Raw genomic sequence first — 64,206 nt, 5'->3', positions numbered from 1 at the left:
TGCTATTAACAAAGTTTGTATATAATAATTTTATACATTCTTCTAGTCAACAAAAGCCTTTCTTTGCCAATTATGGTTATCATCTACAACTTGATATTTTTAACTTTTCAAAAGTTGATAATCCTATAGCAAAAGAATTAGTAAATTATTTCTCAAAGCTACATGCAATAATGAAGGTGTACTTAAGAGAAGTTCAAGAATAATAAAGATCAATATGAATGTCTATTGCAAAGAACAATCATAATTCAATATGAGTCACAAGGTATGGTTACTTTATCGCAATATCAAGACTACTTATTCTTGTGACAAGTTGGACTATCATAAGCTTGGACCTTTTTTATTTGTAAATAAGTTGATCTTAATGCTTGTTGATTATGTCTATTGGAGTCTATGAAGATTCATCTCATATTCCACATGTTTCTTTTAAGCCATATAAGACAATGAATATTTTGAGAAGAAGATAAATGCTACTTCTTCCTATAAAAATAGATAATAATCAAGCATTCAAGGTAGAAGAAGTCTTAGATTCAAGATGGCGCTAAAATAGATTGAAATATCTTATTTATTGGTGTGGCTATAATATTAATGAATACATATGGGAACTAGCAAAAAATCTTGTAAATGAAAAAAAGAGGATTGAGGCTCTTCATCAATAACATCCATAAAAATGAAGATGAAAAAAAAAAGATCTATAAAAGATGATGATTGCTCTTTGTAGAACTTGTCTCTAGAAAGAAGGTAATGTCACAAATATATGTACTTATTCCAATAATTATCTATATGATTAAGTAAAAATAGATAAATATAGATTAATTTCATAATAACTTTTAGAAAAGCTTTCTAAAAACTTAATAGAAATGATTTTGACTTTACTCATTGTCATATTATGTAAAGTCTTTCATGAAAATGTATTGAATACATGGCTGTAGAAGATAAAAGAAAATTGCAATAATAATTCCTAACAACTCTAATAGGATCATATATAAATTATAATTAAAGATTAAAAAACATAATCAAACATTCATTAAGTTCAATTAAATTTTCAAATAAATTATAAAAAATATAAAAAATACTAAAAAAATCTTAATTGAATCTTAATAAAATCCTAATCAATCTTCAAAAATCCTAATGAAATCTTAAGGAAATTTTAATCAAAGCCTAAAAAATCTTTAATAAAATCCTAAAAAAATCTTAGATAAATCCTAAATTAATCATAGATACTAAACCAACCTTTAATATTAAATAAATTTATAATATTTTTTAATCAAATTGAAACTTCTATAACTAATAATTAAATTATTGATTTAAATTCAAATTTTGCACACCTCTTAATAATTAAGCTTGGAACTAGCACAAATGATTTTAAAAAGATAAAACTTACTAAATAGAAGATAAATCCTAAAATTCACTCAGGTGTTGATCAGCCTCCATCTCCAATCTTTATATTAATCTTTCTAAGCTAAAATGTCTTAATTCCATCGTTAAATACCTCTCAAAATTCATATATATGTTAGAAATCAAGTCTACTATCCATATTATAAATTTCACTTCAATTCAACTAGTAGACCACTAAAAATCTTAAAAATCCTCACTAACCCTCAAAATCCTATTTCTAAGACTCCAACCTACTTAAACTTCAATGACCTTCAATCTAACCATTTGATCATACTCAAATTTATAGTACATAATAAAAGAAACTATAATCACAAATCTAAATTTTTTTGACTATAGATCTATTATCAAACTTATAATTTTTTTTCAAATATATATATATATATATATATATATATATATATATTTTATATTTCACAAAACCAAATTCACCAAAACAATTTTAACTTTGCAAAGCTCTTATAAAATAAATACAAATTCAAATTTCTCAAAATCTATTCTTAAAAAAATCTTATAAAGTCTTCTTTCAAACTCCACTCTTGGATTTGCAAAAAAATCCTAGAATCACCATAGATATATAATTTTGTGCCTTGAGGTTTGATTTCAACCCTGGTTGGCAATCATTTCTTTTTGGATATCAATTCTTATTTTTTTGAGATAATTTTTACTAAAATAAACTCCTAAATTTCTTTTACATATGCCTATATCATTTCTTTATCTAATCTATCTTATTTTGCCTTATTTATGGTCCTACAAAGTAAATAGAAGCCTATTTTATAGAAAAGTAGTATATGTACTTTTAATTTGAGTACCTTTTAACTATTATCTATATTTTGAAGATAATTTGCTACTATATCTTGAAATAAGATCTTCTATAATATGATATTTATTTACTCTTTTATCTATTAGCTATGTTACATCATGACATCTACCTTGAACTTGTGCATCTTCTAGCATGCACTAGGTTGTCTTCATCATATTGATATAAAAAGTTCTTCATCTTGGTCAAGTTCTTGAACTTCAATTTTCTCCTCTTCTCCCATCTCAATCTCTTATAATGGATTTTATTTTTTATTAAAACAAAAGTCTTCACCTCTTTGTTTGAATAACTTGATTAACTTGCTTGCTATAGGTATCTTTAATTTTGTACCATCAAGTTCTTGTAACAAGTATGTTCCATTGTTATACACTTATTTGATAACATAAGGCCTAAACCATCTCTTTGCAAGCTTCTTTACTGAGCTATGTTGATTGTCAAAGCTACTATCATAAACTAATACTAAATCACCATTTTCAACTACCTTAGGTCATAATTGATGTTTTTTTATCAAATCTTTCTTTATTCTTTTTTCTTGCTTCTTTCAACCTCTCCATTGCTACTTCAATATCATTAGGTCTTCTTTCTAATTATTGAATCTATAATGCTAAAAGTTATTCTCTACTAAGATCATCCTTCTAAGGTAATACACCCCATGATGTAGGCACTATCTCTTCTATTATCATTATTTGTTTTTATCCATACATTAATTTAGAAGGCATATAACCAGTTATTAAACTATGAGTTGTACGATCAGCTCATAATGCAAATAATAGTAGTTTATGCCATTCATATGATGTTGTGTTCACAATCTCCATCTTATGTCATGATGTTCACAACCTCCATCATATGATGCTGTGTTCACAATCACACTTTTGTCCTGATTTAGGGAATTTCGTAACACAAACGTGCACTAATCCGGAGAGATTATTAGACCAAGACTCAGATTGTTAATGACTCTACCCTCAAGCTCACATGCCCACAAATCAACCCAAAAACTTCGGCATCATGGTTCACCTTGCAATGATGCTCACAATGCAACTCTGTGGTCTTGTTCATGCTTTTGCGGCACTAATATGTGACTGCTTTCACTCCGAAACCCACTTCGTAGCCCTCTACTACTTCCTTCACATAACGCTATCGTAATGTGCTGTGTGCCTGTGCTTCCGCCATGGTGTGGATGATCGCAAGAGAGTCAATATCTGTGAGGTAGAAGGGTAAGTGATCGACATTTAATCCCTTTTGTGGGTTTTGTCGCCGTGAGATCCTTTCCACGCTGGCAATGCCGACGTCCGCACAATCCTGACCTGCACGGTAGCCGCCGATTACCTCACAAATTTCTTCTGGAGCAGTCAATCGAGCTGAAATTCACCCACACGGGCGGTGAACATCTGAGTTCGTGGGTTCCAATCACTCGGGCTCAGTACCGTAGTGTATCAAACCTTATTCATTGATTCATTGTTGTTTGATGGGTTTTTGGATAGGCTACTTTTGTCGCTATTCAAAGTGATGGGTCGAGAAAAGGGCTGGTCGGGATGGATTGCTTGATGAGCAGTTCTCATCGGCCCACAATCTGAGGGTTGGCGAGGGAATGAACACTTTACTCTCTATTGCGGGAGAGCTGCAGCAAGCTGACGAGAATGCCATAGCCGAAGACCAGAAAGCTCCAATTTTCGGATTCGAAGGCCATAGTGGTCCTATTTGACATTACTAAATCCTCCTCTGTAGTTGCTGTCGCTGTGCTACGACGGTTTTATGCATTTTATTGAATGTTCGGGGTGCAGAACGGCGTGGGAATCTTTGGTAACACGTGACGGAGCTTCAATTATAGGGGGGTTGTGTGGGAAAGTCAAAGCGCGTCTTCGTAAACGTTGTTGCGGAGCTGGGAGCAGCATTAGGATGGGCGTTCACTGCGGCATTCGAGAACCCATAAGCGCTCTCGCGTCTTCGACGCAAATTGACCTCTCATTATCGTTGAGGCGCGCTCGCGATACATTTGTGGAACATCGTAGCTCATTTGCCTCACACGTAACGCTGCCGACGAAGTGGATGGCGACTGCTGGAAACTTACGGTTCAGGGGGCATCAGTCGCGACCGTCTCCAGTTTTAGGGGAGACGGTTAGTCAGCGTCAGACCAACATTATTTTCGCTAGTTCCCCGGATTCCAATTCGTTAACTGATGATGCCGAGGACGACAGCCGAGGCCAGCCGGAAAGTGTTCCCTTCAATGGTTCAGTGGATCTCCCTCAAGCTGCATTTGGTCGTGATATCGTTTCGTCCGCTTCGTCTGAAGCGACGTTCGATGGTTGTATTGCGGAGTTCGTGCTACCTTCGGAACAACAGGTTTGTCCCCAGAAGTGACTCATTTCGAAAAAACTACAGTAATTTTTTGCATGTTGGCGGGTTTGAAAATATGATTTGCAGATTAGACCACTAATTTATACACAAGAAAAGTGCAAATACTTAAAGTGCGTCTCACGTAGCAGCGAGAACTTGCATCAGGCACCTCCAATTTTTTTTTATTTTTTTTATTTTTTTTAATATCTTGGGGGGATTATGAGGAGAACCCTATCAATATCAAGCTGGTTTAGAGCTCGATTGGTTTACGTACTTTGTGTGCGAAGGTGACTTGAGTAACTTAGTGAAGCGGTTTTCTTTCGTTTCTGAACAATGTAACTTCTATATTTGAGTTCTTGGAAATATTGTTTTTCATCTTAAAGGCACTTCGAGTCATCCTCTTACCAAAAGATATTGCTTAAGAATATAATCTGACTGGACCTCATGGGATAAGAAAGTTGAGATTACCGTAAGCATTACGCCAATGCTGATAAATCTTTAAGGAGGTAATTGAGGTGAGTGAGGATCAGGTGCTACACACAGTCTGCATGGATACAAATCATTCTACCGATTGTCTATGTCCCAATCGCATGAACGGTGACCATGTCTTTTGTGTTATATTAGTTTTGCAGTATATTACTGAATGTAGGAGTGTGCGGCTGTTTAACTTTAAACTACTGTATAAGTTCGGGGTTTATCTGCCTACTGGGATGTAGAAGAAATACAATGTCTTAACTTGTCTTCAACCCTGGATATGCCAGATCTTAGTTACTATGCTTGTCGGGCGCCTTTGTTTTGTAGAGGCGAAGTTCAGATTTGCCTACTCTTCTCCGAAGGTTTTGGAAGGTGGCAGCTCCGTATTGGAGCTCAGAAGACAAAGTAAAGGCACTCTTTTGGTTGGGTGGAGTTTTTGCGCTTACTCTAGCTACCACGGGTATTAGTGTGGGCTTCAACTATCTGGGACGGGACTTTCAGAATGCTCTTGCGAGTAAGTATGGCAACTCGGTCATCGTTACGATCTCCAGTCTGAATTTCGAAATGTTTTTCTCTGAACCATGTCTTCATTCAAGCAAGCGACGCAATAGTAAGCCTAGTTATCTCGAGCTGCAGCTAAGCAAAAAATTTAAATCTTTTCTCTGCAGCTAAGGATCCGGAGCAATTCTACAACCAGCTCGTTAGATATTTTGCAGCGTTCGTCGGAGGAATACCAGTAAGCACCTCGTTTGACTCGATTCCATAATTTTTTGAGGTTAAAACCAGCATTGATAGGAATTTTTTAACATAGTAGCTTCTACTTTGAGTATTGGCTGTTAGAAGATAATACAGTTAAACTGAGAATCTTTTTGCGTTTAATTTGATATAGGTGGACCTTACGCTGATATTGTTCTACAGTGGGTATATCTGAATATGTGGATTTGACCTGGTAGGTTTTTGTTCTGCGAGATTATTTCAGAGATACACTAGCACTCAGATGGCGCGGGTGGATGACAACGTATTACCTGGACAAGTATTTTGAAAATCGAGCATTTTACAATATCCAGTCTCAGTCGATGATCGATAACCCCGACCAACGTATTGTTGATGATTTGAACAGTTTTGCCGGAAGCACTATAGGGTTTGCTCTAGCTTTATTCAACGCGGTCATTAATCTGATATCCTTCAGCGGAATTCTTTATAGCATTTATCCACCTTTATTTTTTGTTTGCCTCGTTTATTCGATTGGAGGGACTTTCATAAGCGTGTTATTAGGCAAGGTGAGCGCTGATGCTCTGAAGATTATCTTTCTGCATTTTTGTGTGCACGTGCTCTCTCTTCAAAAATTAATGATTAGTTTCTTATGCTCACTTTCCATAGCCTTCATTGCGTAATTAACTTTACCTTCGTAATGTTTTGAAGTGCTTCAAGTATGCTGATAGTTGTAAGAGATTTTTTTTGCAGAATTTGGTAAGTCTTAATTTTATGCGAGAAAAGAGGGAAGCTGATTTTCGATATGGATTAGTCCGCGTACGGGAGAATGCAGAATCAATCGCTTTCTACGGTGGGGAGGCGAGCGAGATACAGCTCTTGCTCCAGAGATTCAAGCAGTCATTTGATAATTACACTGTGAGCTCTCTCTTTGTTATCCAGCTTGGGGGGATTTGAAGTTCGACAGGGTGTCCCTGAAGTATATGGATAGAATTTGGGGGATTTTTCTAGGGCCATTTTCCCGCATTCGTCGCACGTATTTGTCAGTCTTACGGGGGTGTCTACAGTTCAGTTCTTATTTGCCATAATTTTCTTCTTCAGTCTTCTTTGTCATTAACACGAGAGTTGGAAGAAAAGTAAGAGCTGAAATGCTAGTTCGATGGGAAACGTTCTAGCATGCCCGCAGATAATATTTTCATTTTGCTCACAAATCTGGTGTATTCTGGTGGCAGCAACTGTTGAAAACATCAAGAAACCTGGACTTTTTTACTAGCTTCTATAGTTATCTCATCCAGCTCTTGCCAGCAGCCGTAGTGGCACCTTTATATTTTGAAGGCAAAATAGGATTCGGTGTAATCAGTCAATCTTTTTCGGCCTTTGGCAATGTTTTGAGCGACTTCTCTATAATTGTTGACGAAATTCAATCACTTAGTGCTTTCTCTGCAGTGATTGATCGGCTGGGTAAGCTTTCGAGACACAGTCCGTCAATTTCAAATTGTGGGGTGACCTCCTGGTTTACACACTGTATTATGCAACGTATTATTGTTTCTTAATGTGATGTTTTGGGTCTCTAACAATTAATAATACAACTTTTACAGGTGAATTTACTGATGTTTTAGAGGAGCAGAACAATCTATCACGAGCTACCTTTGAAAGTAAAGGAACCTCAGTTGATAAACCAGAACCTGAAGTGCCAGCAAACAGTTTAACATTACCATCAACAGCAAGGTCGCGTATAAACCTTATCGACGTTCAAGAGTTGCAGAGCACATCACATCCTCTCCTCGTGCTCGAGAACGTAACGTTGTACACTCCTCAGTACTCCATGACACTCTTCAAGGAGCTTTCCTTGATAGTGAATAAAGGAGAAGATTTATTGGTGCGTACTGCTGAAACCTCCCTTGGAAATTCTCAAGTAATAAGCGCTAGTCGGTTGTGCCTTGGTATTCAAGTATGACATTGCACATCTTACACTGGTATATATACATTGCGGATTTTTAGTGGCTGGAAGTTCGAGTGATAGCTATTTCAGCACGCATAGCAATGGCTATTGACGGAACAACATTTTACATTCTGTTTAAGCGTGAGTGAACAGCTATAACATCGTAAGTTTGGGCAATCTCCTGTGCTGCAGATTATGGGCGCAAGTGGGAGTGGAAAGACATCCTTATTAAGGGCCATTGCTGGACTTTGGAGATCAGGCTATGGCACAATCAAGCGATATGTGGGACATCGTGTGGAGGGAGATCAGTATAGAGTGGAAGACGATGTTAGCAAGTTGCAGAACGACAAAGGAAACGGGGCTTCGGTGGAAAATGCTGAAAGCTTGGGCAACGGTGAAGTGTTTTTCTTGCCACAGCGGCCATACATGGTCCTTGGCACACTTCGACAACAGCTACTGTACCCTATGTGGAGCGAAGTAGAAGTTAACGTGGATACATCTAATGGTAAATTCCACCTCTTGCTTGTTGTAGGGCATTCATCAGCAACTTTTGATAGATATTCCCATATGAAGCTGCATTAATAAATGCTTGGCTATTGAACTACCATAGGAGTACAGCATTGCCTGTGTTACAAAGTGAAAGGAGCAATGCACTTTAAGGACCTCAATTCCCAGGGATGTATTTACTGACATCATGTCTGGTTTGCTTAGGTTCTTTCCCCTTCGTTTCGAAAATGGATACCACTAAGTCGAAAGTAGTGCGGAGACCATCCCCAAACGATGGTGAACTTCTCGATGCGTTAGAAATTGTCCGATTAGGTCACTTGATGGACCGCTGTGATGGTTTGGATTCTTATGTGGAATGGGCCAGCGTTCTGTCTCTCGGAGAGCAACAACGTCTCGCATTTGCACGCCTTCTACTGTCTCGGCCTCAATTGGCTCTCATGGATGAATCAACCAGCGCGTTGGATGAAAACAATGAGGTATATTGCATTACGTGTAGCTGGAAAATCTTGTCAGAAAAAAAGATTTTCAATTCAGCATCTAATATGAGAAGTTAATGAATAAGTTAGAGGTTTGAAATGCGTAACGGTCATGTGTAAAACTTGGCAATTTGCAGGTAAGTCTATACACGGCAGTACAGGAAGCTGGTATAACGATCGTCAGCGTAGGACATCGCAGCAGCCTCCGACGTTTCCATAAAAATATTTTACAGTTTGAAGAGGCCCAAGGAAGCAGTGGCACCACTTGGACCCTTTCAAGACTCGCAGAAGCTGACTCTTCATCCACAAGAAAAGGTTGAAGCGCAGAATGAATTAAAGCGTGAAGTTTTAGAGGATGGTTCACCTTAACTTTTTCTACTGTAGTGTTGCAGTAGTTGCGGGTGTGATCGTGCTCGACGCCTCATCTTGTCCGCGCACTAGTAAAGTGGAGCACTCTGGTAAATCCAAGTTTCAAGTGCATCCTCGTACCAAAAGCTGTAAGCTTAGATCCATGTTTGCAAGCTTCGTACACATTTTACAACTAAAACGACAGGCACGTAATTTTTTAATGATTCTCGAGAGTTCTAAATCACAGTTTTTGAAGCAATTGCACGATCTTGGAAGGAAAATAGAAATGACGAGCGAGGTTTAATGCTGGGACCTATCAACAAAATTCTCTCGAGCAGCACTTGGACAACTGGTCTGCTTCTTGAAGATTCCCAGGGAACAATTCGACTTGGCCTTGATGAAGTTTTCCAAACGATGGAGGATACACAGAAGCTTGGCAACCGCAGCAGTCGCACGAAAATATTTCCAGGTTGGGTGAGCAATTCCAACGTTCACTTCGAATTTCTTCATCGGCATGGAACTAAGGTCCGTTTCGGACCTAGTGACCAACCAAAATTGTGTTTTGTGCCTCTGTGCAGCGTTTGGGGCGGTCGCTCAAATTATCTTTTCGAACTTGTACCGACCCAAACTCAAATCGCTTTATTTGTCGTAAAGCCCGTGAAGACCCTTCCAAGTTCGCTTCTGTGAACACATTATTTTCTTTCAATGTCTCCCATACTTTCTCTCCGTCCAATGAATCTCTCCTTCCAACGCTCGACAACATGCACTCAGATTTTTTTAGCAAATGTTCAAGCTGTGTTCTACCTTTCTTTTGTAAAGTTATATTCAGAAGAGTCAATGCAATAAAGGTAGACGCTTGCTATAACATTTGGAAGAGTACTTGTAGTGGTTGCAACCCAATTTGATCTGGCTTCCTTGGTTGGAAGCAAGGTAGAGGACATAAGTATCGTCTACACCACATATTGTCAATGTTGCTAGAATAAGAAGTATTCCTAAAAATTTAATTGGTGTGCTATGTTGTTGTAATGCTACACATTTTGTGCAATATCATTTTTGTACTTCATTGCTTGAAGCCACACTTAATATTCGGTACCTTTTCATACTATCTATTTGACATTGTGTAACATCCAGGAAGAAGTATTTTTCTTAATCATTTTGTGTAGCAAAGATTAGTTTCCTAGTGTATACAATATACATTGTTGCACATAAGAGAATGTGAAGGTGCTATTGCATTCTATAAAGCTATTAATGTAGCACATATAATATGGAATGCATTTTAATACAATTGTAAAGTAATGACATTTACAATGCAAAGAATAAGTTTAACAATATGTTTGTATTTTATTCACTTATTGCTACTCAACCAACAATGTATAAAATCCAAATACAAAATTCTAAAAACCAATATTTTTTTTGTTTACTATAGATGTATAGTTTAAATATTAATTTTAAGAGAGATTACAAATTTTAGTTGGTTGTGGAACTATTTTAATTAAATAGGTATAATAATAAGACACTTATAATTAAATATACTAATACTTTTGAAATTGGTATTAAAATTGTGGTATTGTCAAAAGACAAGAACTTAATAAAGGCAAGTAAACAAATAAGACTTTTCTCCAAGAAACATGATAAGATTGAAATAAAAAATTATATATATTAAAAAAAAAAAGAAAAAAAAAAAAGAAGAGTAAAATGGCTATAGTGAAAAGGCAAGAAAACTAGTGACTTTTGAAACAAGACTAGAAGCAAGAAAAGACTTAATAAGAGTGAAGAAGGCTTCATTCTTGCCCCTATATATACTATCTAATTAAGAGCAATATGGCGACGTTCTATAGGACCTCTAACACATGTCCAATTTATAAGACATGTGTCTTAACTTACAAGGCAAGTTTTTCATATAAGTATGATATGATTAACTAATATCACAAGCTACCAACACATACAATACATGGCTAATTGTTTGGCCAAGTGTTCAACCTACTAATTACCTTCAAATATGTATAAAGATGAAATTGAATCTATAAAGCTTTTAGGGAGTTTTTCTATAAGTTATTATCAGATTAATTTATTTTTATGCACTTCTAATTATTAATATTATATAGGTAATTATTAGAATAAATATGTATGTCTGTAATATTATCTCTTTCTTTTCTAGGGATAAGTTCTACAAGGAATGATAATCATATGTTGATGAAGTTCAAGATGCAACAAATTGTATTTGCAACAAACTTTGATATTTGTTTCTTTCAAAGACAGTTGATAGGTCCTTTTATCAATTGATAATATCTCATTCTAAGATGAGAAGACTACCTTGATATTTAATGATTGTTAAAGCTTTCATAATTTTCTTCAAACAAAACATTTGTTACACCATTAAGAATCATTTCTATCTTCAATAAAATTATCAAACATTGAGAGTCTCTTCTAAGGTTGTAATACCAAATATGTTATATTTAACCATTTATTCAAAGAAAAATATGTTCTTAAGGATCTTTATTTCAATTACATTATCTTGAAGACTGTGATAGTCGCAATGTTTCATTTGGTAAGTTCACAAATGATAGCTCTTGACTTGAATTTATCAATTATTAATTTTCCATCATGTTAGCATTACAAATACAAAAAAATCACAATAAAGGATAAAAGATGGAATTCAATCTTCATTGAACATTTTTTTTTATAATAATTAGCTATTTGACTCTTTATTTTAGTTTTGATTGATGTCATTGATGAAAAGCTTTGATCTTCTTTGTTTCATTTGAAAGATTTTTTTATTGGCCCCTATGTACATTTTTTAATAACATATCCGCATCAATGAACAAGATATTCTAACTTAAGTCGGTGCCTTCTTAAGTCTAAGACTTCTTCGACCTCAAATTCTTAATTATTATCCATTTTTATAGGAGGCAATGATATTAGTCTCTTTTTTGGCATATTTATTGTCTTATATGGCTTAATAACAGATACAAGAAATTAATAATGGATCTTCATGGACTTTGATAGATGTAATTGATACACAACTAAATTAATTTTTTTACATATAAAAAATGGTTTAAGTTTATAGTAGTCCAACTTGACACAAGAACAAATAATCTTGATATTACCACAAAGTAATTATATCTTATTGCTAACATAGAATTGACATTTTTTGTTGCAATAGGCATCGACATTGGTCTTTTGTTGTTCTTGAGTTTCTTTTAATTGTGCCTTTATTATTGTATGTAATTCAAATAAATAATTTTTCAAAATTTCTATCGCAAGATTATCAATTCTTAAGAAGTCAAAAGCATCAAGTTGTAGATAGTAACCATAATTAGAAAAAAAAGTATTTATTGAATAGATGACTATACCATATTATTATAAGTAAATTCTATTAATGACAAAAGAAATATCCAATCATCTTGTTGGTAGTTGATGATATACATCAAAAACTCCTCTAAAACTTGATTTATATTTATCCATTAGTTTGAGGATAGAAAACAAAAATTATTTTATGTCTATCTTTAAAACCTTAAAAAGAATTCTTCAAATTTTCTATATAAATTGAATTCCTCTATATGATATAATATCCTTGGATAATCCATAATAATAATAGATATTATAAAAAAAAATATTTTTTACTAATTATAGATTTTATATAATATAAAATATACCATTTAGATGAAACAATTTGTTATCACAAATATAGAATGATAAGAACTTGAGACTAAAAAATCTGTAATAAAATCTATAGATACAAAGAATTATGGTTGTTTTGAAATATTTAAAGCTACTAAAAATTTCTAGATATTAGCTCCAAAGTCTTATTATATTTAAAATATCTTGTTATTAGGAATTTGTGACAAGCTTGAAGAACATGTAATTGTGCTTCACCTTCTAGAATATACAAGTACTTTTTAAAATAGAGTAGATTATTTTTGAATTTAAATTTAGAAGTATCATGAGATTTCAAAGATTATTTTTTTAATATCATATATAAAAGTTCAGAGGATATACTTGACTAAACTTGCTTAAAAAAATTAAATCAATAGTTAGTATTGATTTCATTGCTCAAAGATGAAATTGCTCTAATTTTAAGAAAATGATCCATTATAAATCAAAGGTACATCTCTTTCTTTTGATACAAGATAAGATCATCTAAAAATAACATCTAATAAATATATATATATTTTTTTAAATGATAAGTGATTTTAAAATTAAATCTTAATAAAGTCATATTTCAATAGGCTTGGCAATAATTCAAAATATGTATTTGCATGAAATATTTGAAGTTCTTTTGATTTATATACATGATGATTGGATTAAAAGTGCCTTCTAAATAATGAGGCTATTTTTAAAATGAATATGTAACTACAAGAAGTTCTTTATCATAGATCTTATAGTCGATTTTAATTATTAAAAAGTTTTTAGAATAAAAAGCTATTAGATGGAATTTGTTATCTATTCTCATTTGTAATAATACTTACCTAAGGCAAAGTCTAAGGCATCTATTTCTATAAAGAATACCTTGAAAAAATCGATACAATATAAAATTGATATTGATATAAAATTGGCTTCAAAGCTTCAAAAGATGTTATAGCTTCTTTGCTCCACTCAAGTTTATCCTTACATGTTAGATGTGTAAGTAGAATTGTAATTTGAAAAAAATTCTTAATGAAGATTTAATAGTAATTGACAAATTTTAAAAAATATTAGACATCTTTTATTATTTTTGATATATTCTAATATATGATAGTCTAAATCTTTTTAGAATCCATCATAAGGTCATCATTTGAAATGATGTATCCTAAAAAGTCAACTTAAATAATGTAAAACACACACTTTTTTATTTGGGTGTAAAGTCTTATATTTCTAAATTTTTTTAATATGCAAAAAATATGAAATTCATGCTCATTTGTGATTTTAGATTAAATTAAAATATTATATAAATAAAAAACAACAAAATCATCCAAAAATTCTCAAAAGACATCATTTTTTAGATGTTGAAAACTTGCTAATACATTTGTAAGTCTAAAAGATATGACATTATATTCAAAATATCCGTATTTGGTTTAAAATATAGTCTTCTATTTATCTCCTTATTTGACGCATACTAGATTATATGTTCATTCTAAATCTATTTTGATATAGATCTTATTTAGATTCAATTGATCAAAAAATCTTAATATCAAGGATAAAAGATATTTATTCTTAATGATAATCTTACTAAATTTTTAATAATTTATATACATTTGAAAAGATCTATCTTTTTTCTCTACAAACAAGACTGAAGTTCTTGTTGGAGATTTTGAATGGCATATGAAATTCTTGGCTAGATTTTCATTAATATATTCTTTGAATTCAGCCAACTCATTTTATAATAAATTGTAGATTGGTCCAAATGGTGGTTGAGCTTCTTTTGAAAGATTAATTGAACAATCATAGATGTAAAGCTTTAGAAGAGTATTCATATTTTTTTTTTTCAAAAATATCTCGATAATCTTGATATTGGCTTAGAATACCACTTGAAGTCTATCTACCATTAGAAACAGTTGTAGCATAAATAATACAAGGTGATCTTTCTTTTATAATATGTAAAAAAATTCTTACACCTACAAATATGAGTTTGATTATACTAAACTTATGACTTTCTATTTGATTAATAATACTCTTACTTATAATTTCAAAAAAATCAAGACTTTAAGAAATCTAATTTATTTGGAGGTTATATTTTTTTAATCATAATAAATCTAAAATACTTGGATTAGAAGAAGATCTAATAATATTAAATATTACTAATATTGCTATTATAACTATTAGTTGCTACTTTTATAAGAAGGATTTTGCAAATAACATCTCCAAAAGATAACAGATGACTATCTATGACTTCTATATAAACATATTTAGTTTTTTTTTACTAAAATTATATTATATCTTTTAAAAAATATATATTTAAAAAATAAACTAAAGCTACTAAATTTAATAAGATAGAGGCTTTTTGATGTTTAAATTCTAAATTAATATTTATTGTAAAACAAAAAGAGGATTTTGAAGAAAAAATAGGACATTTACTTGGTATTGTACATGATTCCAACTCCACAAATCCTATTGTAGCTAGACAAACTTATTTTCTAACATATTGTCTTCTTTGACAACCATACTCTTTATTTTATGGTTGTATCACTTCTTTCGATAATATTGAGCAGTGTACTTAGGTTCTCTACAATATAAGCATAATCTTTCTTATCAATGATGAGTATTTTTTTGCTCAATAAAAGATTTCAATTCTATCACATGAATTTACATATCTTCTATTTTTTACTATATGTATTGAAAAAAAATTAGTACTACCATTGAATTGTAAAAATATTAAGGCCTATTTATATTACTTTCAAATAAAAATTTAAAAAATTAATTATCATATTTCATAGCAAAATCAATTGCTTAATTCAATGTTTGAAGGTTTGATAAGTTGAGCATTAATTTTTTTGCCTAATATTTTAATCCATAAAGAAATCAGCTAATGAGTATAACATCATTCCATTTAATATTAGTAGCAAGTTGTTGAAACTGTGAAGTCCATAATATTATTGATGAATTGCTTTGTTGCAAAATATGAATTATCAAACTTCTTTATCAAAGAAATTATTAGTTTTCTAATGCTTGAATGGTGTTCTACTACAAGAAAAGTAACATGAATTGGTGCAAATATTGAAGCAATTTCAATCATCTTTATATCTTTACTTTCTATCAATCTTATTGCTCTTTGTAATAGTAAATTAAGGTGATGCATTATAAGCATTAATTCTCTCAATTACTCATGTATTTGTGACATTTTACTCTTTATTTTAACAAGTTTTTTCATGATAATACTAGAAATAAATAAATAAATAAATAAATCTTATATTGCTCAAGACAAATAAAAGATAGGAATTGAGAATAAAGAAAATATTAAAAACAATACCAACTTAAAACAAGGAAATTTTTTACATCTAATATACTTATATCTTATAAAGATAAAAGATAATCTACTTTTAATCAAAAAAAGACGAAGCTATAATATTATATGAGTATTCTTGTCAATTTATTAAGAACAAGAACTTGATAATAGCAAATAAATAAGTAAGACTTTTTTCAAAGAAAGATAACAAGATTGAAATAAAAAAGAATGTATATTCAAAAAGATAAGTAATTAGTGATCCTTGAAGCTAAACTAGAAGCAAGAAAGGACTTGACAAGAGTGAATAAGGCTTCACTTTTACCTCTATATATACTATTTAATTAAGAGCAACATGACAACATTCTATTGAACCTTCAATACATGTCCAATTTACAAGAGACGTGTCTTAACTTGCAAGGTAAGTTTTTCATACAACCACTACATAGTTAGCTTGTATCACAACCTCCAATATGTACAATATGTGGTTAACTTATTGGCCAAGTGTTCAACCTACCAATCACCTTCAGACATATATAAAGGTGAAATTGAGTCTATAAAACTTCTAAGAAGTTTTTTTATAAGATATTATCAAATTAATTTACTTTTATATATTTCTATTTATTTATATTATCTATGTAATTATTGAAATAAACACATATGTCTATAATAGGTATTACTTATGAAAAGGATTTTCATTATTTGATTGATAAAAGAAAATAAAAAAATAAGAATAGCAAAAAAAATAAAAATAAAAATAAAAATAATATATATATATAATTATTAAATAATTATTTTAAAAGAAAATATTACATTATTGTAATAAATATAAAATAAATTAGTATATTTTTGTGAGTATAATAGGTGTCACATATATTGTCTTGGTGTATAAACCAATATAACATGGTCAAAAAATATAATCAAAAAATTAATTAAGGTTTAAAAAAATTCATTATATAATATAAAATTTAATCAAATAAGAGATGTAAATCTGGGATTTCTTAGATCTACAAACAAAAATTGCAGGTTTTTTTAATTTTAAGTTATTGAATAATTCACAAAAATAATTCAAGATAAAAAACTTCTACTTGCAAACAATGAATTTTTCTTGTAATAGTTTTGATTAAGTTATATAAGCAAATTTAAACAACATACCTATATGATACTAATTTCAATACTTTACTTATATCCATTTAACTAAAAATAAAATATTATATTGGTATATTAAAGGATCAATTTCAAAATCTAAAAGATTCATAATTTAATTGCAAAAGTAAGAAATAATAATTTATATTGGTACATATATTAATATCTGTTGGATACTACATAAGGTTTTAATTTTTAATTATTACAAAAAGACTAAAGAAATATAAATAATATTTAGATATAAAAACCTTCAACTTCATAATAATCTATCAAATATAATGTGTCAAATATATTATTATAAAATTCAAAAATATAATTTATTTAAAAATATAATTTATTTAAAAATATAATTTATTTAAAATTTTATATTAGGTAAATTCAAATATTGTTAATTATCTAATATAATTTGTTTTATACTACAAACCAATTATGTTAGATAAATTCAAATTTTATATAATATTATAAACCAATTATGCTATTGTAATTTTTTTATTAACATATATATATATATATATATATATATATATATATATAAATATATATATATATGCATGCTTATCTTTAATTTTAAAAATAATATTTTAATACTAAAATTTATTAATTTTTTAAAAAAAATTAAAAATTTGATGTCATTTTGTGATTTTTTATCTAACATAAAAGATTTTATAATATTTTAAAATAGTATCACAATAAAGTTGATAAATTCAAGAAATTTAAATCAATAATATATTTTAAAATTTAAACAATATAAACAATAAGATTTACAAAGTGATTTATAAAAAAAAAATTAAAAAAATCTAATATGGTACTTTTTTAATTATATTTGAAAGAAACTATTAAACACATATGGATAAAGCTCTCTAAATCCTAAATCTCTTAGGCCTTCAAGGACTATTTTGAACTTCTTTATGTTTCACACATATGCAATGCCTTGTTAAATTGTATCACAAAAACCTCACTACTCAATCGATTGGCTTTGCCATTATAGGCCATTGGATCAAAGTTGTTGTTTAGATGCAATCTCAACCACCGATTGGATTTCTAGGAGTGAAGGAAGGAAATATTGGAAAACCAAAGAGGTGGACAAGTTGAAGGTTGAGCAATTTGAAGAACACTGTTGTGTAGTAATACAACTATATGGTGAAAAATAAAAATATAGATATTATTATAGAAGAGCCTTATAGAAAGATATAATAAAAAAATAAAGATAAAAAATAGGAAGATAGTAAAAACTTTACTCTTAATATAATCTTTTTATAGAAGAGATTCTATCTACTTTGTAGAACCATAAATGAACCAAATAAAAATAAATAAGATAAGTAATTAATATAGGCATATTTAGAAAAATAAAATAAAAATAGATTTTAGTAAAAAATATCTAAAAATATGAAGAATTGATACTTAGAGAGGACCAGTTGTGAACTAAGGTCAAAATCAGACCTTGAGGTTTAAAATTGTACACCTACGGCAACTCTAAGGTTCTTTAGTTGATCAAAGAGTAAGGTTTGAAAGAAAACAAGAAAAAGGTTTTATGAGCATTAGTTTCAAGTAATTTGAGTACATAACACCTTTATAAAAGCTTTGCAAAGATAAGATTGTTTTTGAGTAACTTCGGATTTTAAAAAATTCAAAGAATTTGCGCTTTGGACAATTGTGTAAAATGTATAGATGATTTATAGATGAAATTTTGTGATTTAATAATAATTATTGTGTGTTATTTGTATTGCAAGTTTGAATTTGATCTAATTATTTTTTCAAAGTTTATTGAAGCTCAAACATATTGAGATCTTAAAAATTGGGGTTTAAAGGACCAATGAAGGTTACTAAGATATTCTTCAATTTGCATATTAGATTGAAATATAAAAAAAAAAATTACACAAGTGGTAAACTTAACTTCCAACAATCATGCAAAGTTTGAAACCTATTGAACAATGGAATTAAGAGATTTTAGCTTTAGAACATTAGTATCAAGATTGAATAAGAATGCCAGCTAACATCCAAGCAAATTTTAGGAATTATCTTCTATTTTGTATATTCTTCTTCAAAATTTTTTGTACTTGTTGCCAACTTAATTATTAAAAAGTGTAAAAAAATTTAATCAAAATTAATGATTAAATCATTAGTTATTAAAATTTCAATTTGTTATAGGATTTATTAAGAATTTATTTAAGATTTAAGGTTTGATTATAATTTCTTTAGGATTTAGAATACAATCAAGATTTATTTAGGTTTTGATTCAAGATTTTTTTAGGATTTAAGATTTATTTAGGTATATATTAGGATTTTTTTAAAGATTTGATTAAGATTTAATTAAGTTTTAATTAGGATTTGATCTAGGATTTAATTAATATTTTATTATGATTTGATTTAAGATTAATTTCAAAAAAAAGTAATAATAAAAACTTTAAAAGTTCTTACTTTAAACTTTAAGTTTTTATTATTACTTCTTTATATTTCTTTTGTAACTTCTTTTAAATTTGTTTTAAATTGGTTAAAGTTTGATTGGGGTTGTTAAGGATTATATAAGGTTTATTTGAGACTTTATTAGACTTGGTAGGATTTTGTTGTTGCACTTCTACTTACCTTCTACAACTAGACTCCAAGTGCATTCTCAAGCAAGAATACATGTGATGTGATAATGGCAAGTTGGGAACTCAAAAGCCATTCTTCATTAGGCCCACATTGATCCACATTCACATACATAGGTGCTGAAATTTGTGCTACGTCTCAATCCCTCTTTTCAACTATCATTCTTACTTCAAACAATTTGTTTTTTGTTGTTGTACATAACAACACTCAATATACATGGTACTTTTGTTCTCATAAAGAATTCTTGAAACTCATAAAAATATTCTTCTCAAACATAGATATTTTATAAACAAGGATTGATCATTTAAACACCTTTATATCTTTACAAGAATATTATATTCATTAGGATAATGTACAAAAATTACTAATTCAAAATCATGTTTTTTGATAAATTATTTACATGTAAATAATTACATATAATAATGTAATGTAATATTATTAGAAAAATGTAATGTTATTATTACATATAATAACATATATATTTAAATATGTATATAAATAATTACATATAAACATAGATATTTTAAAACCTTCTTTATAAAGTAAATCATAATTCATTTAATTTATAAATAAATTAAAATTTTATATAATTTTATTATTATAATATTACATTAAATTGCTGTGGGACTCCAATGGCTTGGAGTAGGTCGTCTTTTGAAAAAGTTTTTGTGTTATGCAACCAAAGGTAGTGGCTTACAATGGAAGGGCTTGCCAAATCTTGCAAAGAATATTATGAAGGAATGCAATGTTGACCAATATATAGAATTATTCTTTAAAATTTAGATTTTTTTTAAGAGTGTGGATGTAAAACATTTCACTTCATATAAGGATTTAATTTGATTTCATGATATTTCATATGTGATATTTACCATTATGTATAATGAAAAGACTCAGTGTGGGCCCAATGAGGAATGGCTTTTGAGTTCCCAACCTGCCACTCTTCAAAACTGCCTGGCCTCCAAATTGCCCAGCCTCCAACCTGCCCGCCCCCGTGGTTCCCTTACTTTCCCTCACTCCGTTACCAAAAATAATATCAGCGGTTGAGATTGCATCTGAGAATCATCTGAAATCCGATGGCCTACGATGGCGGAGCCATTCAATTGAGTTGTGAGGTTTTTGCGACACCATTCTACGAGGCACGCAGTGTGAACGCGTCGATCGTGTCCGATCGTGTCTGGAGCATCCTCCCCGGAGACTCCAGAACTTGTGCTTTGCAATAGTTCCGATCCGGATTTCGAAGTGTGTTTTGAGAGTTTTTTTTTTTTTTTATCATTATTATTTCTTTATCTCGTCGTGAAGCAAGCCATGGCGATGGAAGGGACACTAACGGCCACGGTGAGATTGGCTACCCCAGCAGATGCTCCGTCTATTGCGAAACTCATCCGAGAACTTGCAGATTTTGAGGAGCTTTCTCACGCGTGTGTTGTCACGGAAGAGAAGCTTCACTCGTCGCTGTGGAAGTTGCCGCCCTTCCAAGGACCTACGGTGCTCATGCTCGAGGTTTGCCAACAGGAAGAAAACGTTGTAGAGGTAAAGGAAGATTGGCATGCGGAGGGAGAGGTCTTTGAGCCGATTGTTAGGTCTGTCGTGCTCAAGAACCCTATCGACGATTCTGCAAGGGAGGGCTTCAGGTCGCCGTCAACTGGCACTCACACAACAGTCGGCTTCGTGCTCTTCTTTCCAAATTACTCCACGTTTCTGGCCAAGGGCGGATATTACATCGAGGATTTGTATGTGCGGAAACCGTACCGGGGCACAGGGTTGGGGACGATTTTGCTGAAGAGCGTGGTGCAGCAGGCGAAGAAGCTCAGGGCTGGGCGAGTGGAATGGTGTGTGCTCGATTGGAATGTGAACGCCATCAAGTTCTACGAGGGGCTTGGCGCGAAGGTGATGCCGGAGTGGCGCATCTGTCGTCTAACAGGCGAGGCCTTGGAAGCGTGTGCGCTTTGACGACTTGTGCTTACTTTAGTGCTAGGGTTGGGATCGGACCAATGGAAGGTGTATGTTGAGATTTAAATGCAGCTAGATTTCTTAACGCTGACTAAAGGTCTCTAAGTTTCTGTGAGCCGTAGAGGAGCTGATGTTGTACAAGAAGGTTAGCGTGCATTATCTTGCTTTCCGAGCTGGGCAACGCATGAATTGTTAGCTGCAAGCACGATGGTAATGCGGTTGCGAGGTCGGAATTGTAAAGTCGATTTGAGCTAAAATGCAACAACCAGGTTGAGGCGTCGCAATGATAATTTGTCTGGTCATTGGTTGCGGTTTCCATGTGGGTTTGAACGCACGTGAGGCTGGTTGGAGTAGGTGCTCGGTGGACGACATTCGTCTTATCTCTCGACCGTGAAGCATTGCGGATGATGAGACACGATTCGGGTACCGTTGTGTGACCGATAAGGTGGTAATTGACATCGTGATATGCTTGGTGGAGCGAATGTGAGGTGACGTGAGTAAGATCCGGGAGCGAAAGTGAGCAGAAACATAAAGAGCAGAAGTGTAAGGCGAGTTGTTGGTGGAGGACGGATCGAGATGAACCGATTGAGAGATTGTGCTCCCGTAATTGGTAGAGGTAGGAATGGCAGAATACGACCTTGTTGAGTGATGCTGATTGTGCAGGCAAAGTGTTGATATAGCCCTGTTTGCATGGTAACACAGCATTGCGGTTGATATGAGATGGTCCTGCGCAATCCCTTTGGTGTCCCAGGGGTGCGGTCGATTGAAGTTGGTGGGCGGGGGTAAAATTTATTTAAAAATCAATCTACTGGGCAATATTTGCCAACCGTGTTCATATGGCCGAGTTGGTCTAAGGCGCCAGATTAAGGTTCTGGTCCGAAAGGGCGTGGGTTCGAATCCCACTGTGAACAAACTCGCCACCTCGCCTGTCGTAGCCCTCCGAGCGCGAGATACCGACCATAGCTCAGTTGGTAGAGCGGAGGACTGTAGTTGTTACAGGCATCCTTAGGTCACTGGTTCGAATCCGGTTGGTCGGAAAGCAATTATTTTATTTTTTCAAGTTTCGACGAGCTACATTCTTTTCTGAGTTATGGGAATGAACGTGTCGCGGTGGTGACTATCTTATAGTGTGCCGTCCTTCAACTTAACTCCTGTAATTGTGCCTCACCAGTGTGTCCATGTCAACTGCTTGTACAGCAGTGTGAACGAAGGCCGATTGACCTTGTTTTAGAAATCTAGACGTTTTTAGGCAGAAAATCTCACCGTGTTTCGTGTGGATGATTGACATAATTGATGTGTGAAGGAACTGCACCACGTTCATTCATACGTATCGTCCTGATAACTTTCTGACTTTCAAGACCCTGAAACTGAGGAGCAATTTAGATCGACCATCCATAAAGCATATTCGTTTGTACTAATCGTGTGCCAAAGTGGGGTGGTTCCGGTGTATGAATGGTACTGAATGGTTTTCTAAACCAGGTGCAACAGATAGTCGCATATGTGTGCGTACTAAAGCGATATGCAAGGGCGATGGTTGTAGATTCGGAAACTGCCATCTATTTGCAGGTATATTTGGCTTTTCATTGGAGGACAATAGACTTGAGAGCTTCATGGAAATAGCTTCTGCCTCTACTTGGAGAAATTGGATATTAAGTTCGTTTCGTAAAACTGGTGTAAGAAATTTGATTGTAATACAGGAGTGAGGGAATTCAACTATACAACTTTTATAGATATGCTGTCAGACTTAGTGAATACTCACAAGAGATGTTCAAAAACATTTATTCATGTTGAGAGACATATATACGTTTATTCATGTTAAGATGTTCAAAAACGTTTGTTGTATCAAAATTTAGATGAGTTATGGCATTTATTTTATTTTATTTTATTTTTAAGAAACATTTTTAATGTCTTTCTTTAATGGTTATGCAAATATGGTGTTTTTTATTTGTATTTTATTTTTCTCTTTTTTTATAATTAATTATATTTGTATGTGTAGTATTGTTTAAAATAAAATTAAAATTTTTTATGCCAAAAGTTTTGTCTTTGAATTTATCCAAGATTTTAGGAGTCTTGTTGGTTTGTTGCCATTTTATTTGTAGTAATGCTTTTGTCTTCTCAAAAAAATTTATATCATCAATAAATATATATATATATATATATATAAGATTGTAAGTAGTTGATAAAAGGTTTTGGTGGTATTGAATTCTACGATTGTAGAAGGTTACATAATATTGAATAATATAAGTCTTAAAATCTTTCTTATTTACCTAAGTTTTTCAAGTTGTTGAAATCTTAAATAGGTGAAATATTATCTTTATTATTGTCTTGTTTCCATCTATATATAAATGTCTTAATTCATTTCTTATCTTAAAATAGTAGATTGTCTTGTTATTATAAACGAATATTATTATAGAGATAGAGTGAGTAAATATATTACATTTAAATTAGAAGCAAGGACAATGAACAACTAATTTAGCTTACAAAGTAAGCTAGGGATTCTATTTAAGATAGTTACATTCTAACAATACATTAAATCAATGAAACAAGATAAGTAAGAGTTTATGAAACCATTTTGCACACATACCAAACTAGAAAATTCTATTTGTAGTATTGTTGTTTAGGAAGTCTCTTCAAGGAAGTTTCTTATCTAACTACTTGGATTTTTAAGTGTAAATTATTTTGTATAAGATTGAAGTTAGTTGCAATATTATATAAACAAAAGAAAAATTTACAAAAACAATTATGTATATATTGCTTCCTTGGTAGAAAAAAAATCCTTTATTTGACCAATTCTCTTAATTAATCTTTAACTTAAATCTAAAGATACAAAATTCTGCAATTTTACACAATAACATATGCAAACAATATTTTTATTTGAACAAAGGCAAAAAAGAATCTAAACAAAAAATACTCTCTATATTATATAATATACCTATATATGTTCAAATTATGGTATTCCAACTTTGACATCAAGTCACCATAGAACCCACATATTAAGTGACTTTATAACCATTCAATTCCCTACTTAGATTATTTTAAAAAACCTTCCACATAAATTTCCTAATTCACACACAATAACCAACATTGGACAAATCAAAGTAGAAAAAATAAAACTCAATTTGTAATTTTGTTTAGTCCTAAACTCAAGTGATGGTTAAAAGTTGGACGTACAAATCACAAACTCTACTATTAAATTTGAAAAAATATATATATATATATATATATATATATCTTACAACAATCTTTTTATTTCCCCAGAAACAAACCACAATATGGAAGGTTGCAAGAGGTAGGCTGCAATAAAACTTTGTGAGAAGTGAACACTTGGAAGAAAAGATTTTGTTCGAGGCCAACGCCTAATACCCAGGAACACGCAGTCCGAACAAATGGCCATGTTCGAGAGGTGGGTACCAGTAAGTCTCTAAAGCACAAGCCCAGATTAAGGATGATGATGTTTCACCATCGTATTGAAAAGAGGTCGTCATAAACCTAACAAGGGAAGGTCAAACTGGCCGCAGGGGAATCAGGGCCTCGCCCTAATCAGGTCTCTTCCCCCTATAGGGCCCGTCATCCAGCCATACTTGTCTGTGATGAGCAAGCTAGCTGTATCACATCAAACTACAGAGCTTTTCATTCAGCCTAACTCCTCCGGGCTGAATAGACTAGCACCTTTCCAGCAAACGGTAAGTGTTAAACCTAGCAGCAACAGTTTGGTGAGGAAAGGTCAACACAACCGCAGAAGTAGCGGAGTTGCAGCCACAAGAGGAAGACACTATCAAAGAGTTGGAACAAAACTAGGGACCCTCGTCAACTCTGGGGTTGGCGGGGATGGAAATAATGAGGTGACTACAGCTACCTCGGAAGAAGTTCCACGGATACTAACACTACACAAACTGGTAATGGAAAGACTTGATGTAACAGAGAACCAAAAATTTGGAGCCAATCTGTCCACGTCGGAACTCCAACCTGCACATTACACATAGCACCTGGGAATTATTCAGTACTTAGAGGTAGTTAGATGTTAAAAGGTTGGAAAGTCCTGACAACAAACAATGGTGTAAGGCCAGAAACAACGGCAAAACTAACACACAACCTACACACCAAAAATGGCAACATCAATAAAAACCATACCAAGGAGTTTGGAGACTACCCACAGCACATCGCCAAGTACCCTTACTAACCTCAAAAATAGAGGATCCACACACAACGACAGTGAAGAATAGGTAGAACAAAACGTTGCGTCCCACATGGACTCAGGCGCCTAATCGCAATACAAGAGCAAAACAAAGATTCTTAACTGCCCTGCGTATGCGAAGCAAGAAACGGAAACCTCCAAAACAACTAGACTGTTCATGTGTGCTTTCCCTTTGCAGTCGTGATTTCCTACAGCATGATGTGACGGTCCTCACGAGACAACGTGCATGGTCTCATAAAGCCGTAAGTTTCCCAATATCAATGTACAGCAGTGGATGGTTGTCATTTGTTCTTGGTGATTGTTTGCATAGCAATAACACTGGCTGCCAGGATGAAAAATAATCTAATCTTAACAAACCACCGACTAAGAGTAACTAAAGCTGTTCCTAGTGACATGAATCGAAATAAGCTTCCCAATGTTGTTCTTACACCCTGCCTATCTGAAGAAGGTACCGTCAATCGCAAGTCATTTCTACTTGTACAGCTAATCGACATAAATATCAATTGACGCAGAAATTTCATAAAATATTCGTAAAGTCTGCCTCCACATAGTACAGAACAGACATCAACATTTTGGTAGATAACTGAAAGCTCACGATTGTGCGTACCTGACACAATTTCTTGGAAATAAGTTAAATACTGCAAGAGAGTATGTAAGACTGGCAGTTGCACGTAGTTTAAATGCCCAAAGAATATCTACCAGAAAATTGAGCATGTCCTGTTAAGCATCAGCTGCTGTGGTTTGCAGGTTACTTTATCAACTTTCCACCTCTACTATTGGAGCATCCCTTTCCATTATAAGTCTGATACAAACAATCACCAAGAACAAATTAGAACCATCAAATACTGCACATGCGGGGCATTGAGATGATCTGAAAACTAAAACTAATACGGTAATAAGGGTTGCGCCATGTGAACACATTCGCATTCAGCTCACAAAAAAAAGTATGGTTGTATCCTCCACAAAGCCGATAGTACGAATAGCAATCTCCTTCACAGAAATCCTTATCATCATAACTAAAAACCGGGGCTTGGATGGTGAAAGTTACATGATCATCTCGAAAACAAACGGGAGAGATAACGGTCAGCCAGAGCAGCCCAAAGCTGTCAACAATCCCCCTCCAGTACGATGAGATCCATTCCTTACGCAGCACACTAGAATTCCATTTCAGACTTATTACTCGCATATGAAACGATCTTATTGTAATATGATCGCTTTCTTTCTAAGCTACACTCCACATAAAAATGTAACGGTGTTTACAATTAGTCCGCAAAGTTCTTTGGAACTCCTCCAGTGTCCCTTAGAAAAGCCCCCTGAAGTAGGGGAACCCAGTTTCAACTGAGACTAGTCAAGATCTTTGACTATTTCTTCGATTTTTCATTTAAAATAATGTTCACTCTTGCAAACTAGTTGACATTTCATAGATTTGCCTGTATCAACAATGAAGTCAGAAGTGCTTACTCCTTGGCTCTCTTGATTTGATATAATCAAAAAAATTCTCTGGTCCCTGTTGAATTTGCAGAGAGAATTTCACGAAGTTTCACCAATCTCCTGAGTTATGCATTGATGCTCTTGCCTGCTGCGCAATATCAACTGAAGAACTCCACACACCGTTGCTGCTACGAGCCTGCTGCTGAGAGGTTTCAACCAGTTTCGATACGTGCAGATCATCTCCATCTGACGTCAGATGGTTTTTCTCTAAAACGTAGCTCGTACAAGAATTTTGATCGAAACCATGTTGCTCCATGTCTTTGACGATCTCTTTAGCTTCTGTGATATAATTTTTTGAAAAACATGCACCTAACAGAATGTTGTAGGTTGTTATATCTGGTCTAAGACCTGCACTCTCAATCTCTTTCAAGAGACCGGATGCCATGCCGGGCTGCAATCCATATCTGCATCGAGCGCTTGCAATTGTATTGAAGGTGATAATGTCAGGTTCACAACCTACTCTCGCCATACGCTCGAGAATAGGCTGCATTGCCTGCCAATGCCCCTGCTTGGCATGAACTCCTAAAATTGCATTGTAAACCTGCAAAAATTCACTTTGATGAGCTTCCACAGTGATATCAAGGAGATCTTGCTTGAAAATCCGGAGACTGCACCAAATAAAGCAATAGCATGTACCAGATAATGAAAATTGATTGCTGAATAAACGCTGAGAAAAAAAATCATAGGATGGAAGTATAGACGGAGAAACCATGAAAGATCACCCTTACACCGAATGGACCATTCACAATGATTGCAGCTGCTAAGTTCTTTAACCTTCCTGGTCAACATTACAATCCAGTTCTCTTTTACTTTTTTCTGAAAATTTCGCATCAACAGTCAATTTGTGCTATCATATAACCTCACCTGTATGCAGGATGTCAACTCCAACTCAGTTTTAGAGAAAAGATCCTGCGCAGCTTCCGGTTGATTAGCCCTGCCTAAGATGTGGATGATCGTTGCAAGCAGGCGTGGATTAGGAGTGTATAATTTTCGAAGATTCAGCCACTCATAAAATTCTAGCGCCCGTTTCCAATTTCGGTCTCCTATGTTCATCAACACAGCAGACATTTCATCATTATTGAGCTGCTCTGGCCAGCCATCGAGCACATCCGTAATTGGCCTCGCTAACTCCAAGTTACAAATCGCAGTGGACAACCTAATTCCTCTGTTCTTGCAATCCGTCACTTTCCTCAGAGCCAATTTGGACATACTTTGAAGCCTCCTGACCTGTGCCTTCTGCAGCTGACGACGCGCCTCTCTTTTCCTAATCCCCTCTTCCCTCTGAAGTCGCCGAGCCATCGCCGTCGGTACCTCTTTACTCACATATTGGTCGCCCTCTTCATGTTCTCCTACTTTCGCATCCGAGCGGCACAATTCCTCCCAGTCTAGCACAAGCCGAGGTGGTATCCGACCTACATTCTCCAACTCTCTTGCAATCCGCTGTCGATTCAATACGTCACTCCTATGCGGCCACCTCTCTTCCGGTTTAGCACGATTGTACGCAAACGGCTTCACCTTCTTGCTTCGACCTACCTCGCATAATTCACTTAATTCGCCCTGAATCGCTCGAACGTGCACACAATCACACTTCGGCTGTGAAAATGAGCGCGAAGCGGGGATGAGCGAGGTTATAAAAACAGGTCCACGAGAGGAACAACGCGGGAAAGCGCTAGCTGCTGCAACTGCGAACGGTACAGAATTAAGATTAGGATAGAGAAAGCAAGCCATAGGAAAGGAGCAGGATGCGAGGAAGCAGCGGGACCGAGAAATGGCGACAGCGATAATTGAATGCCGTGCCCTAACCAAAGCAGGGCTCTAATGGTCTCGCATGAAAAGAATTCTATGTGGAGATTGAAGCAGCCTGTCCCGTCTATAACAACAATTCATACGCCTCCCTCCCTGCCTGCTTGCCATGGAGCATGGCGCGAGAGCTCCATCTCGATACAAAGAAATCTTCTGCAATGTACCGTGGAGAGATAGCTTCGGCTCAAGCTCGAGAGACTTCTCGATGACGAAGTTTTGCTTTCGTCTTTCGTTCGTTTTACGTTCGTTTTCCTTTTTAGTTCGTCAGTGGAGGATTCTGTTGGTCAAATGACAGTGAAAGGAAAATATCTGAAATGGGAAGCTTCGTAATGACGTCCGGAAGCAGCAGCGGCAGGCAATGAATGAAAGCTCAATAGAGTTTTGGTGGAAATGTTTTCTGTTCAAATGCAAATCCAGGGAAACTGAGTATAAAAATATGTAGCTACTGAAATATAGTTTTATTTTTCATTTTTTTAATTAATTTTTTAATTAAATTTCATGAGAATTTTATGGTTTTCTTGGAAGATTAAGTTCATATATTAAATGAGACTCCATGATAAATGATTTTTTTATTATTTTTCATTATTTTTATCAATATTTTGATAAATCATAAACACTTTGTTGAAGCTTGTGAAATTTTAGTTTGAAACTCTTTTATATTTTATCTTAGAATTTTTATTGTAGTAATTTTTTTTTTTATATTAATGTGATAGTTTTTCACTTCTACTTCAAAATATTTGGAGTGTGATATTATTGGACCAGGTATTGTCGACTGACAAAAATAGAGATAAAAACAAGAGCTTTATTTATTTTTTTAATAAATTAGGATTAAGACGTTTTAAAATATATCCTTGATGTAATTGTTGACAAAAACTTCTGACATGAACATTATTGATAGGATTAACTTAGAAGTAAAAATCCCCTGCACAAAGATGAGAAAAAGACACTCTATCCACTTTGTCTTATGATTAACAAGGTCCATATTTTGTTGAATGTCGTAAGTAATACAAAATAATTCCTGTTAAGAAATTCTTCTTCCTTCTATAAAATCTGTCAATTCTACAAAACCGACATCTTTCCAAAAAAAAAAAAAAAAAAAAAAAAAATCTTGAATGCTTGAAAGGATTCTTTTCTATAGAAAAGGCTATTTTGTCAAAGAAGGGCTAGTAGAAAGTATTCATTGTCCCACACAAAATGTCTCATGGCTATTTTTATCCTGAAATATTCTTCCACACAATACTAAAAAGAAAAAATAGCCGTAATAATTAGCCGTTATGCTTTGATTTGTATAATATCTTTTTTTTTTTCGTTGTTCCTTGTCATAAAGTAAAAGTGTTTTTGATCTTTTATGGTACTTAATTCTTATTCAACGTCAAGAAAGTTCTTACAATTATTTCAAAGAAACTGTAAATGAAAATATAACCAATTAAATTTGTAAAGGTTCTATCACACAACAAAAAACCAAAACATAAATTGTTCTTATTTTTATGATTTTCACTACTACTTAATATGTTCCACAATCTCAATATACCATGTACTTCATCCTCTATCTATATATATATATATATACACTTATACTTATTTATTTATTGTTACAAATATCTACAAGTTATATCCCTTCTAAAGTGAATAAAGCAATGTTGCCAACTTTATTACCATTATTTATATCAAAAAAAGATCTACATGTAACAACTTTATATTTTGTAGTGTCCATAATCTAAGTACCAAAATGTATACCAAAAGTCTTTTATTTATATTATTAGTAAATACTGCAAGTCTCCTATTGTATGTAATAGTATCATTCTAATAAATATCATCAGTAAATCATGGCTCTTTTTCTTTCTTTCTTTCTTTCTTTTTATTTATTTATTTATTTAAATAAACATGTCAACCTTTTTAAACTAAATTATTTAAAAACTCAATTGCATTAGTAGCATACTATTTTATTTTTTTATACAATATAAATTGAAATATTTGATTTTATATATTATGCCTAAAATTGTATTTTATAGATATAAATCTTGTCAATGAACAACCTTTTTGCAAAACAATCTGAGGAGTGAAAGTAAAAAGAAAGAAAAAATTAAAAGAAGTAATTAATTTATTCTCTAACTTAAAAACTCTGAAATCAATTTATAATTTTTTTAATATTTAATCTTAATTTCTGAAAAAATTAAAATGACTAATGCCTTTTTAGAAAACACACAAATGTTACTGTATGATCATATAAAAGATTATCAAGCAGTCCTTTACAATTTGCCAATATAATATTCATATTAAATTGAATAATTTTTTATTCTATAATAAAAAAATAAAAGACAAAAATAAAAACATGATAAATTCAATAAAAAAAATTATATCTTCAAATAATCAAAACTCTAACAGACATAGTACATTCTAGGCATGTAAAGAACATTCAGATATTTATTAAAACTACACAATTTAATAGATATTATGTCCACGTTTATGAAAAAATAATGGAACTTATTATTGAACTTATAAAAACATAATTCAATTTTACTCTATATGAGACAACTTTCTAAACAACATAAACATATTTTAACAATCTTATACTTACCAATCAAAGTATAGCTTTTAGATCCATAACAATAAGTTATATAATTTTATTTAAATTGTAACTAAATATATAATATAAAAAATCTACTTTTATCTATTTAAGAACTGATATATCTTTATGTGAATCATGTAGCATTTATGTACCTCATGAAAAACTAAAATTTTCTAAACTTAAATTTTATTTTAACATGAGAAAACCGGATCTTTTATTTATTTATTTTTATTTTTTGAAGAACATTTTTAAGCAACACTATTTTTTAAAAAACATTTTAAGATCATCTACAAAATATTGACTTGTTTTATATTCAATCAAACCAATTAGAAATAATTTATACTTATCTGAAGATCAAATTATCTTAACAAAAATGATCTCCTTTATTTTTTTAAGAACGTACCGAAACCAAGATATCCTTCTACACACATCGTAGTACATTCTTTAGAATAGAAAAAGTTATGGTTTTTTAAAGTGTCACTTTTGGAGAAGGAATCTCAACTACAAAAAAGAATTTATTTGCGGAAATTTTAGAGGTTATTTTAACTGAAATAATTATATAATATGTGATACTAGCGGTGTAATATTAATGGCTTGTAACATATTAGAATATATTCAATTTTAAACAACTTTATAATTCTAACCAATGTACAAAAGTTTATGAAGGTATTTATGATAATTTTTTTTTACAGTAGAATTTAATAAAAAAATTGTATAAATAAACATATTATTTTACAAATTTATATTTTTAGACTAATTAAATAAAATGTAAATACATCTTTGTGATATAAATTATGCTACTGAGTAACAAATACATGCTCTTTGCAATAATATTGCATAAGAAATTTATTATTTCTTATATAACTCTATCATAATAAAATTTTGATTTTTTTCTTTAATATTCTAGTTATGTAAGCAAAAAATATTTAAAGTTTTATAATCAAGAAAATAATTGATTGTTTTTTACTTTTCAATATAAATTCAAAAATTAAAATAAATAATAAAAAAAATTAGTTCACTTCTAAGATCTTTACTTTTGATTAACATAATATCTTCATAATATAATGAAAATGTATTTAACATCTGTTTACAACTTTACTTATGCATTTTATGGTTTTTAGATATGAATAATCTATTTTTATTTAAATATTATATAAGTTTAATTTATATCTATGTCAAAAAGATATTTGACATTCAAAACCTTCTTAATAATTTTTAAAAAAAATTAACATTTTCATATTTAAAAGTTGAAATGGTTTATAACAATCATTTTAATGATTTATTTAAAATTTTATAAAAATAGTTAGATATAGTATAAAAGCAGTACTCCACTCTAGGAACAAGTAAGTAAAAAAATTTCTAGTATACTTTAGTTGAAAGATTTTATAATATTCAAAAATTGCTAGCTACAACAATATAAAATACCTTCTAAAAGAACGATAAGTATTACACCATATCAACTTCCTAGTTATTTTATAATGACTTTAAAGACTATTCCCACTAAAATCTTTTAAAAAATAAAAATGTATATTACAATCTGAAAATGTTAGATTAGATCTTGTGGGCTTAAAATTATTGATTGAATACTATCTAAGAAATTATCCTTAATTTTATAAAACAAAGAATAGAATATCATAAAAAAAAATAGACAATTACATGGACAAACATTCCAGTAACTTAACATTCTTTTTAAAATACTATGTGGCATATGGCATTAATAAGAAATGAGTATTTAAATTTATTTTGCAACAAAAGAACTACTATTAAATTAGATACTTTATTAGACTATGAATTTCTTCTAATATAATATCAAATCTATTTTAATTTATTCAATTAACATAAAAATAAATTTTTTTGGTATTGAAAGTAAATAACATAAATTTAAATTGGTACTTGAGAAATAAATAAATTTTAAGAATTTATTTTAGAAAAAGATGAAATTTCTCCCAATTCTCTTTTTTGATTTAGATGTCTCAAATAAATACCTAACACCAACATAAATATTCCATATTTATAATCAAAGTCTTAAAATGATTATAAAAATAAATAAATAAATAAAATTTTAATAATTCTAAATAATTATTAATAAGATAAGAAAACACTACTTTAGTGCAAACTTAAAATTCACAATTTATTCTGTTATAGAAAAAACAAAGCTAGCTAATAAGACTTTAGAAGATCATATAATTTTCACCACCTATAATTTTTTATAGGACTTCATATTCTTTGTATTTTTTTTGTATTAAATACTAAATATATATATATTTTTAAAAATGAAAATAAATTATGAGAGCCAAATTCTATAAAAAAAAATCAATGCATCTAAAACTCTACTTGGTATTCTATAAAATTCAATTCTATTCTAATTAAAATTATTCTTTATAAACTTATAAAATTTAAAATAATATTTTTTACATTAGGATTTATATAAGTAGAATCTGGTTTTATTAAATTTTTAGGATTGTAACCTTTGATGGTATAAATCCTAGCTTGATTCCTTGAGTTAGGTTAGTTAAGACCAAAATAATAAAGTTTAGAAATAAGAATAGTAATTTAGTTAGTTTTAATAATTTAGAGATTGTTAGTCATTGCTATGAGGGTTGATTGTGAGCCTATAAGTTCACCTACAATCAACTCATATGATTTAGAGTGAATTAGAATTAGAACTTTCTAAAAGATTTAGTGAAGTTTAGCAATGACGGTTTTGAAGTTTTTTCTTCAATTTCAACAAATCCATGCGGCAAAGTAGTTTTTTTTTTCAATTAATGGAGGCTTTTAAATGTGATGGCAGCATTGGATTCACCTCATGGAGTGAAGATAACAAGATCAGCATCTTCTCCTCCAACATACAAGTGGAGCACTGGAATTTTCATTTTTGAAGGATTTTACAATAATTGCTAAAATCTTTAGAGGTAAATTTTTTTGTAATAATTACAAATAAACATAGATGGAGGCACGTGAGTAGTCAATCTTAGCATAAAAAGGTGTTTTGAACACAATGGTGAAGTTAGATTTACAAAAAATTTCTTTTTTGACCACTTACAATAGCCATCAGCCTTCGTAATGAAATTAGCTTTTGAGTGAATGAAGGCTATAGATCTAGATTAGGGATCTTAAAAGTCAAGGGTGAAGATGCAGGCACCCTTCCATGAGCCTCCACTCAATTGTATAAGAGAGGCTTGGTTTTCCAAGCCCTCTCTCTCTCGTCTTTTTGTGAAGGGTGAAGCCATGCCAAAATTTGGCTAAAAATCCTAATCTTAATTTTATTTAGACTATTAAACCTCATTTTAAACTTGTGGACAGGTGTGCATGGATTTTTAGTCATGAATGACAATCATTGGATTTTAAAACATGCTTCATTGTGGTAGATAGCTCCCTTGGCCTCCCAAGTACTCCGAGGGTTTTAAGAGCTTCGGATTTTTCTCAATCAGTCAATTAGTTTTTTTTGTTTCAAGGTAAAATTACTTGTGGTTGTAGCTTTTGTGTTAGCTTTCCAAAAAGATAAGAATTGTTTAATTTGGAGTTGAATTGAAGTTTTTCTGAAATTTTGACTACAAGGGAGTTGACTACCTTTGTAGTTTAGATTAATCGAGTTTGGGAAGGTATTTCTTAGTGTCTTATAATTGGATTCAATTGAAATTTTGGAAGCATTTAGCTTTATAAGCTAAACTTTGAATGGCACAAGTTTTGCTAGATTTAAAGATGATTTGGATTTTTAGCGAATTTCTAAGTGAAGGGGGGTGGTCGCCATGGCAGTTTGGATCACTCAACTTCAAAGGAACAATTCTCACGATTGAATGACTAGATTGCAACGAGATTTATTGAAACAAGAGCGTCTGTAAGTTGATTTTGTAAAAAAATAAGAACTATTCAATTTGAAGCTAGTTACAATTTTTGGCAAATTTTGGAGTAGAAGGGAGTTGCTACCTTCAATCCTTTGATGTTGTCAAGGTACCTTTGCTTTTAACTCTCTTATTTTATTTTTACTTTTATCTTCACAATGACTTGTAATCTTCACAGTGATTCGTAATCTATACATTTTGACTTTTGGATAATAAATTTTAAGTTTTAAGTTTTAACCTATAATATTCTTACTTTAACTTTTAACTTTTAACTTAAAATTTTAAATTCAATTTTTAACTTTAAATTTTAAAATTTAACTTTTAACTTTAATTTTTCATTTTTAATTTTGAACTTAATTTTTAACTTTAACTTTTAAATTTAACTTTAAATTTTAACTTTTACTTTTAAAGTGAGTTAATAGTAATTATATAGTAAGTAAAAATATTTATTCTTCTATTCTATCTCTTGAGTTTGTTGTATAGTATCAATTCCATAGAATGGTGGATTTTAGGCTCACAATGTATTATATATATATATATATATATATATATATATATATTTTTTAAAATATAAATATATATCATGTGTATCTACTTAATAATATATTAAAATTATAATAGTCGTCTTGAATAGGATAATTATTACAAGTATCATTATTATATCTAATATAACAAATTATTATAGTATTGGATTTATAAATTATTGTTATAGACATACATATTTATTCCAATCATTACCTATATGATTAGGTAGAAGAAGGTAAAAATAGGTTAATGTCATAATATCTTCTAGAGAAGCTTCTTAAAAGTTTCATAGATGTAGCTTTGACTTTATATATATTTGTAGTTAATTTGTAGATTAGAAACTTAGTGAATAAGTTAGCCATGTATCATATGTATTGGTAGCTTCTAGAATAAGGTAATTATGTGACGTACATATAGAAAACTTGCCTTACAAATTAAGACATATGCCTTACAAAGTCAAAAAGTGTTGGAAGTCCTATTAAACTATTAAGGACATAGTCCTTAGAACCTTCTAGAACCTTCTAGAAGCTTCTTAATTGTTGGAAGTTGCTTGAGAAGCTTCCTAGTTGGTGGAAGTTACTTGAGAAGCTTCTTAGTTGATGGAAGTTACTTGAGAAGCTTCCTAATTGGTAGAAGTTGCTTGAAAAGCTTCCTAAATAGGAGTATATAGTGGAATCGAGGCTGAAGAGTTCTTCAGTCTCGACAACACATCTCTTGGAGATCTAGCTCACCTCTCTGGTATTGTTCTTGTATTCATCTGATTAATCTAGTTCTTGCCAGTTCTTCTTAAACTTCTTGTTAGATCTCAAGCTTATATTTCTGTGTCCATGACATAAACATTGCAATATAGCTTCTACTTAGTATATATAGAGGCAAGAATGAAGCCTTCTTCACTCTTGTCAATGCCTTTTTATTCTTTAATCTTATTTCAAGACTTTTTAGTCTTCTTCTCTTTGATAATAGTTATTTTAGTTTAATATTATGCTATCTTTAGGAGATTTTTTAATCTTAAAATAGAGCTTTCTTGCATGTTGCAAAAGAAGGATCACCTTGTGTCATTTATGCCATACTTGTTTCTAATGGTGCAAAAACTTCAAGTAGTATTTTAAGCCACTGGTGTATTTGAGAAAAAAAATACAGATACTCTTTCAGAACATCGTCCCTATGACTATTCAATTGACCTTCAAGAAAGAGTATAACTGCTATTTGGACTAATTTATAATTTATCACAAAATGATTTAGTCAAATTTAATGAGTATATTGAAGAGAATCTAGTCAAGAACTTCATGTGCTATTCCAAATCTCTAGTGGGAGCTCCAATTCTATTTATAAAAAATAAAAGATAGATCATTGTAGATGTGTATTGATTATCAAGGACTCAATAAGATCACCATCAAAAACAAGTACCCACTATCTTTAATATCTGAACTTTTTGATCAATTGAATTAAGTTAAAATCTATAAAAAAATAGATCTATAAGGAGCATACAATCTGGTATGCATCAAAGAAGGAAATAAATAGAAGACTATATTTTAAATCAGATATGGATATTTTGAATATAATGTCATGCCTTTTGGACTTACAAATGTACCAATAGCTTTTCAACATCTTATGAATGATTTTTTTCAAGAATTTTTAGATGATTTTATTGTCTATTATCTAAATGACATCTTGATCTATTCTAAAAACATAGAAAAACATGAACTTCATATTTGTTACGTCTTACAAAAATTAAGAGATATAAGAGTCTATGCCATGATAAAAAAGTGTATATTTTACACTACTCAAGTTGTCATTTTAGATTATATAATTTCAAATGATAGACTTATGATAGATCCTAAGAAAGTTCAAATGATTATGGATTGGAAGATCATAAAAACGGTCCAAGATATCCAATGTCTTTTGAAATTTGCCAATTACTATCAGATCTTTATCTAAGACTTCTCTCAAATTACAACTCTATTTACTCGTTTGACTTATAAAGACAAACTTTAATGGAATCAAGAAGCAAAAGTATCATAGGAAGCTTTAAAAATAACCTTAGTTTTTACACCAATCTTGTATCTTGTTGACTTTTCTAAGACATTCTTTATAGAAATAGATGCATCAGACTTTGCTTTGAGTACCATATTATTACAAATCGGAATAGATGATAAACTTCATCCAATATCTTTTCATTCCAAGAAATTTTCAACAGCCGAGATTAACTATGAGATCTACAACAAAGAGCTTCTTGTAATTGTGGATTCTTTCCAAGAATGACATCATTATCTAGAAGGTGCTTTTAATCTAGTCATCGTATATATGGATCACAAGAACCTCAAGTATTTTATGTCAACTCGTATATTGAATCATTGCCAAGCTCATTAGAGCATGTCTTTGTGAAGATTTGAGTTCAATATCATTTATTGGCTATGAAAATAATAAAGTTTGTTTGATGCCCTTTTTAGATATTCTTTTCTTACCTCTAAAGAAAGAAATATAATTTTTGATCAATAAAGGATAATTTTATTGAAGACAGAATAATTTATTCTTTAAGAAGTGAAATCAAGATTGATTGTTGATTCAACTTTTTTCAAATAAATTCAATCAAGTATGTCCTCTGATTTTCTTGTTTATGATATCAAGAATACTTATCTTAAGTTTTGTAATACTTCTAAGTTTGAGTTCAAGAACAACCTACTTTATTTCAAAGAATGCCTATATGTGCGAGAAAAAAAATTACATTTACGTATTCTTCAAGCACATTACGACTTTCTAGCAACAGGATATTTTGGATACAATAAGATTTTGGAGCTAATATCTAAAGATTTTTAGTGGCCACAAATGTCAAAGGATGTAAAAGACTTTGTTCAATCATGTGACATTTGTTCAAGGTCAAAAACTCCTCGGCATTCATCTTATGGTCTTCTTCAACCATTACCTATTCTAAAACAGCCATGGACTTTTATTTCTATAGATTTTATTATAGATCTTTTTGTCTCAGGATTGTGTAATTTTATATTTATAATAGTAGATCATTTTACCAAAATGGCACATTTTGTACCATGCACAAAATCTATCACAAGTGAAGAAATTGCTAAGCTTTTCCTTGATAATATCTATCAATATTATGGATTCCTAAAAGATATTCTATTAGATAAGAAGACTCAATTTGTATAAAAATTTTGAAAAACTCTTTTTAAGATTTTAAAGGTGGATACAAAGCTTTCTTCGGCCTTTTATCTTGAAATTGATGGATAGATAGAGTGCATAAACCAAGTTTTGGAGCAATATTTAAGATGTACCATCAATTATCAATAAGACAATTGGAAAACCTTTTTGCCATTGGCAGAGTTTTCTTATAATAATACGATGTATTCTTCTATGCAACAAACATCTTTTTTTGCCAATTATGGTTACCATCGATGACTTAATACTTTTGATTTTTCAAAAGTTCATAATTCTGCAGCAGTAGGTTTGGCAAATTGATTATCAGAGCTACATGCAACAATGAAGGTGCAATTAAAAGAAGCTCAAGAACAATAAAAGATCAAAGCAAATGCCAATTGAAAGGAACAACTACAATTCAATGTAGGTGATAAGGTATGGTTGCTTCATTGTAATATCAAGACTACTTGTCTTTGTGATAAGTTGGACTATTAGATGCTTGGACTTTTTTTTATTTGTAGACAAATCAATCTAGTTGCTCATCGGTTATATCTACTGGAAGCAATGAAGATCCATCTTGTCTTCCACATGTCTCTTTTTGAACCATATAAAACTATGAATATAGCAAGAAGAAGAGAAGTTCCACCTCTTCCTATAGAAATGGAAAATAATGAAGAGTTTAAAATAGAAGAAGTTCTAGACTTAAAGCAGTGCTGAAATAAATTGAAATATCTTGTTCATTGGTGCAGATATGACATTAAAAAACATACAAGGGATCTAATAAAAAATCTTGTAAATGTAACAAAGGCGCTAGAGGCTTTTCATCGATGGCATCCATCTAAATCAAGATGAAGAATAGTAAATCTTTACTATAAAAGAAACAAGGTTCAAAGAAGATTGCATTCTACCTTCTATTTTTTTTTTGTAGCTTTTGTGTATTTGTGATGCTAAGGAAATGGAGAACCAACAACTAGTAGATTCAATTCAAGAGCTTTTATTTGCGGACTTACTAAATGAGACATTACAATTATCACAACCTTCAAGATAATAAAATCGAGATGAAGATCCTCAAGAACAACATGTCTTTTTTTGCATAGATGACAAGATATAATGTGCTTGATATCATGACCTTGGAAGAGACTTCCAATATTTGATGATTTCATTAGAGGTAGGAAAAACTTCTAATAGTGTTCCAAATATTTTATTTGAAAGAAATTACGAAGGCCTCAACAATAATTAAATAATAGGGTGGTCTTTTCACCTTGGTATGAGATACTATTGATGGCTGAGAGGGTCTATTATCTATCTTTGAAGAGAATAAAGATCAGAATATGTAGCAAATATAATTTTTCACATCTTAGATTTCATCAACATATGAAGACTACTCCTTGTAGAACTCATCCTGAGAAGGGAGAGATAATATCATGGACATACACATGTAAATCAATAATTATTTATATGATTTAGATAATAATAAGTAAAAGTAATTTAGTTCCATAATATCTTTTATAAAAGCTTCCTAAAAGCTTCATAGATATTGTTTTGACTTTATATGTATCTTTAATTGATTTTTAATTTAGAAAGGTAGTCAACAAGTTAGCTATGTGCCACACATGTTCGTAGCTTGAAGAACAAGCTAATTATGTGGCCTATAGATAGAAAACTTGCCTTGTAAGCTAAAGCATGTGTCTTATAAAGTCAACATATATTAGAGGTCCTATAGAACATCGCCATGTAGCTCTTATTTAGATAGTATATATAGAGACAAGACTGAAGCCCTCTTTACTCTTGTCAATTCTTTTCTTGCTTCTACATTAGATTTAAGAGTCTCTAGTTTTCTTATCATTTGGTAATAGCCATTCTAGTTTCCTTTTAATATACATACTACTTTATTTCTATTTTACCACTTTTATTTTGACATAGATTTTTCAAGTTTATGCATCTTCTTCCAATTCATGTCCTTGACACCCAAAACCTTTTGATTGTTGGCATCTTTCCTTCTTTTACTTGAACATTAATCTTTCAATATAAATTTCTATTTATTAAATCATTCAATTGCTTCACAATTTGTGTTATATATAAATATTTTAGTCTAAATTACTTTTTTAAATTTTTTCTTTAATATAATGAGAAAATATTGCTAGATCTTTGAATCACTCACTAATCCTAAATCTAAAATTTTTAAGACTATAATCCACAAAAATCTTCATATACTTCAATTTAACTACTTGATTGACCTCAAATTTTTCACATACATTTATAATAAGTACAACAACAAGATATCCAATTTTCATCCATATACATACAACAAAATTCTCAAAATCTTAAAATTTATAAACTTATTTTTATTTCTCAAAAGCTAAATCCATTGTCTACATTATTAACTTTGAAAATCATTCAAAATTTCAATATTAATCCAAATCACATGAAATGAATATTTAAAAATATTTTTTTAAGTTTTTTTTTAAATATCACTCTTTAATTTGTAAAAAAACCTTGAAAATACCTTAAGTACATGGTTTTGTGCTTTGGAATCTAATTTTGATCCAAATTGACATCTGGTCTTTTTTAAGTATCAATTTTTGATAATTTGAGATAATTTTTATTTTAACTTATTAATAATTTTCTTTTAAACATGCTTATATTAATTTTTTTTATCTTATTTACTTTGATTTAGTTTATTTATGCCTCTATAAAGTAAATAAAAGTTTCTTCTATAAAAGGCAATATTAAGACTAAACTTTTCACTATCTTTTTTATAATTTATCATTGTTTTTCTATTATATCTTTCTATTAGGCTCTTTTATAATAATATCTATATTTTTATTTTTAACCATATACTTGTGTTATTACATGACAATAGATCGATCAGTCTTAAGTTTGTATGGTTTTATATTTGTGATAGTAGATTATTTTATGAAGATGGCAGATTTTTTACCATGTACAAAATCTATCAAAGGTGAAGAAACAACTAAGCTTTTCTTGATAACATCTATCGCTATCATAGATTATCTAAGGATATTATATTGAATAAGAGGACTCAATTTTTATTAAGATTTTGGAGAATCCTTTTTAAAATTTTAAAAGTGAATATAAAGCTTTTTTTAGCTTTTTATCCTCAAAGTGATGGACAAAAAAAGCCTGTTAATCAAGTTTTGGAGTAATATTTAAGATGTACCATCAATTATCATCAAGATGATTGAACAACTATTTACCATTGGCAAAGTTTGCTTATAATAACTAGTTATATTAATCTTTGCTTATAATAACTAGTTATATTAATCTTTTAATTCTTTGAGATTCATGTCCTTAACAGTTTGACAAGAGTTGTAATTCATTGTTCTTACTTTTTTTAAAAAATAAGTAGATTATTTATATTATTATATTTTTAAAGATTACAGACCACTTATTTTTAAACTAACTTATAGTTTTTTAATACTATTTTTTTTCTTAAAAAAATAAGGTTATCTCTCTTTATAGAAATTTTCATGTAATATTAAAGAATGTAGATTACCTTCTTCTAATTTAATTTTTTGAATTTATTTAAGTTGATAATGGAAGAAAAAATTATGGATACTACTTTCAATGGAAGTAAGAATGAATTTTCAATTATTGCAAGTCTTCACAAGCTTGTCAATACTCTTAGGCTAAAATTTTCATGTATTTTTAACATGAATCATGGAAGTAATATTCCTATGCCTATGGAAGAAGTCAATAATAAAGTTCAAAGTTTGTGCCAAAAAGTTGTATAATTAAAAAAAATAAGTAGATCAAATTTATAATTATATTTAAAAAGTCTTTTTATTAAAAATATAAGAAAGACAAAGGTAAGTATGCTTGAGAAGTTTGAAGGAACAAGATCATAGTTTCAAAGGTTTTGACAATAAACAAAGTTCTATTTAAGTTTGCATCCTTTTCAATATTTTAATGGATTTTCTTAAGTTAGATTTATAAAAACACTTATTTCTAAGAATTTTCTTTCTTGGTTTATATCTTTGATGGAAAGAGATTTACAATTACTATATGATTTGAATTCATTCTTAAAAGCACTTATAGCTACATTTAGAAAAAGAGATTGAAAAAAATTAGCAAAGATGAAGCTTATATCTCTATAACAAAGATCACATTTAGCTACCATATATATTATTGAATTTCAAAACCTCACTTGCAATGTGGATTAGAATGAAAAAGCCTTTATTAATCAATTTTGATATTAATTGAAAGATAATATCAAAGATTTTTTATTAATAATATCAAAATTAGATTTATTGAAGCAATTTATTGCTCAATCCATTACATGCAATAATCAAATTTTTAAAAGATAATAAGAATAAAGATTTGGTTGGAGAGTTTTTTTAAATAAAGACAAGTCAAGCTATAGCAACACCTTCTTAATTTATAGAAGCTTATTCATCCAAGCAAGAAATTATGCAAATTGACATAATATATTTTAAACTTCTTTTTGAGCAAAAAAAATTCATCATTGTCAAAATAATTTATATCTATATTGTGGAGAATCCAAGCATACTATTCAATATTGTCCAAAGAAGCAATGCAATCAAAAATTGAAGAGTATGGTTGCTAAAGATGATGATGTGTTAGTAAACAAGTATCTTTGATTTTAGGATTTTTTGATCAACTAAATTAAGCAAAGATTTATACAAAAATAGGCTTATAAAGAGCATTCAACTTGCTATATATTAAAAAAAGTGAATAAAAAATTACTTTTTGAATTAGGTATAGATATTTTGAATATAATGTCATACCTTTTGAATGTACCATTTGCTTTTTAACATCTAATAAATAAAAGTTTTTTGAATTTTTTGATAATTTTATTATCTATTATTTTGATGATATTTTAATTTATTATAAAAATATAAAAAGTATAAAATTTATATTTGTTGTATATTACAAAAATTTAAAAATATAAAATTATATGCCAAGATAAAAAAGTGTATATTCTGTACTACTTAAGTTAATTCTTAAGGATATATTATTTCTAATAGATTTGAAGAAGGTTCAAACTATTATGGATTAAAAGATTTCAAAATTTTTTAGAAATATGAAATATTTTTGAGATTTATCAATTATTATAAGATCTTCATTAAGAACTTTTTTTTCTTCAATTGTAGCTTCTCTTATATATTTGATATATAAAGACAAAATTAAATAGAACAATGAGGCTGAAGTATCTTTCAAAGCCTTGAAGACAATATTTATTTTTGCACCAAACTTGTTTTGGGTCGAATTTTTTAAGGCATATTTTATAGAAACATATCCATCAAATTTTACTATAGGTACAATTTTATTACAAATAGAAGCAGTTGATAAGTTCTACTTCATGGCTATCCATTTTAAGAAATTTTTAAGAGCCAAAATTAACTACAAGATATACAACAAAGAATTTTTTGTAATTAAGGATTCATTTCAAAAGTGACATCATTATCTAAAAGACGCTTTTAATCTAATCACTGTATATGTAAATCACAAGAACTTTGAATATTTTATATTGGCATATATTTTGAATTATTTTTAAGCCCATTGGAATATGTTTTTATGAAGATTGGATTTAAAAATTACATATTGACTCAAAAAACAACAAGGTTTATCAAATGTCTTTTTTAGACATTATCTTTTACCAAAAGAAGGAGATATATCCTTTGATCAACAAAGAATGATTCTTTTGAAGTTAAAGAATTTTATCTTTGAGCAATGAAATTGATACTTGCTGTTAGGGACCATATATAAGACAAGAATTCAAAACCAAAAAATAGAATTAGCTCGACATTAGAATAATAATCAGATACAAGGCAAGAAGGTCCTAACTAGACTACAAGAAGTGAATTGTTGAGATTGAGGATCCCCTCAGCTATGACTTCTATATATATTAGGTCCTAAGAAGCTTCTTGAGAAGTTTTAATGAAGCTTGGAAACAAAGCAAATCTAAGAACTTTCTTTGGCAACTTCTTGAATCATCTAAAGCTTTCTAGAACCTTCTAGGATCTCCCATGCTATTTTAGAACTTTTTTAGAATCTATTAGAAGCTATTGAAACTTTCTAGAACCTTCTAAAATCTACAAGAATCTTCTTAGAACCTTCTTGAACCTTCTTCAGTTGTATGTCTGTAACATCACCTTGTCTTCTAGCTTCGAGGTCTCCGAGAAATAATGTTGTTGCAAGTCAGTATATATACAAAAAATTGAAGATCTATTACATGGTGTCCGCTATATATTCTAGTTATTTTTTGTAAGGCAAAAGATTCATAGGCCCTTATAGCCATTAATAGTGCCTCAAGCCTTCTGCTTATGATCAAGCATGAACTTTGGTATCTTTATTATAGAATTACTTTGCAAAAATTTCTTTTGGATGTCTTTCATAGATAGGTTCTACTTAAAATACAATTACCAACAATCTATTTGTGGATATCCTTTGATGTTTTCATGATTTAGATGGCTCTTCATCTTTAAATCATCTTCGCAAGCTATTTAGTTGAGATGGTGTGACCGACAGGGTGTCTATCTCTTGACTATTCATATCATATAAAGTAGATAAAACCAAAAGAATATAAACTATGGTCATGAATTCAAACTATTGACTTATCATGTTCTAAACATTTAAAAAACTACATCTTCAAAAGTTGCCTCCTCTCTTTCTTTATGAGGCTAAGAACTAAGAATCTTCATAGTGAAACCATCTTACCAAGCTATTGTTCTTTATTTTACCTTTTTTAATCTAGTTGGATGTCGTTGATGAAACTTTTAAACTTTCATTTGTGCATTTATAAGGTTGTCAACTAGTTCCCACATACAATCGTTGATATCATATCTATGCCAATGGATCAAATATTTAAGCCTTTCATGTCTTATCTTTGAATCTAATACCTCTTCTACCTCAAATTCAAGATGATCATTAATTTCAACTATAAGAGGTGGTGATTGTCTTTCACCTAATATGTTTGATTCTTTATACCTTTCTAAAAGTGAAATATGAAAGACTAGATGAAGGTAACTCTAAGCAATAAGTTACATTATTAATTTATTTCTAAATCACAAATGGTCCTAACCTTCAATAGTCAAACTTATGACAGGACCTATTGGATTTTATATTGCCCCAAAGAGGCCATACTTTGTCACCAACTTGAAATGGAAGATGTTCCTTTTCTAATTCATCTACCAATAGCTTATAACGATGTTGAGCCTTTTTTAGGTGAGTCTTCATAGTTGCTTGAAGTTTGGCCATCTTTGTAGCAAACTTCTCTACTATTAGATTTGTTGACTTTGAAGGCTCTATCATATCTAATTTTGGATGATGACCATAGTTTGAATAGAATAGCATTTGTTACATAGATACATGGATTGTGTTGTTATATGCAAACTCTACCAGTGACAAGTAGGAGGTCCAATCGTCTTCTTGATAGTTGATGGTATACCTCAAATATTGCTTACGAATTTAATTGATCCGCTCTATTTGGCCATCAGTTTGAAGATAGAAGGCAAAAAAAAGGTTGATATTAATCTTAAGAATCTTAAAGATTGCCTTCAAAAATCTTGATACAAATTATGGTCCATAATCCGACACAATGTTGTTTGGTAACCCCTGGTAATAATAGACATTGTCAATAAAGAATTTTGTCATCTCTTAACCAATAATTAATTTTTTGTAAAGTACAGAATATGCTATCTTAGTCAATTGATCAATAACTATGAAAATAGTATCAAGATGTGTAAGATGTGTAATGAAATCCATGGAGATAGATGACTATGGTTGATTTGAAATAGAAAGAGGTTGAAAAAGTCCATATAGCTGATGTTGAAGGTTCTTTGACCTTGAATAAGTATCACATGATAGTACAAATTTCTTAATGTCCTTTCACATTTTAAGCCACCAAAAGTCTCTAGACAGAAGTTTGAAGGTCTTATTGAATCCAAAATATCCAGCTATAAGAAAGTCATGGCATATTTGAAGAATGTGCAAGTAAGTTGGTCCTTTAGAAATGAACAAACAATCTTCAAAGAACAAGATGCTATCTTTATACTTAAATTTAGAAGACTCTTCAAGAAAGTTGTTGATAAGACGCTTCATATTAAGAATAAAAAGGCTCCATATGAGGCTTTATGAGCATGATCAAGAAATGATAAATCCACAAGTATTGATACATTAGTTGCTTAAAGATGAAATTGCTAAGGTTTTACTAAAGTTACTCATTGTCGATCATATACTACCTCGCGTTTTCGTATTACGTGCTTTCCTGCTCGAGAACGCGCTGGGCGTCTGGCTGTAGAAGGTAGTATGGAGATTCGCCGATAGTCAAGCAGTCTATCAGTTTTTGACTGCTGGAATATAAACGACTGTAACAATGTACCGTAAATCTATACGGGTGCTCTTCGACTGCTTGTCGAAGTCCTTTTTACCCCAGCCGGTAGGTCTCTAGACGTTACAGAGAACCTCGAACAATCCAAACTGTTAATCTTCAATACCGCTTTGTACTTACGATCTTGTATCCACTGACTGTCTTGTTAGATTAATTCAATAAATTTCATTCACTCCGCATATTCAATCCTATAGACATCCTTTTAATCCTTCAATCACAGACATAACTCGATTTCACAAAACAGTCAAGAGTATTCAAACCCACTTCATTGAAAATCCCGATTCACTATTATAATACTGACTTCAGCAGCGATTGCCTCAGTCTTCCCAAAACTCTACGAAGAAAAAAATCCAAATTCTATGTCTTTCCTTTCCCGACCCGAAGCATGAAGCTCCTCTCTCTAATCTCCTTGATCTCCAAAAAACCTCCAATGAAAACCAAACTAGTAACCTTGCAAAAGCTTTCTGCCGCTCCCCCGATTTTCCTTCAAACTTATTCTCCTCCTAACCTTATCCTCTTGAATTCCTTCAATCTTTCGTCTTGGATCCGAAATTGGCTCCCGCCGTCAGAGCTTAGATCCGAAATTGGCTCACGTCATCAAGGCCTTCTCCTCCGTTTTTACCTTTAAGAGATCCATTTATCGCAAACAACGTTCCCTGAAACGGCACAGAGAACAGGACAGCCTGAAACAAAATCGAAACCCCGTACTCGGGTCCACATTGAGTCGTCCGACCAATTCAGGTCCCATATTGGCAAAGATGCCCATAGTAACCTGGATGTTAGAATAATTGGGTCAAATTGGTCCTCACGTCAGATTGGCTAAGACCCGTACTAAGACCTAGATTTCCCGTAATTAGATTGCATTGGGTTGACCGGCCAATTCAGGTGTCATATTGGATAAGAGTCTAGTAGTAACCTGGATTGGATTCTCGAAATTGGATCCAATTGGCTCTTCGAACCCGTCGTGTGAATTTGTCCTTCTTTTCTTACTGACTCCTGTTATTGGAATTAAATGGAGCATTTCAATATACCCCGGCTGATTGTAACGGGGTGACTGAACCTGGCCACTCAGTATTTGTACAGGAGTTGGTCGTTACTCCCAATATTCGAGGTAACTGAATATTAATAAAATTCCCCTTTCTTTTTATTTTCACTGTATACTCGTGTTACAACACGACATCTACCCCCTCTGAACCTGTGCATCCTCCGATATGCACCAATTTCCCCAATTGCTGTTTGCTTCAGAATATATCCTCTACGTCTTTGTCCAGTTCGTCTTCGTCACCTTCATTATCCAAATCACTTTCATCTTCTTGCTGCGGAATCTCTATACCTTCATTAAGGTCTTCCATATTCATCTCTGCGTGTCTTCGTTTAAATATTTTTACTCGCTTCCCTGCAATTGGTATTTTTAATTTTGTACCATCTAACTCCCGTAATGAGTAAGTCGCATTATCATGAACAGTTGTTACCACATATGGTCCAAACCAACGTTTTGAGAATTTCCACAAAGTACTATGTTGATTATCCAGACTATTGTCATAAACAAGTACCCAGTCACCTTCCTCGATTGCTTTTGGTCTCAATCGATGTTGCTTATCGAATCGCGCCTTGTTTTGTAACCTTGCTCTTTTTAACCTTCCCAATGCTATCTGGACATCTTCCGTTCTTTGCTCTAATTGTCGAATCCTAATAGCCAGAAGTTCTTCTCTTGTCAATCCATGGTAGCATACTCCAAGTAAGTACCTTTTCTTCAATCGGCATAATTAGTTTTTGACCTGTCATAAGTTCTACTGGCATATATCCTGTCACCGAGCTATGTGTTGTTCGATCAGCCCATAATGCAAATGACAAAAGCCGTGGCCACTCTTTAACTTTCCCATTACAAGCTTTAACCAATGCTTTCACAATCGGTGGGTGATCACGTTCGCTTTTTACATTCCCTTCTGGATTATAAGCAGTAGTCAGTGATAGTTTAACTCCACATCTTTCAAAGAACTTACGAGCTTCTTGTGCATTTAATTCTCCATGATCTGCAGTGATTTTTCCTACGCACCCGTAACGGCAAATGACATCTTCAAGCAAAAACCTACAAATCCCCTCTGTAGATTTTGTCCTCAATGCTCTTCCTTCTACTTGATTTGATAAATCTTCACGAGCTAAAACCAAATATCTCATCTGCCATAATCCAACCGGCATAATAACCAAATCAACAACCCATTTAAAATGAATAGCCAGAGGATACGTAGGATGAAGACCATCTCGATGTCGGATATTAGAATACGATTGACAGATTTCACATGACTCTACAAATGAGAGCACATCTCGATACATATTTTTCCACCAATATCGTTCCTTGAGTTTAGCAAAAGTAGCCCAGATTCCTCTATGCCCTGCCCATAAACTATCATGAAACTCCTTTAATAATTTTAGTTTTTCTTCCCTTTTGCCTATCACTCGTTGTGGCATCCCAATTCCTTTCTTCGGTCTCTTCCATAAGAATCCATCTCGAAGTAAAAATCCATATGTTTTTTTTTTCTTATTTGTTTTAATTTTTCTATAGACCAATTCCCCTGCTTAGTCAAGGTATTCAAATAATGACCAATATCCAATAATTCTCCTTCATAAGATTCTTAAAGAAATAGCTTGTCTTCTTTGTTGAGATTTGATATTGAATAGAATTTCAATCCGACATCATCAATGTCTTCAACCATTTCGTCCTCCCTCTCGTATCTTGCTCGAGATAGCATGTCTGCTACTAAATTGTCCTTCCCAATGATATGCTTAAATTTTGGATTTAGTGACTTAATATAAGCAATCCATCTCAACATTGCAATATCTGGCGTTGAACAGTTAATAATCATTCCAAGCAATGGCAAGCAATCAAATAGTCCTTTTCAGCTTTAATAGCCGAAACGACTCCCCAAAGTTCTCTTTTGACTTACGAATATGCATGCTGACGAATACTTAAAACTTTAGCCCCAAATCGAACTACAAATCTACTCCCATTTGAATCATCTTGACCCACAGCCCATCCAACGGCAATTGGACTAGCGTCTACAGTAAGAATCACTGGTCTATTGCACTTATAATCAACCTTCCTCAATATTGGAGGTGACATCAATAATTTCTTCAATCTTTGCATTGCCTAAATATGCCTTTCTTCCCATTTAAATCGGTAACCCTTGCGTAACAGTTCATATAATGGATCCGCTATGTGAGCAAAATGAGGGATCCAGATTCGATATAATACACATGTATCCAAAAACCTGCGAACCTCTGTTAAAGAATCACAATCCTCTTTCATCCTTCCAATTGCATCAACTTTAGTCGGATCTGGTTTTCTTCCGTAAGATCCACATAAATGTCCAACAATTACAACCTCTCGTACTCCAAATACAGACTTCATACCCGATAATGTAAGATGAACTTCTCCAAGCCAAGTTAAAATCTTTTCACAATCTTGTATATGATCAACAACATATCTGCGACACCCCCTCGTATCTAAAGTTTCATCCTTGTCTCCTTCTCTGCACCCTTTTATAAGAACATCATCCAAAAAAGGCATAGTCTTTTCCGGAATAAAATCTCTCAATACCTTATTCATCCCATTCATCATATGCACAACTGAGTTAGTCGCGCCTTGAGGAAGAGTGCACATTCTAATCAATCCAAGCGGTGTCTTCATCGTTGTCATATCTCTACTTCCTTCGGCAAGTTGAAATTGATCATAACCTGAATACAAATCACTCATTGAATAGATCGCCCTTCCAGCAAACGCCTCAGCAAATTCATCTACAATAGGTCCAATTCCTGCATTCCTGACAGTTACTGCATTCACCGGTTGCATATCTTGAATAAACCGTAGTGACCCATTCTTCTTAGGTATCGTAAACCATCGACTAGAATACGACGCAAATGAAGGTTCCAATATTTTCATCTTTATCTTTTCTTTCAATAGTTCCACCAATTTAGGTAAATGTGCCCTCAATACTAGAATCGGTCTTAGATTTCAAGGTACATGCGATACAGTGAAGATAACCATAGGTGTTATAATATTTGGATCCACACACCCAATTTCATGAGATTCAAAGGCAAACGATCTACCTTGTTTAGCCAACATCTTTTTGAAGCAAGTAATTTCCTCCGGCAATAAAGAACCATCAGAACCAATCTTCAATTCTTCAAAAGTCTCTTCAGTAAACTGATGTCCAATACTCATTGGATCTCTTAAACTTGCTTCTTTTGATGCTTCTCCTATTTGTTCTTTAGAATCCTCTGGTAATGGTCCGGCAACAGGCTTTACCTTCTTATCTGCCGTTTTATATCTCGTCTCTACTGTGACTTCTAGTGCTTGAAAAGATTCAAGCATGGTATAAACCTCTCTCGGATGAATCTCAACAATCTTATCATTATCCCCTAACCCAATAGATGTAATCAATTCCAATGAATCTTTCAGTCCATTTTCTTCATAAACACCCAAAATCCTCTCATCATCTTGCAATGTACCTATCTTGCGTAATTGTCCTTCAATATTATATAATCTTTTTCTTTCTTTTCTTTTAAAATCATCAACTTTCTTATACATAATATTTCCATTCTCCAATATACCAATAAAACTCGCATCAAAGGCACCTTTATCTCGTGAGAGTACCTCCTCTTTTATACCTCCATAATCTCGCTTTACAGTGGTACCTCCCCAAAATCCTTAAATCCTTCAACAATCTTTGGCAATGGTTTCTCCCTCAACCTATCTCGATTCCGTTCATAATAGGAGGTACTGTTAGAAATTGTACAGCTTTCCTCTCATCTTCGCTCCGTACCCTTGCATAAGCAGAACCATCGTCAAGTACTTTTGTTTCCATCCGTGTTGCCGTGATATAAGGTTGTCCTAAAATCAACGAATAAGACGTTGTATCTTGAACGAAGAAATGTTGCTCCGTCGCAACATCCCCAATCCGAATTTTGACATTTGGACAAGCTCCATATAATTCGCCCCGTGTGTTATTAGCTGCTCATATTGTCCATCCATGTTCCATATCAATTGGCCATTTTTGCTTCTTATAAAGATCTTTAGACATGAGATTTATTTCAGAACCATGGTCGACCAAAGCAACAATTGGTTCTTCTATATCTCCTACCTTCACCAATACCTCAGTAGTTGCCCTTGCCCAATGCTTTCGAGTATAATGGCTCAAAGTTTCCATTTCCTTATCACTAGAATCTTCGAAATGTACTCGCTGATTATACCCATTCTTTTCATTTGTTGGTTGCTTGTAACCAATATCAAACTCTTCTTCATCTCTACATATTCTTGCATCAATAGCATGACTCATTCCAGTTTCGCCCATTAATTACCTCTTTCGCTTAATGCTGTCAATGATAACATCATGAAACTCCTTCTTTGCAATTCCCAAGACTTCTTTCAATGTGAATTCCACCTTAGCGTTTAATATACGTTCTTCCAACACCCCTTTCAAATTTGTTGCCGCTTCAATGTCAGAAAGTAGCTTATAAGCAATTGATTTGCCCTTATCTTTTGTCTCCATTGTTTTTTCTCCCAATGATGCTGAGGTATCCTTTACAGGCAATTCTTGTGAAGCTGCCTCCCGAGCCTTGTCTCCTCGAGTTTGCCTCTTAAAAGAATTTCCTTCTCTAGTATCATCAAAATTTCCTCGTCTTTCTTCTTCCATCAAAGCTTCATGTTGGCTCTTAGCAATATATGCATGAACTGAAAGAGACTCAACAGAATCCTCCCAACCTGTTCTTCCTCGTATTGTAGCTGCAGTTCTCAATAACGCTTCTCGAGGTAATTTCCCTTCTTGCATTGTAGAAACGGCAGAAGTCCAAAACTCACTAGTTTCCGTACTTCTACCAATTTCATCATCTACTCTAGCACCATAACTTGTACTTTCTAGTGCTACTGTTTCATGCTCTTTTAAGTAATCTTGAACCAATGCTCTCATTCCTCCCTTGCCAAAATTGGTTTGAAGAAGATCCTCTCTATTTTTATATGCTATCTTCCCATCTTTCCAGCAAATAATTCCCTGCCGTATCATATTATTAAATTCATTGCAATCTTTTCTAGTGTGTGAAGCATCATCACACCAAATGCATCTTTGTACGAATCCTTGTTTTGAAACATTCTTCGAATTATTTATAGAAGTATTCTCTTCAAGTCTTGCCAATTTGATTTGAAGATCTCGCATTCCTCGTATAATTTCTTCCATACCCATATCTGCTTTCTTTGACAAGGATGTCGAAGGTTGAACTGTAGGCATTGTTGGTGGTGTTGTACGTACTGGAGCTTTGGGTGCTTGTACTGTTTTCGGAATATTGCTCCTATCCTTCCTCCTTTCTTTTTTTGTAAGCAACCCCACCGCATCTTCAACGTTCTTCCACTTCGTTGTCAATCCTTCATTTTCTTCTTTGTCTTCAAGAAGGGATTCTAATTTCTCTTACAATTCTCCATCAGCAGCTTGAAGAAATAGATCAACTTTGTTCGGCACCAATGTCAATTTTTCTACCTTCGATAATTGAGAGTACTGCCTCTCAAATTCTCTTAGTAGCTCTGTTGCTTGCAAATTCTTATTGGGCCGTTCAATCCATCCTACAAACAGCTTCTTAGTAACGCGATCAGCATCTTCCAAGAAATATTTGTCTTTCAATGCATGTGAAAAATCCTCCCATGAATTCCCATAACGATCCGTAATCGATGTAATGTGGTCCCTTATCTCCGATATCGTGGCAAGTCCAAATAGTGCAACCATTTTCTTCTCAGAAACCCGATTTAATTCCATTTCACGAACATAACATCTTAAATACCTTGAAATATTCCTCCCATCAAATTGATCAATTTTATTGACCACTGCTTGCAATGCTTTGGTTGCCAAAGCTTCCTTTCGATCATTGCTTTGCTGTTGCTACATTGACAATGAGAAGGCTTGAAACAAACTAGCAATAGACGGATCCATGTGGATACCTTGTCCTTTAGAAGACTCCCCACTAGAAACTCCTCCCAAAAATCCTTCAAAATTTTTATTTTCATTTTCCATAAAAATAAAGATAAAATCAACCGAAATCCAATACCTTCCACCTCAAGCTTTCACGTCGGGTTCACCACTTTTTGTCATATTACGTGCTTTTCTGCTCGAGAACGCGCCGGGCATCTGGCTGTAGAAGGTAGTATGGAGATTCACCGATAGTCAAGCAGTCTATCAGTTTTTGACTACTGGAATATAATTGACTGTAACAATGTACCGTAAATCTATACGGGTGCTCTTCAACTGCTTGTCGAAGTCCTTTTTGTCCCAACCGGTAGGTCTCTAGACGTTACAGAGAACCCCGAACAATCCAAACTGTTAATCTTCAATACCGCTTTGTACTTACGATCTTGTATCCACTGACTGTCTTGTTAGATTAATTCAATAAATTTCATTCACTCCGCATACTCAATCCTATAGACATCCTTTTAATCCTTCAATCACAGACATAACTTGATTTTACAAAACAATCAAGAGTATTCAAACCCACTTTATTGAAAATCCCGATTCACCATTATAATACTGACTTCAGCAGCGATTGCCTCAGTCTTTCCAAAACTCTACGAAGAAAAAAATCCAAATTCTATGTCTTTCCTTTCCCGACCCGAAGCATGAAGCTCCTCTCTCTAATCTCCTTGATCTCCAAAAAACCTCCAATGAAAACCAAACTAGTAACCTTGCAAAAGCTTTCTGCCGCTCCCCCGATTTTCCTTCAAACTTATTCTCCTCCTAACCTTATCCTCTTGAATTCCTTCAATCTTCCGTCTTGGATCCGAAATTGGCTCCCATCGTCAGAGCTTAGATCCGAAATTGGCTCACATCATCAAGGCCTTCTCCTCCGTTTTTACCTTTAAGAGATCCATTTACCGCAAACAACGTTCCCTGAAATGGCACAGAGAACAGGATAGCCTGAAACAAAATCGAAACCCCGTACTCGGGTCCACATTGAGTCGCCCGACCAATTCAGGTCCCATATTGGCAAAGATGTCCATAGTAACCTGGATGTTCGCATAATTGGGTCAAATTGGTCCTCACGTCAAATTGGCTAAGACCCGTAGTAAGACCTGGATTTCCCGTAATTAGATTGCATTGGGTTGACCGGCCAATTCAGGTGTCATATTGGATAAGAGTCTAGTAGTAACCTGGATTGGATTCTCAAAATTGGATCCAATTGGCTCTTCGAACCCGTCTTGTGAATTGGTCCTTCTCTTCTTACTGACTCCTGTTATTGGAATTAAATGGAGCATTTCAGTATGCCCCGGCTGACTGTAACGGGGTGACTGAACCTGGCCACTCAGTATTTGTACAGGAGTTGGTCGTTGCTCCCAATATTCGAGGTAACTGAATATTAATAAAATTCCCCTTTCTTTTTATTTTCACTGTATACTCGTGTTACAACACGACAGCGTACTTCTGGTTTAAGGTAAGAACATCTTGATATTACATTTAATAAACCTTGTTGGCTTCTGGATTGATATATGATACAAAAGTCAAATCGTGATAAAAATATATTCTAACACGTTTAGCGACAGTTTAAGACTTAGGCTTATATTAAGTATTTAAGATTCTTATGATCTTTACATACAGTTACTTGATGAGAGGCACCTTCAAAAAAGTGGCACCATTCTTGAAAAGAATTTATGATGGCAAGCAACTCTTTATCATGGATTTCGTAGTTAATTTTTGTCGCCGAAAATTTTCTAGAATGGAATGCAATTGGATGAAGTTTGGCATCTTCTCCATATTGTCATAAGACTGTTCTCAATGCAAAGTTTGAGGCATCGATCTCCATAAAATAGGACTTGTTGAAATCTAAATGTATCATAATTAGAACTCTTGTGAAAGCATCTTTTAAGCTTTGAAAGGCTTTCTTTGTTTTGGGGCCCTAGTCCAACTTGTCTTTGTATGTCAATTGCATCAGTGGAGCACCAATTTTGGAATAATTCCTAACAAAAATCATGTAGAAGTTTGTAAATCTAAGAAAACATTGGACATTATATACAATTTTTGATTTTACCTAATCGATTATTGCTTATACCTTCTTTGGATCCATAAAAAGGCCTTTCTTAGAAATAATATATCCAAAAAATTTGACTTAAGATGCCTGAAATACACACTTCTCCAGTTTTGCATATAGCCCAGTATTTCATAGCTTTTCCAACATAAGGCAGACATATTTTTTGTGGTCTTCTGGATTTTTAGAGAAGATTAGAATAACATCCAAATAAATCACAACAAAATCATCAAGATGCTCATAAAATATGTCATTCATTAAGTGTTGGAATATGGCTAATACATTGGTAAGTTCAAAAGGCATGACATTGTATTTAAAATGTCTATACCTAGTGCAAAATGTTGCTTTTCATTCATCTCCTTCTTTAATGTGTACCAAGTTATATGTGCCTCATAGATCAATTTTTATAAAGATCTTTGCTTAGCTAAGTTGATTAAGAAGTCTAAATATCAATAGCAATGGATATCAATTCTTTACCATGATTTTATTAAGACCACAATAATTGACACACATTTGTAAAGATCCATCTTTTTTCTTTTCAAATAATATTGGAATACTAAGTGGCAACTTAGAATATTGAATAAAATTCTTAGTCAAATTTTCTTCAATGTACTCTTTTAAAGTCGCAAGTTCATTTTGGGATAAATTATAGATGGGTCTAAATGGTGTCGTGATGTAATATGACTATATAGTGAAATTATAATCAAAATTGAATTTCTAATTAATATCTAATTATCTTAGTTTGATTATAATTTGAGGTATCTAAACATGACTTTTATAAAAGCCTCTTAGGTTATTTTTTATCTTAATAGTTAGTAAGTTGAAAGCTAATTAGTAATTTTACCTTCTAGATTGTAGAGACTCTTCTACGACCTTAGAAAGACCATAAATTAATAAAATCAAGTTAGAAGAGGTAAATAATTAATATAGTTGGTACTAGAGTTAAGTTGAAAGTAGAATTGGGCTAAAAAATCCTTAGGATAGGTTTGATTGATACATGGGAGTCGGTCGTTTGTGAGACAAGGTCGAAATCAGACCTCTTGCCACAAAAACTGCAGCTTAGGACAAAATAGGGATTCATTCAAAGATCGGAGGATAGAATTTGAGAGCTAGCTTGAAGTTCTTTCCAAAGGCATAAGGATTGTTTTTGGAAGATTTTTGAGGACTTAGAAATTATTGTTCAAAGTCAAGGTTTGTATTGGTGATTTGGATTTTATGTAATATAATTAAGGCTAGCAATTTTGGCTAGTTTGTGCAATTGGTATAACATCTATAGTTGAAAATTTGATATTTTTTGGATTATTGGGTGTGCTAAGTGTATACAAAATTTTGTAATAATCTAATAGTGTAGTTTAGAGATATCTAGTTTTTAACACAAGTGGATTTTAGAAGTTGGCAGTTTGAGGTTGGATAGGATTTCTATGATATCTAGAGATTTATCAATTGAATCGAGGTGAAATTTGGCATAATATTGAAGGACTTAAAGATCAAGCTGCATATCAATTTTGAGACAAAGTTAATAGTTGGAAAGGGAGAAATCTCTGCTAGGATTTCTGTTTCACTTTTCAAGTTGGTGGCCAAGTAACATCAGTGCAATTTTTGGAGGTTTTCTCACAATTTATAAGTTGGATTGGACTAAAAATTCTTGAGCATATAAAAGACTTACATTGACAAATGCATGCAAAATTTTACATTAAGTGGACAGTCGGATTGGATGTTATAGCTTATTAAAGCTCACTGATTAGGATTGGGACTTATAAGAAAAATCTAAATTACTTAAACATAAAAGTAATAAGGTAATTGGAATTTATGTATGGTTAAGGCTACTAAGAAGAGTATTTTTAGCACTTTTGAATTGAAATTCAGATTATATTCTTTTCATATGGATGAAACCTATTAGGATTTCTTAGATACTTGTGAAACACAACCTCACCTTCCACACCTAGGTGCCCAGTGCATTCTTGAGCAAGACAACACGTAATACGACAACGGTGATTGAGTACCTTTTTAAAGATCAATCATATGATCGTAAGGGCAATGCTTTGGCAAGATGTCTGCATTTTTCATTTCAAATATATTTGTAAAATTCTTATACACCTCTAGAATTATTATTGTAGCAACCATAGGTTTCGATTGTGGATTTGCATAGACAAAAAATATAGTACCTTATTTGGCCACCCTCACAAATACTCTAGCTCCAATAAATAAATATTATTTAAGTTTTGGCTTATTGAGTATTAGAAGTTTTTTCATAGATTTGAGATTCTATAATCTATTAGAAAAAATTCTAACTTTCAAAATACCCAATCTATCCATGATTTGTATTTAACAAGCTATTAAAGTCCTAAAATGACTAAACTTGATGGTAATCTAATGATGTTGAATACCACTTCGTTGCTATGGTTGTCAAAGGTTATTTCTAATGGAATTGTTTCATGAGTGACTATTCTAGAGGATAAAGGTCGACCATCTATTACTTCTACATGTACGGCTTTGGATTTTTTGACCATGCAAATTTTGTGTGATCTAGAAAATTCTTTGTCAATAAAACATGCAAAGGCTCTCAAGTCAATTGAGGCATGATAGTCTAATTTTATAACTTATCACCGTACAGGTATAGAAAAACATCGAAAAATGCTGGCAGAGAATATAAGATCTTTTTTGATTTGTGATAGTGAAGAATCGAACTACACGATCCCTACTATGGTTGGATGCCCTCGTTTTTTTGCAATACTTTTAATGATGTGGCTACATTCTTCTTATAATATGTACACTGACATTTCTCTGAACAATTATTAATCTTATGGCCAGGTTTTTTGTAATATAAGCATAGGTCAAGTTTCCTTTGATACTTTTTTCTTGCTCAAAAAGAGGTTTGAAGAAAATTGCATCAATTTGCATATCTTTTCCTTTCAAATGCTCATTAGAATTGAATGGTGAAGAAGCTACAAAATAATTGGTATATACATTTAGCATAATTGAAGAACATTTATCTTGTTATCATTGAAATAATTGATTATTGCACTTCATAACTTGACTAATGGCTTCATTAAGTATTTGAGGATCTGGCATAGACAACAATAAGCCCTTAACATTGTCTCTTAATCTCTAATGAAATTGGCTCATCAATGCATCTACTCTCCAATTTATATCATATGCTAATTGTTAGAAATCTATGGCATATATTGATACAGAACACGTACTTTGTTAAAGGCTTTGAATTATAGTTGTTGAAGAACAAACCTTATCATGTTCACCAAATGCGGCCAAAAATGCTTCAAAATTATGCAATTTAGGAAAATTCTTTTCAAATAATGGAGCTAATTAAGATAAATCTTGACCTTAGAGCAAGGTTCCAACCAAACCAACAGAAGATACTTTAGTGGAATATTATTGAGGTTGAAGCAAGGTAATTAGTCATACTTGGTTTAAAAAGCCACAAAATTTTGAACAGGTGCCATCAAACTTTTTTGAAAGACTGATCTTTGGTTCTTTTTTTTATTATTGTTGTCAAATCATTACCTAAAGTGGATGCATCTTCCATATTTGAAGTTCTTCATTTTGCTTTGACAAAATCTCTATCTTAATCTTCAATACTTCAAGAGCATTAATAATAGAATCTAATTTAATCTCTTTAAAGTCTATCATATTGACTTTTCTACCTTTTGTCATAGAAAATCAGAGAAACACATGCATTCAAAAGAATTATTTTTTTATATATGGTATAAAGAAAAAAACCAAAAAAATATTAAAAAAAGAACAATATGAATCTAAGAGAGGATAATCTGTAACTTCTAGAATATTATAGTATTTCCAAAAAAAGAAATAATCCACTCTTTGTTAAGAAAGATCAAGCTTCTAATATTATTTTATGAGACTTTTGACAAATTGTTAGGAACCATATAGAAGATAAGGATTCAAGACTAAGAAATAGAGTTAGTTCAACATTAGAACAATAACTGGATACAAGGCAAGAAGGTCCTAACTAAACCATAAAAAATAAGTTGTTAAGACTAAGGATTTTCTCAACTTCGACTCTTATATATACTAGGTCTTAGGAAGCTTCTTGAGAAGTTTCAATGAAGCTTGGAAACAAAGTAAGCCTAAGATTCTTCTTTTGCAACTTCTTGAATCATCTAAAGCCTCTTATAACCTTTTAGGATCTCTTATGACCTTTTAGAATTTTTTTAGAATCTATTCAAATTTTTTGGAATCTTCTTAGAGTCTATTAGAACCTTCTAGAATCTTCTAGGATCTACAAGAATCTTCTTAGAACCTTCTTGAATCTTCTTCAATTGTATGTCCATGACACTTATTTTTGATTCAACCTTTTTCAAGTAAATTCAATCAAATACGTCCTTTCATCTTCTAATTCATGATATTTAAAAATACTTCTTTTAAATCTTATGATTCTTCTAAATTTGAGTTTAAAAATAATCTATTCTATTTCAATAAATGATTATATATTTTAGAAGAAAAAATATGATTACTTATTTTCCAAGCTCATCACAACTTGTAGCCAAATATTTTGGATATAATAAGATTTTAGAGCAAATAATAAGAAATTTTTAGTGGCCTCAAATATAGAAGGCAGTTAAAGACTTTATATAATTATGTGACATTTATTCAATATTAAAAATTCCTCATCATTGATCTTGTGGATTCTTATAGCCATTACCTATTTCAAAAAAACTATAGTCTTTTGTTTCTGTAGATTTTATTATAGTATTGTATTACATATATTCTTACTTGAAAATTCATTGAGTACTTGGTTGTAGAAGATAAGTAGAAATGCGACAATAATTCTATTAAGTTTAATAGAATATTAAATAAACTTTAAATAATCCTTAATAAACTTAATTAAATTTTAATCAATCCAAAATAAATTTAAATGATGTTATAAAAGAAACATAAAGAATTTTCAAATTAATTTCCAAAAAAAATAACAAAAAAATCTTAAAGAAATATATAATATTTTTTAAAAGAAATAATAATAATCTTAAAAAAATATTAGAAATAAAAACTTTTAAAAAAATAATGCCTTATTTAAATACTAAAAATAGAAATTTAAAATAAAGTTAAAATAAATTCTAATAAAATCTAAATTTAATCCTAATTAAAATCCTAATAAAAATCCTTTAAACTTTAATTAAATCCTAGATTAAATCCTAAATCAAATCTTAATTGAAATCTTAAATCTTAAACCAATCCTAATGCATCTTAATAAAATCTTAATTAAATCTTAGATTTTTTTAAAAAAATATATCTAATCAAATTTTAATATAATTCTAATCAAATCTTAATGAATTACAGTCAAATCCTAATCAAATCCAAAAGAAGTCTTAAATTCTAATCAAATCCAAAAAAAATCCTAAATTTTAATCAAATCCTAATAAGCCTTATATTCTAACCAAATCCTAACTAAATATTAAATCTTAAATTCTAAATCAATCTTAATCAATTTTTAATCAATTCTTAAATCTTAAACAAAACTTAACAACTCTATAGCAGATTAAAAATTCAATAATTAATGATTGAATTATTGATCTTGACTTAAAATTTGCATACCTTGCAACAATTAAGTAAGCAATAAGTATAAAACATTTGAAGAAGATTGTACATACTAATAGCATGCAAAGCTCCCAATGTCTTGGATATATACATATAAATTAATAATTATTTATATGATTTAGATAATAGTAGATAAAAGTAGGTCAATTCCATAATATCTTCTATAGAAGCTTCTTAAAAGCTTCATAGATGCTGCTTTGACTTTGTATGTATCTTTAATTGATTTTTTAGGTTAGAAATATGATCAATAAGTTGGCCATAAGCCATACATGTTAGTAACTTGAAGAACAAGCTAGCTATGTGGCTTATATGTAAAAAACTTTTCTTGTAAGCTAAGGCATGTGTCTTGCAAAGTCAAGACATATTAGAGATCTTATAGAACATCGTGATGTAGCTCTTAGTTAGATAGTATATATAGAGGCAAGAATGAAGCCCTCTTTATTCTTATCAATTCCTTTCTTGCTACTAGTTTAGATTTAACAGTCTCTAGTTTCCTTGTCATTTGGCAATAGCCATTCTAATTCTTTTTAATATACATATTACTTTATTTCTATTTTGCCACTTTTCTTTTCATATAAATTTTTCAAGTTTATGCATCTTCTTCCAGTTCAATGTCTTTGACAAATTGACAAAAGTGTACTTATAATATTACAGCTTTTTCATCTTTTGATTAAGAGTGGATTATTCTTTTTTTTTGATAAGACATAAGCATATTAGTTGTAGATTACCCTCTTTTAAACTAATATTATTCTTAGTATCTTCTTTGTTTTCAAGTCCCTTCTTTTACTTGTATTGAGCAATATTAGATAATTATTTTCTAAGTATTATCATGGCAAAGGTTCTTAAAATGAAGAGTGCAATGGCATAAATACAAGAGCAATTGAGGGAGTTAATACTTGCAATGCATTAAATCAACTTACCACCACAAAGAGCAATAAGAATGGTAGGAAGTGAAGACAAAGATATGATTGGAGTTGCTTCAACATCTACACCCAATCATGTCCCTTTTCCTATGGTGGAACATCCTTCTGGTACTAGAGAACTAAGAGTTGCCATGTCCAAAAGTTTGACGGCACGAGATCCAAGTTTTGAAGATTTATCAATCAAGTACAACTTATGATTGAACTTCAACTCCAAAGCTATCCAAATTTAGGATCACAAGTTAGATTCATTAGTACACTTCTTTTAGGTTTAGCATTATCATGGTTTTCATCATTTTTTGAACGACGAGATCCAATATTGGATAATTTAGAGGCTTTTTTAGCAAAGTTTTGATCCATGTATAGAAAACATGATGCAACTCTTGTTGCAACCAACAAGATCTATATTTTACAACAAGGCTATTGATTTGTAATATTATATGCGTTACAATTTTGATAACTTGTAATTCTTATAAAGTGGAATGATATTGTATTAATTAGCAAATTTTTCTATAGATTACAACCTGAAGTAAAGAAAATGATATTCAACATATCTAATCTTCAAACATTGAATCAAATAATTGACTTTTTTGTGAAGTAAGATAATTGACTTTTTGAATTTCAATCTCAGAATCAGATAAGTAGGCTTCAACATTACTATAATTAAATAGCAACACCAATGCCTCTTCAAGACATATATTCAAAAATAGAGGATATAGAAATTAGTGTAGTATATTTCAAACTTCTTACTAAGTAAGAAAAGACTCATCGCCATCATGAAGGATTGTGCTTTTATTGTAGAGAATCTAAGCACACTACTCAACATTGTCCAAATAATTGATGCAATTATAAAATGAGTAGTACAAATATCAAAAAAGATAATATATTCAAAAACAAGTTTGTCTAACTACAATAGGAATCATTGACACATTACGTATTGTCTTGCTTGAAAATGCATTGGGTACCTAGCTGTGGAAGGTGAGATTGTGTTTCACAAGTATCCAAGAAATCTTAATAGGTTTCATCTATATAAGAAGAATATTATCTAAATACTGATTCAAAGGACTAAAACACACTCTTTTTAGTAGCTTCATTTATACATAA

At 31.6% G+C, this 64,206-nt stretch overlaps 3 protein-coding genes, 1 long non-coding RNA gene and 2 other non-coding genes across 12 annotated transcripts; 5 read left to right on the top strand and 1 right to left on the bottom strand.

Annotated features, from left to right (window-relative positions):
• The first annotated feature begins 3,649 nt into the window (after positions 1–3,649).
• LOC112282714 (ABC transporter D family member 2, chloroplastic) lies at positions 3,650–9,229 on the top strand. The gene is made up of 10 exons (XM_024520710.3): positions 3,650–4,552; positions 5,348–5,534; positions 5,689–5,756; positions 5,974–6,300; positions 6,485–6,649; positions 6,964–7,192; positions 7,330–7,610; positions 7,866–8,178; positions 8,385–8,656; positions 8,794–9,229. Exons 1-10 carry the CDS (start codon positions 3,965–3,967, stop codon positions 8,974–8,976), a joined length of 2,613 nt encoding a protein of 870 aa, XP_024376478.1. The 5' UTR covers positions 3,650–3,964; the 3' UTR covers positions 8,977–9,229.
• Positions 9,230–9,307: 78 nt separating this feature from the next.
• On the top strand, positions 9,308–9,869 carry LOC149989305 (uncharacterized). The gene is made up of 2 exons (XR_016503098.1): positions 9,308–9,473; positions 9,583–9,869. It is a non-coding gene; the product is annotated as an uncharacterized LOC149989305 (long non-coding RNA).
• A 10,923-nt stretch (positions 9,870–20,792) lies between these two features.
• Positions 20,793–21,898, top strand: LOC112282111 (GCN5-related N-acetyltransferase 8). The gene has a single exon (XM_024519338.3). It carries the CDS (start codon positions 20,964–20,966, stop codon positions 21,606–21,608), a length of 645 nt encoding a protein of 214 aa, XP_024375106.1. The 5' UTR covers positions 20,793–20,963; the 3' UTR covers positions 21,609–21,898.
• Positions 21,899–22,438: 540 nt separating this feature from the next.
• TRNAL-AAG (transfer RNA leucine (anticodon AAG)) lies at positions 22,439–22,519 on the top strand. The gene has a single exon. It is a non-coding gene; the product is annotated as a tRNA-Leu (tRNA).
• A 42-nt stretch (positions 22,520–22,561) lies between these two features.
• On the top strand, positions 22,562–22,645 carry TRNAY-GUA (transfer RNA tyrosine (anticodon GUA)). Its single transcript is given in 2 exon segments — positions 22,562–22,598; positions 22,610–22,645. It is a non-coding gene; the product is annotated as a tRNA-Tyr (tRNA).
• A 2,269-nt stretch (positions 22,646–24,914) lies between these two features.
• Positions 24,915–29,226, bottom strand: LOC112282510 (pentatricopeptide repeat-containing protein At3g18110, chloroplastic). Of its 7 annotated transcripts, XM_090250653.1 has the most exons (6): positions 28,159–29,226; positions 27,265–27,835; positions 26,852–26,906; positions 26,411–26,605; positions 25,907–26,125; positions 24,915–25,574 (listed from the first exon to the last, which is right to left on the bottom strand). In XM_090250653.1, exons 1-2 carry the CDS (start codon positions 29,020–29,022, stop codon positions 27,344–27,346), a joined length of 1,356 nt encoding a protein of 451 aa, XP_090106779.1. In that variant the 5' UTR covers positions 29,023–29,226; the 3' UTR covers positions 24,915–25,574; positions 25,907–26,125; positions 26,411–26,605; positions 26,852–26,906; positions 27,265–27,343. The 7 variants fall into 7 exon arrangements, with proteins under 7 accessions (XP_090106779.1, XP_090106777.1, XP_090106778.1 ...); XM_090250651.1 differs by lacking the exon at positions 25,907–26,125 and having other exon boundaries at positions 26,852–26,957; XM_090250652.1 differs by lacking the exon at positions 25,907–26,125.
• Between the last annotated feature and the right edge of the window lie 34,980 nt (positions 29,227–64,206).

Source organism: Physcomitrium patens, chromosome 5 (genome assembly GCF_059467195.1).
Source record: "Physcomitrium patens ecotype Gransden chromosome 5, ASM5946719v1, whole genome shotgun sequence".
Lineage (NCBI taxonomy): Eukaryota > Viridiplantae > Streptophyta > Bryopsida > Funariales > Funariaceae > Physcomitrium > Physcomitrium patens.
Note: the sequence above shows the minus strand (reverse complement) of the source record. Positions and strands in the feature narration are given on the sequence as shown.

Bases quoted from the DNA above. Each gene is read 5' to 3' on its own strand.
- LOC112282111 (XM_024519338.3), top strand. From the start codon at position 20,964: ATGGCGATGGAAGGGACACTAACGGCCACGGTGAGATTGGCTACCCCA.
- LOC112282510 (XM_090250651.1), bottom strand. From the start codon at position 29,022: ATGGCTTGCTTTCTCTATCCTAATCTTAATTCTGTACCGTTCGCAGTT. The intron at 27,836-28,158 runs GTGAGGTTATAT...GAATTTTTGCAG, and splicing joins AGTTGACATCCTGCATACAG to GTTTACAATGCAATTTTAGG.
- LOC112282714 (XM_024520710.3), top strand. From the start codon at position 3,965: ATGCATTTTATTGAATGTTCGGGGTGCAGAACGGCGTGGGAATCTTTG. The intron at 5,535-5,688 runs GTAAGTATGGCA...TTTTCTCTGCAG, and splicing joins CTTTCAGAATGCTCTTGCGA to CTAAGGATCCGGAGCAATTC. The intron at 5,757-5,973 runs GTAAGCACCTCG...TTGACCTGGTAG, and splicing joins CGTTCGTCGGAGGAATACCA to GTTTTTGTTCTGCGAGATTA.